Genomic DNA, 60948 nt, shown 5'->3' with positions numbered 1-60948 from the left:
CATGCTAATTCATGCTAGAAACAAGCTGATTCATGCTAGAATCATGCTAGTAACATGCTAATTAATGCTAGAATCATGCTAGTTACATGCTAATTCATGCTAGAAACATGCTAATTCATGCTAGAATCATGCTAACAACATGCTAATTCATGCTAGAAACATGCTAGTAACATGCTAATCCATGCTAGAAACATGCTAGTAACATGCTAGAATCATGCTAGTAACATGCTAATTCATGCTAGAATCATGCTAATAACATGCTAATTCATGCTAGAATCATGCTAGTAACATGCTAATTCATGCTAGAATCATGCTAGTTACATGCTAATTCATGCTAGAAACATGCTAGTAACATGCTAATTCATGCTAGAATCATGCTAGTAACATGCTAATTCATGCTAGAATCATGCTAATAACATGCTAATTCATACTAGAAACATGCTAATTTATGCTAGAATCATGCTAATAACATGCTAAATCATGCTAGAAACATGCTAGTAACATGCTAATTCATGCTAGAATCATGCTAGTAACATGCTAATTCATGCTAGAATCATGCTAACAACATGCTAATTCATGCTAGAAACATGGTAGTAACATGCTAATTCATGCTAGAATCATGCTAGTAACATGCTCATTCATGCTAGAATCATGCTAGTTACATGCTAATCCATGCTAGAATCATGCTAGTTACATGCTAATCCATGCTAGAATCATGCTAGTAACATGCTAATTCATGCTAGAATCATGCTAGTAACATGCTAATTCATGCTAGAATCATGCTAATAACATGCTAATTCATGCTAGAATCATGCTAGTAACATGCTAATTCATGCTAGAATCATGCTAGTTACATGCTAATTCATGCTAGAAACATGCTAGTAACATGCTAATTCATGCTAGAATCATGCTAGTAACATGCTAATTCATGCTAGAATCATGCTAATAACATGCTAATTCATGCTAGAAACATGCTAATTTATGCTAGAATCATGCTAATAACATGCTAAATCATGCTAGAAACATGCTAGTAACATGCTAATTCATGCTAGAAACATGCTAGTAACATGCTAATTCATGCTAGAATCATGCTAGTAACATGCTAATTCATGCTAGAAACATGCTAGTAACATGCTAACTCATGCTAGAAACATGCTAGTAACATGCTAATTCATGCTAGAATCATGCTAATTCATACTAGAAACATGCTAGTAACATGCTAATTCATGCTAGAATCATGCTAGTTACATGCTAACTTATGTTAGAATCATGCTAGTTACTTGCTAATTCATGCTAGTAACATGCTAATTCAGACTCGGCTTTTCAAGCCACCATAAAGTTTGTCCTCAAACTTTAATATCTAGTTTTATTTACTGTTGCCTTTCTTATATTGATGTCAGGGGCGACGCAGTGGCGCAGTAGGTAGTTCTGTCGCCTCGCAGCAAGAAGGTCGCTGGTTCAAGCCTCGGCTGGGTCAGTTGGCGATTCTGTGTGGAGTTTGCATGTTCTCCCTGCGTCCGCAGGGGTTTCCTCCGGGTGCTCCAGTTTCCCCCCACAAAGAAATGTGGTATAGGTGAATTGAGTAAGATAAATTGTCCGTAGTGTGTGTGTGTGTGTGTGAATGACTGTGTATGGATGTTTCCCAGAGATGGGTTGCAGCTGGAAAGGCATCGCTGCATAATACATGTGCTGTATAAGCTGGTGGTTCATTCCGCTGTGGTGACCCCGGATTAATAAAGGGACTAAGCCGAAAATAAAATAAATGAATAAATGAATATTGACGTCAGGCCGTCAGCTGAAGAGAGCACTGATTATTCAGTGCAAGTGTAATGACAGCAGGTAAGGGCTGCACAATATATAATTTCAGCATCAATATCGCAATGTGATCATTCACAATGGTCACATCGCAGGATATGCAATGTTGATTTTGTACTATAATTTATCATTTGCGTGCGTTTTTAATGCCTGTGATTGTATAATGACTTTAAAAGCATTTAGGTACAAGAAATTGTACCATTTGTGACCTAACTATGATTAATTTTGTTGAATTATTTTTATTATAGTTACTGTACTTAAATACTGTTAGACATGGGACATGATAAAACACTTTATTTCAATTGTATCTTTTTCTTGATTATATTTATATATTGTTATGCATGAAAATACAGAAATGAACTGCAAATAGCACAGACCATGACGAAAATCGTCACCTTCGAATTATAAGGTGCTATCTGACATTTTTGTCAAAATTGACATTATTGGCATATTCTTATTAAATGACAACTTATTTACATTATGGGATGTTTTTTTATAAGTTGTTTACATTTTAAGACTTTTTATTTAAAAACAAATGTTTCACACATACTGTTTGCTATATGGAATGCAAAAACTTTGAAGCTCAGTATCTCAAAATAATTCAGAACGCAGATAGAACCTTATAATTCCAAGGTGACAAAATATGTCGGGGGACCCCAAAAACGTTATAGATTGCTCATTAGATTTTATAGAGATGCACTCCAACTGCAGAATCATAAAAATCCATCTAACATTATAAACTCTTTCCAAATATATTAAGTCATCTAGTGAAATTGTATTCATGTCGCAATATCTATTGCAAAATAAAAAAATTGCTCATTACCACTTGAGATAATACAGTTGATACTGATACAATTGTATTAAATAGTAAAAAAATTGTTAAAAAAAATGGAAACTTTAGACTATTTACTGCTCTTCTGTGGAATAAAAAAGCAGACATTTATATTTTTAATTATCTCAATTAATTGCATTATTATTAAATAATAATAACAGTAGATATAATTAATAATAAAATACACAAAATAATATTATACAGTGCTCAGCATAATTGAGTACACTCCATTTTGAAAATTGTTTAATTTGCGAAATCTGTCAAAATACAGCACTGAAATTAACAGGTAATGTCTTTCAGCCAAAAGGTCTATCTGTAGGATATCTGTAAAAAAAAAAAAAAACGCAATCAGAGCCAATGTTATGTAGAAGTGTTGCCTAAACGGCTATTAAAGTTCTAACAAAATTAAAAGCAAAATACAATTAATGCATTTTTCATTTGATAAAAATATACAGAAACAAAATAAAATCAAAAGGTGGCTAGTTTGTCATTTGTTTTAATATTCATTAAAAAAACATACTTAAGACTATTTATGCGGCTATACGCTGCCAATAGGCCATTTAATAAATATTGTTTTACTTTGTACTGGGTTATAATGTATAGTTTACAATTAAAAACTAAAATAAAAATGCTAAAATATAGCATGTCTCACTGTCATTTAAAACAGTTAATTCATAACACACCAGAACTGTATACAGGTGGGTTTGAGAGATTTAAAAAATAAAAGACATTTTAAAAAAGGAACAACGCGTAAATCGGCAACAAATAAAACTGGTCGCGTGTTTTGCACTTGCCACTGGATACCAAAGAGAAGGCTGTGTAGTGGCCTTAAGCAGTGTTTGTCAATCAACTGCTGCTGGTGAGCGAGAGCACACGTAAGAGCCGGTATCGATATAACCAAAAGCAAGACCATATAATAATTAACCATTATAAATATTTAAATAATTAACCATATTATAAATATTCTATTAACGATACTTATGGAAAATTCACTTAATTTTTCCCCTTGAATAGAATTTTTTAAATTCACACTCTAGAGCCCTGCAATACTTTGCAATAATAACATTATTAACCTGTAGTTTTTGGAACATTTTGTTTAATAAGGAACGTAAGAAGAGAAATGTAAAAAATATCAATTCTGCTCGGAGTTAACTGAATGGATTTTTTTCGTTTGAAAACCCTGCTTTGTACACACACGCGGAAGTTCCAGTCGCCTGATATGAACAAGAAAACAGATACTGCCATCTGTAGATGCGGAAAGACACGTCTTCCCACGCAGCCGCAGAACACACTCTCTTGTTTCAGTAGGCTTTTGTCTATTTGGTGTGTTCAAGGACAGATTTTTGGTGCAGATAGAACCAGACATGAGCCGACAACACAGTTGGGTTTTGTCCGTGCTAGTTGTTTGTGTGTACCAGCCATAAGAAGATATTTTGAAGAAAGCTGGAAACGTGCTATTATTCACTTCCATAGTATTTGTTTTTATGGAAGTCAATGGTTGCAGTTTTTCAGCTTTCTTCAAAATATCTTCTTTTGTGTTCAACAGAAGAAACTCATAACTCATCTGCTAGAGATGCAATTTGATATATAAATAAACAAAGCCTAATCAAATGTGAATTTGAAACAAGAAAACCAAAAGAAAAGTAATTTGCTAAATTTTCCAAACATTGTTTAGCGTGACAAATATTGTAAAAATTTATCTATAACTTATTAAACCTTGCTTGAGACTGTTGTTCTGAAACCGTCCCATGTGACAATGAGCCCACACAAACACAATAGACAGAAATATTTCATGAAGAATTCTTTATACATATAAACTGCATTCAAATGTTTATTAACCTTGTAGCTTTTTATAGAAATAGATTGATATAATACAATATGTATATTGCATCAAGATAAACGGAAGCTGACATTTTCAGTGTCATAATTATCCTTACGGGTGTATGTATATTGTGAAAAACCACTGATGTGGCCTAGATTTCCATAAAACATCATAAGCAGATTCAAAGAAACAATAAGAACCAGCAGCCTCTACGATCTCCTTACAGTGCTTTTGGAAAAACACAGGCAAGGTGGATAAACTGTGGAAAGCTGAGAAACAGACTGAGAGAAGTGTGAATGGATGCTACATATAAATAACTGTATGATGTCCAGCATTCCTTCCTCTGATATCGTATGTCGCAAAGCATTATGAATGTGATATACTGAACCTGTTGCAAACTTGATAACTGAGCAATGACAAAAATGATAGTAAATAAACAATGCAACTTAAGCAGTATGCTGGTTTAGATTCTCAATGGCTTGGTCTTGATAAGTGTACTGTAACAGTCCGTCAACATCTCTCTTCTCATTGACTTACAACATAAAGGTGCACACAAAAACTCAAACACAACAATCGCACACACGCACACAATCTTTTATACACATACGTCAAAACTGTACATTCCTCATATTATTGCTGCCTTCTTCTGTGCAGAAAATACTGTATCGTCCCCCAACCAAAAGACCACAAAAAAACAAAAATAAAACCGCTTGTAAGTTATAAGTGCGCTTGTCTCTAGGTATTGTATGTAATAACACATTTCCCTTCATATTTGGATAGTTTCATCATTATTAAAGTTCTTCTTTTTCCGCATTCTCTCTGTAAACCACAATATCAGTTCCAGTGCCTTCTTTTGTTATAAACAACAGAAAAAAAAACATAAAAAACAGAACGTTTTCACTCTGAGACAGACTCACAGACAGACTCCAGACTGTTTGCTACCTGTCAAAAACATTAGGAGATCCCAAAAGAATGCGAGTACAGCTGGATTAGTCGAACCACAAAAGATTCGGGTGCGTTTTAGATGCTTTTTAAGTAATGTAAGGACGGTAGATCTTGTTTGTGGTTTCCACTATAGTTCAGAAACCTTTCTGATAGGTCTAAAGAGGAACATATGGAACATGTCTCCAACCACAAACAATGTTCTTTCCTGTGGGAAGGCACACAAAAAGACGACCATGCACTCGTGTACTTCTTGCAAATAGCAAGAGACTTAACCAAGCCAGCATCTTGGTTCCCTCAAGCTTTACACACAGTTCATTATTTTGGATAGCAATCCTCCAGTTCTCATTGTCATTGAGCATGTTTTTTTTTTTTTACGTGTAGCAGCGTTATTCCTTCTTTGTTTTTAAAATGTTTGCGCATAATTTTGATTTTATCGCAGTCCGTCTTGAAGATGAGCCAGGAGTTCTCTTTTCGTGAGCCCACCTGATGCTGTGATGAAATTAGGTCACCATGCTGGTTGTAATGGTGGGGACAGTGGTGGACCGGTTAGTGTTCTTTCTTTTTTTGTTTCCTCCTCTTTCCTTAGAGTCTCGTCCGCGGTTCTTGCCATTTTCTCCACGGTTCTGTTGGTTCTTTTTATTTTCTCCTGGAAAAAGTAAGATGCAATTAGAACACATAATATGTGTTAAAAAACGGATGGACACAATAAAAGGTCTTAAAAATAAATCCAAATGGGATTTTTGCCATAGAGGTTCCTGCCATAACAAGTTCCCCAAAGAACATTTTGGTGAATGGTTCTACATAGCACCATGTCTTATGTCGAGTTCAGACTGCATGATTTTAGCCTCGATTTTATAACTTATAACAACTGGAAACCTTTACCTGAAATCACAGGTAAATCAGTGCTCGTTCAGGTGAGTAACAATCACACAGTGTGAACTATCAAAGACGCGATCTGAGATAATCGCATATGAGTCGCTGACGCCCGTGAGATTTACATTTAGTCATTTAGCAGACCATATTAGCAGACCAGATATTTGGCATGCTAAATATCTGGAGCTGTCGGCGATTAAAATCATGCTGTGTGAATGAGTTTTAACTGAACATAACATCGGCGATCACCTACAGCCAATGAGAGAGCAGCATCCACTAGTATAGGTACCTGCAGGCCAGCGGGAGGTTGAGGGAGAAGTTAAACGCACTCATTATCAGTTTATTTGGACCCAAGAAATGGAGAAAAAACTAGTGTAAAGGAGCAGCCGCGTCTGTTTGACGTGCCATCTGAGCAATATCACAACCGGGTCAAAAAAAATAAAGTTGAGTTGAAATTGCTAATTCTCTTTAAACCCAGGTGAGCAAATATGTACATTTTCTACGCCAGTAAAGGCTTCTTTCTCATTATCTAGTTAATAACAATATATATACTACTTGTTTTTGGTTGTGAGACGTAGTTTGGACAAAGTTGTCAGCGATTCTTCCTTTTACAAAGTCATGCAGTGTGCAACCTCCTGTCGCCAATCCATCTTGCAGTGTAAACAAAGCAGCAACAAAACGCTAGCCCAGATAGTCATGCAGTGTGAAAACATCTGTGACACGATTACTTTGAATATCATGCAGTTTGAACTCGGCATTAGTGTGAAGAATTTCCTAAAACTAAAGAACCTTTTCCATTATAAAAACGTAGTATGATAACATAAGTACTAGGAAAAGTTTCTATGAGTATTAAGAGTAGAACCATACATTTCTCTTGTAGGCTTTACACATTTATTTCCAGTTTGCGCACAGTGTTTTGTAGTTCCGTAACATTATCCGAGCAGCTGGATTACACTCGTTCCATGTCTGACATGAGCCATGTTTCCATCTAAAAATGCAAATTAACTTTATGCGCAAGTGAAGTTTATTTATAAACAAATTTCGAGAGGATCACGTGCTTATGATTGTTCACAGCTGTTCCAGCATTAGCTCATGACTAATTATCCTATCAGACGATTCTTAACTCACTATAAATAACCAGAGTTTTCTCATCTCAATATCTTCATCTCGAAGAACCCCCCCACCCCCCTTCCCAACCCTACTTTCCCTCCTTTCAAACGGGCGACATGGTGGCCAGTTTTTAGCACTGTTGCCTCACAGCAAGAATGCCCCTGGTTTAAATTCCCTTCCAAACGAGCCGAAATTTCTGTGCAGAGTTTTGCTCGTTCTCCCTGTGGTAGCGTCGGTTTTCCACGGGTTTCCTACCACAGTTCAAAAACAACCCTAAACAATTAATCCAAAATATTTTTAGCAAAGCTCTGAGTACACCTCAGCATCCATATCTGACACTTAGCTACAATAAGCAAGGAGGGAGTCATCGAGATCTACCTGAGCTCAAACTCCCCTCTCGCCCTGCAACGGGAGGGAGCCCAGGGCTCAAGGATCTTATAAGCTCAGGGCTCTCTCCCAGGACAGCATGCCAAACAAGCTTTATTATCAATCGTCAGCTAAGTGTGAACTCTTGAAAAATGAAATATCGCATAAAAGATGTACGAATAAAGTTGCGTTTCCATCCAACGAGTCAAAGAGAACAAAATCGTCACTTCTTGATTAACTGGCGGCAATTATCAACAGTAAAAATGGATTTTGCTGCGGTAGAAGAAGCTGCGTGAATTTTTTCTTTATTTAATAAATGACTTGATGAATGTGTGGTGGCGTTTGAAGGTGTGAGACGCCGAGCACAGACGTTTTTGACAGTTCTGGAGGTAATTAATAATATAATAACACAAATATCGAAACGGTTAAGGCATTTTAGAATGACCTAAACAACATTTTAGATGTTTTACAATGTGGTCTGTCGCTGGTTTGTCCATTCGCACAGATTTTTATCATCACATAATCTCTAATTATAAAATATGATCTTTTTAAATGCGCATACTGGAATTTGTTCGATAAAAGTGTTTCCATCGTATTTTCTGTGCATCTTTTCTTATCAAATAGAATGTTTAACCTTACACAGTTATGCGCATACGTGTTTATGCACATTTTCAAAACTTATGTGTATCTAGGCATTTCCATCAACCGAATCCAAAATGCACATAAAAATAGGTGGATGGAAATGTAGCTGTAGTCATTTTAATTGCCTCAAGCTCTGAGCGAACAGCTGAAGTGTTGCTTGCTATCTCGGATTTAACTGCTTGTAATTCTGCTTTGACCACGTCAATTTTGTTTGACAATACATTTTTCAGTGCTGTTTGGAAGAGAGAGGTTATTTTGTCTTGATTGATGAGATTAGCTCAGCTTTAATCTCCATAATGTGTTCGGCTGAATCAAAAGGGTCGCACACCCTATGCACCACATTATGGCATGCACATGACAGTTGGAAGTATCGCACATCAGATGCGACATTCGAATGTTATTTACTATGAAACTATTCAGATGGCGCTCTGTGGTGCGGCAGAAATAAGACCAGTGGCCTGAGTTGTAGCTGAGCGCCATGGACAGCCGCCAACTTGCGACGCTGGTGTGCGTACCCTGATAAGAAATCTAATGTTTAGAATTCTAAAATGCATGGCGATGCATGGCATGGCACATCGCTGAGCGGTGCATCCGGTGTGCAACCCCCTTCAGACATCATTCTAGGTGTGTTAGCATCCTCTTAATTAGCAGCGATTTCCCCCCACTTATATTTGCATAGTAGTTAATATATATATTAAATCCATTTTTAATGTTGCATGTTGTAAGTGTATATATGTAAGAGTATATCCAATTGAGAATAAGCCCATGTGTGAACATAAAGTACAAATAGCTGATTAGCTCATGCTGAACTACAGTACTGTCCAAAAAAACAGTACTGAAAAACACAGGCTGGTTCATTTCCCATCAGCCTCACTCACACTATAAGGGGGGGAGTGAGGGCCTCTGGACTGACTGATATTTGTTATGAAGTTAGTGTTGTGAGTCTCTGTGTTCCCTGGAAACCAAAGTCAACACTCATTTGGTGCTGGAGAGCATTCACTCTACACTTGATAACACGAGCCACACACACCGTCGCTCTGCGGCTCCTGAAATTGGCTCTCTTCTCATCCTAGGGCCCCCAAATTCTACCATTATTTCAATGTAAAACGCTTGATTAAAAATAGAATGGAATGGGTAAATACATTTGTTTTACTTGTATATGAAAAAGCAGTTTAACTTATTTTTTTACTTGAAATGGGATCACCATAAACACTAAAAAGACGGCTTTCTTTGGCAAACATTTTAGGGTTTAATGGACTTGAATCTAACAACAAAACAACCAATAATTAGCATCCCATGAGTTTATTTAACTGACTTGCCAAGGTCTGTAAAACACAAACAGCAGCTCTTATCTACTATATCAGAGGCACAATATTGTATTATTGAATCATGTCTATCACAGAAAAAAAAGTGTCCAGCTCTATACTCAAAAAATAAAGGTCAAAAAGCTATCACTGGAGTGGTTGTTTTTCAAAAAAGGGTCCGTGTTGGTACCTCAATGGTGCATATTACATATTAGTACCTAAAAGTACTAAATTTTATCTTTTGAAATTTTAGGTACTAATATTTATGTTTACAGTACAATATAGGAAACAAACATGCGTTTTGAAAAGGTTCTGGCCCAGTAACAGTTTTTGTAACTTTATTTCTGAGAGTGTTCTGTTATTCAGATGCAGGTAATCACAACTACTATTCAGATATGATGTTAATAGCATAATGCACTGCTCGTCCCCTTTAAAAAAAGTCTCCCAAAAGCCATTGTTTCAATATGCTTCTGTAATCTGCCATTATTCCCATCCATATTTGCATTAATCTATCACCAAGATTTTGTACTGATGTTGGGAGAGTCAGACCACTGTGTAAAGTCTTCTGCAGCACATCTCAAAGACTCCCAGTAAGTGCTAGAGTAAGGGGGTGTTTTTTTATTTCCAATAGGGATAAGGTGTGGACTCTGTGGTGAACAATCCATGTGGAAAAACTATGTCTCATGCTCCCTGAACAACTCTTTCACAATTTGAGCCCAATGAATCCTGGCAAATGTCCGAGCATGTCCGAGCCATCAGGGAAGAAATATCCACTAATGGAATAATCTGGCCATTCACCATATTCAGCTGACCTCATTTTTAGTATGCATAACATTTCTGAACCTAGACCTGACCAACTGCAGAATCCCCTGGTCATAGCACTGCCTCCACATGCTTGTACGGTAGGCACGAGGCATGATAGGCGCATCACTTCATCCACATCTCTTCTCACTCTAATTACATCACTCTGGAACCAATCTGGACTCATCAGTCCACATGTCCTTCTTCCCTTGCTCCAGAGTCCAATCTGTATCCTCCCTAGCAAATTGAAACCTTTTTTCACCGATAAGTGGTTTTCATCTGGCTACACAGCTTTTTGGTCCCAATGCCTTGACTTCCCCTCACATTATGCCCATTGAAATGCTCTTACTTTCACTATTAGACAGCAGTCTACACTTTTTTTTCTACTCTTTTTTTTTTCGATTTGATTTCTGAGACATTTAAGTGATCACTGATCTTAATCACAAAGATTTTTTTCTGACACATTCCTTCCTCAAAGATGATGGTTCCCCACTATCCTTCAAGTTTTTAATGTGTTGGACAGTTCTTATAATATTATGATCCTTTTGAAACAGCTTAGGGCAGCATGGTGGCACAGTAGTTAGCACTTTTGCCTCACAGCAAAAGGGTAGCTGGTTCGTAAATTACTTGTTACCAGCTGAAAAATAATCATCCATGCAGTTATACAATAGGAGGTTCTTACCCGTCTGCTTAGTTAATTCCATGTGGTGACTTTTGGACGGGCAGTGTATTTAGCAAAATTTGGCTACATTTTTTTTTTCACTCCAAAAACAACCCAAATGAAATGAATTCATTTGAAATGAAATGAGTTCGGATGAGTCTCATCCGAAGGGCATAGGTCATTGACAGTATAGCGTTCCCATCTCTATATTGGGAGACTAGGACCCACAGAGGTAAGCATCCACTCCTGGCCTCAATAGTACATCTTTCAGCAGCAACCTAATCATACCAAGAGGCTGATTCAAGTTCTGACCAGACACAATTCTGCTTCGCTTCAGTGCATCAGATGAGAGCTGCTGGCTATGAACCAGAAATCTACCAATAACCAGTCTTGGCCATATAAACACCTATTATATCATATAATATTTAGAATATTCCTGTGCAGCTGAGCTGTATTTGTGACGGTAATGTACATCACCTGTCTTGCCATCCATTGGCTACGTCTGTTCCTGTTTAAAAAGCATGTGAGCACACCAAACAGACGACAGCTGACTGAAACAAGGATGTACATTCTGTGCCTGCGAGAGAGGATGTATCTTTACATAACCACATGTGCAGAAGTCTGTATTGTCGTTTCACATAGAGAAACCGGAACTAGTACTACATACATACAAACCATAAATAAAGTAGCATTTACACACCATTTTCATCGTACTTCTCACTCACCACCACAGAGGGATTTGTTTGTGAAAATATGTCTGATATATTGTCTATATTGTCTGCAAATATTATAAAATGCAAGTAAATGACAGCCGGCTCCTGTGTTCACTCTTAATTTGCATTGTTTGCTTAGTTTGGCCACTTCAGTCATTGTTTTCGCACTCTCATTTGTAGCTGAACAGCCAATCAAAGTGCTCTCTTTCATACACAGCCAACATAGATTCTACATGCCAAACTGGGTAATCTCTCTCCGACATGAGCCTGACAAGAGTCAATGGCTGTTTCTCAATTCCAACAATGCAGAGAACGGACTTGCGTTCTTGTCAAGACCGGTCTTGCCACTTTACCTCATTAGAACCAACTCGGAAGACCACAAGAACACAAAACGCATCCTGTGAGAAGTGAGATGTTCTTTATGGTCACATGACCGTCATGTATTTTTTTCCCCCACAGTGACAGTTTTTTTTTTTATTAGAATATGCAAGTAGTACACAAAATGGGATCATATACAAAGAAAACAAAACAACAACAAAAACATGAAAACAATGTGTGCGTGTGTGCATGTAAAGGTAACTAGGTTGATGGTCAGAGTACATACAAAAGGGAGGGAAAAAAAAAAATATATATATATATATATATAAACAACATGTATAACAGTCATTAAATGAAACAAATAGCACAGATATAAATAAAATAAATAGAAAAAAAATCAATCAGTGGTAAGGAGTGACAATAATGATAGTAATGATAGTAATAATGAAAAGAAAAAATAATGAAAAGGACAACATTAATAACGACTGACAATAATAATAATTACAAGTACTACACCAACTACTACTACTATTGCTGCTACTATAGACACAACGACGACTACTACAATGTCTACTACTACAAATACTACTACAAAGTCAACTACAACTGATACTACTACAACGACTACCTCTATTGATACTACTACAACAACACTTACCACTACTACTAGTGATCCTACTACAACAATGACTGCTACTACAACATCTACATCGAAAACATCCGCTATTTCTGATACTACTACACCAATGACAACTACTGCTAATACAACATCTACTAATTCTGATACTACTACACCAATGAAAACTACTGCTACTACAACATCTACTAATTCTGATACTACTACACCAATGACGTCTACTATTACTGATACTACTACAACTACTACTTCAACAACAATGGTAGAAATACTTATAATAATGATAATGAGGAGATAACAGGAGGACACGTCAGAACAGTAATACTAATAATGGTAACAAAAGTAGAAGTAATAATATTAATGAGGATAGTGAGGAGGTGAGGGGAGGTTGGGAAATCAGGATAAGGACCAATAATACTACTAATAATAATAATAATAATAACAATATTTATAATAAATAGAAGTAGAAGAAGAGAAGAGAGAAAAAAATGTAAGAAGAAAGAAAAGGAAGAAATAGAAAAAAAAAGGGAGGAAAAAATTGAAAGTAGAAAAAGAAAAGAAAAAGAAAAACCTTCACGTATTTTCAATGAAAAATTATTTAAACATAACAGCATTCATACAGTGATTATTTATTAATTTTTTCCTCTTTTCAATATATGTAACATGCACAAAAACTTTATACATTGCACAATACAAATAACACAGATTTTAATACAAATTCCATAAAAAAAACACCCTTAATGTGTTTTAGGCTTTATTAAGATTTTCATGGTAATGTTTACTTTCACCGTCTCATTTAGGAAAACTCCTGAGATAAATAATATACAAGTTATATCTCTGAACTTTAATAATGAATCAATACCAAATGCTGTGCCTCCCACCCCCTTTATTCAGTCGCAATGACTTCTAGAGCGAGTTCGGCACTCAAGTCTGCATCGGTGCATCCTCGATACCAAGAACACATCCGGGAACTTTCACACATCCTCCATTCTTGAGTTTTTGAAGTGAACTTTGGCGGTTGATAATGACGTTACACGAGAACATGAAGATGCAAGAACGCTAAAGAACGCATATTGAGAAACAGCCAATGTGTGGAACATGGCAAACAAACTAGCCTGACACATGCACACCGATGGCATGATGCTTCCCAACGGCAGACCGTCAGCTTGGTGTGTCCTGGCCTTCAAAAATCTTCTTTAAAGTGTGTTTTGCCTAGATTAGGGATCTAGAGATGCAAGTTAAGTCCTGGAGATCCACAGTCCTGTAAAATTCCACTCCAACCCTAATTAAACACACCTGAATAAGCTAATTTAAGGTCGGCGTAATGCTAGAAATCTACTGGCAGTTGGGTTTTTAATCAAGGTTAGATCAAAACTCTTCAGGACAAATTTGCCTACCCCTGGCCTAGGTTGTCAGATGAGCTTGTGCTGACTCTAGTTGCCATGTCCACCTATTATATGTGCCTCTTATTAGGTGTATTTGATCTTAAGCTTTCAGGTTTACAGAGCTGAAAGGCAGTTGCAGGTAGGCATGGGACGATAACCGTTTTCAAGGTATATCACGGTTTGGAAAAGTCAAAGTTTTAAAACCTCTTTAAAAGTCTATAATTCATTTAGCCTGACATGTTTACTGCTCCAATATATTTTAAATGTTTCTCAACATAAAATATATAGTGCTCAAAAGGGATGAAAGTTTGAGTTTTTTACCCAGACATTTAAAAAGAACACCATGATACCGTGAAAACGTGATATTTTTATCCAAGGTTATCATATCATCAGAATCTTATACCGGCCCATGCCTAGTTGCAGGTTGCAATGTTTTGGTATGTGTCTTATCTTTTTCTAAGATAAAGCAATTGGGTTTAAGTTTATTATGGGCTTGCTCTTACTTAATGTTTATTCTAGCAAGATCTATCAACACTAATGAGTCAAGATGTACCTCGTTCCTGGTGATTTCTTGCACTAAGCATACAGAGGAGAGAAACAGTGCTGACTGATATAAATATGGTATCAACGTTTGTTGCCTGCCTGCATTTCTTAGGTTTGCTAAATCTCACTCCTATAAATTACTGAACTCTATGTGAACAGAACAGGATTAAGAGATGGACTTAACCAAACTTAGCCGTTGTGTGATCATTGTCAAATCATTGTCAGCAGAGTTATTCAAACCGTGCTCATTCAATCGGATTAGAGGGCCAGAGTATAATGTTTTTGCATTGCATGAAAACATTACATCACTTTGAATTCAATAGTTTTGTTTTGATTGCTCTGAGAAGAGCAATCCTGTTTGTGTGAGGAATTCAAAACCTTGAGTTCACAAAACGCCTCAACTCAAGTGTCAGTTAATCATGATTTTGAAACTGAAGAGAAGTGAAAAAACATGGAAGGAAATGGAGTCTTAAACTTTGGATCTACATGGAGGAGACTTGTTAGCTTTGATAAAGCGGTAAGAGTGCTTGGGGAGGATCCATTCATTTATGACAGCAATAATTACAGCACTGCTCAATCCAACCTAAACATCATCGCCTGACAAAGGCAATCACGCGTTTAGAGTATTCAGTTTTCGTGCAAAGACATTTATTAAGCTACAGGAAAGGGAAGAGAAACGGGGGGGAGCTTGGCAAAATCAACACAAAGCGTGAGATCTGCAGACCAGTAAATCACCGGTGTTATACAAGCACTGCCCCCTGTGATTTTTACAGCAGCCTTGTCAGCCAATTCCTGCAGATGTATTCACAGCCTTGCTAATTTAGCACGAGGTACTTGAGAAAAAAAGAGGGCATTCGGGTCATGCAACCCATAACCTATGCGTTGTTTGACACCTGAGTTAATTCTATTCGCCTTGAAAAGCGGGTGGAGCAGCTTTGCTTTTACATTGAAAACATGTTTTGACTCCGGAACCCTTTCCTAACCGATCCTATCATAATGTAGTTAGGACAAGTGTCATATTTTGAGATTGAACTAGAAACAAATGACTTTACATGTGTCCAGGTTTGCTGTTTCAGCATAGTTCTCGCTACCTCCAAAAGCTTTTCCGACAAGTGGACTCTCTAAGTTTAGACTCTCTAAATTTGGCAGGCAATATAGCACTTTATGGGGCAGTTTATAATATTTCACTGTTAATTATTCTTATGGACACTGTGTGGAAATTCTTTCCACAATACAGGCGTCATGCAGAGTAAATTTGCTTCTCATTTCTCAAATGACGCTGTCACACCTAGTTCAGTAAAGCATGGAGTCCGCTTCTCCGGAAAGCACTTGATCTGGTGAGGCTGTTTGCACAGAATAAGACGTAATTTCCAGGAAAACACCATTTCTCAATAGTGTGAAGAAAACTAACAGCTCTAGAAAATATTTTCTGGTGTTTATTTTAGGAAGCACTCAACGGGTGACGTAACAATTAGCTTAGCATGTAGGCTGAGTCATGAGTCAAGCGGATTTTCGAAACTGACAGGAATCACTTGAAAATTGAGTATGGTCATACCTGACAACATTTGTCTCTGAAATTTTGGGAGACCGGGTGGGGGAAGTTGGGGTGGCGGTGTGTGTTTGTCTGAATAACACAGTTGAGAACCGGGTTAGTAACTGCACTGTGGTGATAGTAACTGTACTATAGACTGTGTTTCGGTTTTCAAAGTTATAAAAGTCAGACTGTACCAAAAAGGTCAACCGGGGGTGGGGGGGGGGGGGGGGGGTTGAAATTACGGGTGTTTTCCAGGAGAAATAACAAAACGGGAGGATGACGGGAGATGGGTCTGAAATACGGGAGACTCCCAGGAAAAAACGGGAGTGTTGGCAGGTATGCATATGGTGTAAGGTCTGATGTAAGCCATAGTCTGTTGTAAATTTCGGCCTTCATGAACAATTTCATCAAATAATGAGCCATATTAATTAATTTTTCAAAGTATGGTAGACTTCCACACACTATTAAAAATCAAGGTTCCCAAAAGGGGACTATAGTGAACCATTTTCTTTTTTTCTTTAAAAGTACCTTTCAATGAACAGTTCTTTAAAAGCGTTTATTTTGTCTTTATGTGACAAATGTTTAAAAGACAAGGCCCAATCCTATTTTTGTACTACTTCCCCTTGGCCCTTGAAACAAGGTGTGAAGGGGAAGGGCTTCAAAATTTACCCCTAAGAAATGGGACAGCACCACAGCACCTGCACACATCATCATATGTCATCGCGATCTCTAGCTTCATATGAGATCGACGATCACGACAGCTGTGGTTATTCCAGTTGCTTTATTTTATGGTATTTATCTTCAGGACATCACTGAAGGCAATGACATTATGTTATCATGACGATATAATGTGGCAATAAGATTGCAACTGTATTGTGCATTAACACCCTGGCCATATTCATCAATGAAAAAACACAAATACAACGTTAACATTATAGCAGACACTGTAAATAGGTCATTTCAAGCCACTAGACTTTTCTGACAGGGTATTTTAGTGTCATTGAGTGTCAGAGTGTTGTGGGACTGCTATACAGGAGTTATTATTATAGATAGCTAAATTTAGCGGGTTTTATTTTAGCGTTTTTTTTTTTAAAGCATGACGGTAAAACAGGAACACAGTTATGAATATATTAAAACATGTGCTTGTTTGATGAAAAATTCGTAATAATGACAAAAAATACAAATTTGTGCATCTCTTCCTGAAACTACAAGAATATATAACTACTAGAATGGCCATAGCGATCATTCTGACCGTTAAGATAAGACATTACATTCATAAAATATATTTACATTCAAAGCTATTAAGATTTTAGAATTAAGCTTTCATATTTTATGAAGTCATTACAGTCTCTTTTTGTAATAATTTTGTATATTGACCAATGACAAAGGTGCATATCTCTTTTGCATGCGAGCAAAGTATTTCAACTACAGTAAAAATTTTGTTTCGAAAGGCATGCCTGAGGTCAAGTAATCTTTTTCCAATAAGAAGGTTCAGAAAGGCATGCATATTCAAAGCCATGGGAATAAGTACACTGTAAAAAAAATCCTGGTTGCCTTAAATTTTAAGCTGAATCAAATAAACCTTATGAGCCCATTGAACTTATATTATGTTAAACTGGCTTAAAACAGCTTGCATAACATATAAAATTATAGTTAGCACTTGATTAACTTAGTTTAATAAGTTACAATGAACTAAAAACATATGCTGTCTTGACTAATTTGACCGTTATGGTCATTCAAGGTAGATATATTCAGATATACTCAGAACTCTTCAGTTTTTTATTTTACTTTAATAAAATAACAATGTTAAAATGAAATATACACAAATTTAGGAAAAGTAAGGATATTATATGGGTTATATGGGTTTTATGTTAACAAAGTTATTAAATTAGAAAATGGTCGAAATGACTGCCTCAGTGTTGGTAGAATGGTACTGTAGTTCTCAAATCTTGTCACTTAAAGGCCTTCATATGTATCAATCCGCAAGTGACACAAGTTACAAATGAGAAAGTCATTCAGACTAATACAACATGATCATATTTTATCTTACTTCTGCTTAATTTAAGAGCCTTTTTATCATTATTATTATTAAATATTATTATTATTAATTATTATATATTATTATACTAAATATTATTTATTCATTTTCTTTCGGCTTAGTCTCTTTATTAATCAGGGGTCGCCACAGAGGAATGAAGCACCAACTTATCCAGCATATGTTTGATGCTCTTCCAGCTGCAACCCATCACTGGGAAACACATACACACTTATTCTCACACTCAAACACTACAGACAATTTAGCCTATCCAATTCACCTGTACCGCATGTCTTTGAACTGTGGGGAAACCAAAGCACCCGGAGGAAACCCACGCGAACGCAGGGAGAACATGCAAACTCCACACAGAAATGCCAACTGACCCAGCTGAGGCTCAAACCAGCGACCTTCTTGCTGTGAGGCAAGAAAAAATGTAAGTAATAATCTTTGAAATATGAAAACATTTTAAAATATCTGTTTTCTGGCTTAATATATTCTTAAAGTATTTTATTTCTGAGTTGTCAAAGCTGAACTCTCCGCAGCATCGCTCCAGTCATCAGTGTTAAACGTTTTTTCAGAAATCATTAAACAATTGTTTTATATCATCGATGCTGAGAATTGCTGTGCTGCTTAATATTCTTGTGGAATCCTTGACATTTTTTTTCAGTATTCTTTGCTCAAAACCTCAAAAATGACAGCATATAACAAAGTTTTTGCAGGTTTCTTCAAATCAAATGTAAGACTTTTTAATACCCCTTTAAGACTATTATGAATGAAATTTTAGACTTATACAGGGCTAAACACTAAGGATTTTTTCTAATGGTCCAGTAACTTCTGTAAATAGTTTCTGTATTAATGGAAGATAATGTAAAGCGATGTGTTGCTTTGGTTTTCTTTCCCTGATTAGGGAATTTAATTTGGAGAATTTGCTGTAAAAATGTCTAATAGTTGTTGCAAATTGTATGTCTTTGCAATAAAAAACTTAAATATATTTAAAAAGGGACATTTTGGAATGAATTATAAGTCTGCAGATTTTAGTCCATCTTTGTGTGTATTTATTTACTTGTGTAAACTTAAATTTATTCAGTTTTTATTTTATTTTATTTTCAGTAATATTATTAACAAATATGAACATTTATTTACAATACAGTTTGTAAAGTCATATTTTCTGTCTTGTGGTAGATATATTATATGATGGACTTGCTTTATTTACTGATTAAGTGGATCTATTTGAATTGGCTATGTAAACATTAAATACAAGTTAAAAGGTATTATTTTTTATTTCATATATTAAGTATATATTTTAGTAATGATACTCCCAAAATCATTCTGCATAAATCTGCAGATTTTTTACAAAATTCTGCTCAAAAATAGCAAAAAACTTCTTTTTATTATAGGTGACAGATTGGGTAGCTTTACTGGACATAGAAAAATTAAGACCCATTTAAAATGATTTAAGACCGACAACACAATATTTTAGTGAATTTAAGACTTTAAGGCCTAAATTTTAGTTTTTTGCAAATTTAAGACATTTTAAGATTTTTTCAGACCCTGTGGACACCCTAATATAATAAAATAAATTGCAATAAAGTACACACATTAAACTGCTAATATAGAAGAAAATGCTTTGTTAAAGGCTATTTTTTTTAGATTTGCATACTCTTTTCTTCAATGCAAATTTCTCTAGTTCTCAAATCTTGCCACTTGAAGCCATTTAAATAAATCAAGCTGCAAAAAAAAAAAAAAAAAGATCCAATTAGCTTTACTGTCACTTCATTTCAAGATTTTGAGTAGAAACATCACCCAAAAGTAGCAATCTGATTTAAGAAATTATTCCATACAAATTATTTGTATTACTCATTTTTATGTGCTAATCCTAAAGTAATCCCAAACTTTCAAATGGTAGTTTGACTGCTGAAATAAAAGGCAATGATCTGTAAACAACCGAATTTTGTAGACTCGTACTCCAAACAACCTTTTCCATTCATGCAAACACTTACATTTCAATCTACACGAGACAGCCAAGTGTAACCATATAGGGAGAAAACAACACATTCACACTTTTTTTCACAAAATTTTAACAGCCAACAGGTCCAGTATAGGTCCACTAATGTTTTGTTCCCGCTGGAGAGTCAGAGCAGCATATTAACCTCACTTTCCAGTAAGTTAAAGCAACAAACAAAAGGCCGCCCTCAGATCCGCGGCCAGCGACGAAAAGATTACAAACCAGCTGGGCTTCTGTTTATTTACTGGGAACACTCAAGGATTTATTTACAGCGCATTATGTCAAAAGCCATAAATAAACTAAATCTAATTAGCGTGCATGTTTTCCCTGAGTGGCCAAAAAAGATAAATGATCGATACATCAACAAATCTGCAATTTGAAGTTAGATAACAGATTTCACGCATTCCTCTCGGCGCAAGTATTTCCTATCCAACATTTTTTTTCTGTTGTTCTTTCTGTGATTTACCTTTGCAAGGGATCTTTTTCTGCACGGTACATCTCTGGGTCTGGATCTCCGGGACGCAGCCCGAGGCCGGAGCGGCCCCTGTGGAAGTGGCAGGACTTGGAAGCTGAAGGGGCTCCCTGGTTCGGGTCTGGTTACCCTTTTTAAAGCCACATGTTTTGTTCTTCTTCATGCAAGGGCCCCATGGACTCCACTCACTTAGATCACACTGGACTGCAATATAAATAAAGAAAAGATCACCAAGCTTTTTTGTAGAATCATTTCTAACATGTACCACTTACACAACAGATTTTCAAATTTTCAGACAATAGAAGGAAAAATACAGAAATTGTTTGGGGTTTGAACATTTCGTTCCTCTGGGCGGGGGGCTGAGAAACCAGTTAGTCCAAACAAAAGTTGAAGAAATTGCATTAGGAAACCCCAAAGAATTCACAGTGGAGACTGCTAAAATCCAGCATCACTCACATTTTCCAATTACTTTTTTGCTAAAAAGCAGAGTGAGTGTTATGATTGTATGAGGTAGGCTCCATTTTTATTCAACGTAATGACAAGCTGTCAAGCTCCAGACTTTCAATTGGATTGAGCGGTTTTCAAGTGTGAGGTCTTTTCTAAGTATTCAATTTTTTCCGGTCTAATGTGTTTGGAGGCAGCAGGGTCAAAGGGAGCTCATTCCTGCCAGAAACTATCCCAAACCGAGAAATACACATAACAAAGTGTTAGACTGACCTGCTGACGCAGGTGAGCATCATAAGCTTTGGCAGAACGTCACAGTGGAAGTCAAGGCTCTGTATTTAAAGGCCAAGCAGCCTGGAAGAGCCAGCACCACCATTGCGAGTAATGCTGTTTGCTTGCTTCTGACAGAAATATTTTCAAAAGAAATCAATAAAACTCCTTATCATTCGACGGGCTTCTCGCCAGAGTTCCTCTCAACAGCGATTGAGAAACCACAGAAAGAGAATTAAAATAGGTGTCCGAGAACTTTTCTAGCTTCAGCATTGAATTGGGTTTCTTGATATGCCTATAGATTATAGCAATAATCAAGTAATTTTATGATATATAATATGACAGCCATGTTTTCAAACATGTTTATATTCTGTGTTAAATAACACAATACCAATGTTTGAACTTCAGAAAAGTTCAAGCAAGCAATTATTTGGTGGAATAAAGCAGATTTGTTAGTTTTTCCAATTGTCATTTTCTGCAGCGAATAAATAATTGCACAAAGGCATCTCACAAAACTCTTTTCAGATTTCTAATGCAACATTTAATGATTTACAAGAATATAGAAAGAGCTTTTGTAATCAATCTATATTAAATCACTTGAACACTAATTGCCTTCTAGAAATGACATCAAAAAAAACAAATTGCACAAAATTACTGTGCATTTCGATTACATCTTTAGCAGGAATTGAAATCACGGTATTGTGGGATTTCAAAGATCCCAGCAAGCATTTTTTGTTTTTAAAAGATGTCTAATAGACATCTAAACATAGTTGTCCTGGCTAAACAAGGCTAAATTTGCGCTGTCAGTAAAAATCTTATAGATGTCAAAGAATAAGCCAAAACTAGACTAGTCACCAAGTAAACAGAAATGAATGACTACACATATAAAGTCTTTTTGATAACTAGTCTAGTTTTGGACTATTCTTAGATGTCTATTAGATTTTTACTGACAGCCCAAGTTTAGCCTTGTTTTAGTCAAGCAGTCTACATTTAATGAAACTGCATTAGTGAAAATAACCAACGATCTACTTTTAGCTGCTGACCAAGAGTGCATCTCGCTATTAGTTTTACTCGATCTTAGTGCGGCATTTGACACCATTAACCACAGTATCCTCATAAATCGCTTAAATTCTACAGGTGTCCAGGGACAGGCTCTACAATGGTTTAAGTCATACTTAGCTGACCATTACCAGTTTGTGAATATTAATAGACAGCCTTCCCAAGTCAGCCCAGTAAAGTATGGGGTGCCTCAAGGATCAGTTTTAGGCCCTTTGCTGTTTACAATATACATGCTACCCCTGGGAGACATTATTAGAAGACATGGGATCAGCTTTCACTGCTATGCAGATGATACTCAATTATATATTTCAACTAAACCTGACGAGATGTCTAAACTGTCCAAGCTAACTGAGTGTATTAAAGATGTTAAAGATTGGATGACCAACAATTATCTTCTCTTAAACGCAGACAAAACAGAATTATTACTTATTGGGCCTAAATCCTGTACACAGCAGATCTCACAACTCGACCTACAATTAGTGGGATACAAAGTTAGCGTTAGCTCTACTATAAAAGATCTGGGTGTCATATTAGACAGCAATTTAACTTTTAAAAATCATATATCCCATGTCACAAAAACTGCTTTCTTTCATCTGAGAAATATCGCTAAGTTACGAAGTATGCTATCCATCTCAGATGCAGAAAAGCTAGTCCATGCTTTTATGACTTCTTGGCTGGACTACTGTAACACTCTGTTTGCTGACTGCCCAGCATCCTCTATTAACAAACTTCAATTAGTACAAAATGCAGCTGCCAGAGTTCTTACCAGGTCTAGAAAATTTGATCACATCACCCCAATTTTATCCTCCTTACACTGGCTGCCTGTTAAGTTTCGTATTGAATTTAAAATATTGCTTCTTACATATAAAGCTTTAAATAATCTAGCTCCTGTTTATCTAACCAACCTTCTGTCTCGCTACAATCCAACCCGCTCTTTAAGATGTCAAAACTCAGGGCTTCTGGTAGTACCCAGAATAGCGAAGTCGAGTAAAGGAGGTCAAGCCTTCTCATTTATAGCTCCTAAACACTGGAATAGCCTTCCTAATAACGTCCAAGGCTCAGACACACTCTCCCAATTCAAAACTAGATTAAAGACCTATCTTTTTAGTAAAGCATACACTTAGCAGGTTTCCACACAGGTTTCTGCATCTTGTTTATATACACTATGAACAGCAGCTACGCTAATTATTCTCTTTATTCTCCATTTCCACCTGGGGATACTCTTCCCGAGGCCCTCAGACTATGCAGAGTCACTGATTCGATCTAAGACCAACAACGAGAAGATCCCAAGGTTTCCATATCCTGGACCAGGCCGTATCCGGAGCAGCTACTGTGGTGGTCATGGAGGAGTGGAGATCATGAGACTGATTCCTGTGACGCTCCAGGGACAGACGAGTCTTCGCTGAGGCCACCTTTCAGCCTCCGCCGCTGAGACTGCAGCTCTGCACAAGACGTTTGGCCAGCGGAGAAACTAAAATGGTCGTGCCCAACTAAGTCTGGTTTCTCTCAAGGTTTTTTTCTTCACTTTCGCCAATTAGTGAAGTTTTTTTCCCTCTCCGCTGTCGCCACTGGCTTGCATGGTTCGGGATCTGTAGAGCTGCGCATCGTTGGATTTGCTCTTCAGTGTTTGGACTCTCAGTAGTGATTATTAAACCACACTGAACTGAGCTAAACTGAACTGAACTTGAACACTACAAACTGAACTACACTGTTCCTATTTCCTATGACCTTTTATGTGAAGCTCCTTTGACACAATCTACATAGTAAAAGCGCTATACAAATAAAGGTGAATTGAATTGAATTGAATTTAGATGTCTATCAGACGTCTATTAAACACAGAATTGTTTGCTGGGATACATCTATTCTGTCTACAATAAGATGACAGGAAGTCAGGAAGTGAGGCAAAATTTGGTTATGGATGTGCATTGATGCCTTTTAAGGCAGCAACTTTTAGCTTTGGGACACATCCAATGTTTTTGAATGGATCACTGAATCATGATTATTCAAATCAAATCATTTGTTAAACTCAGGAATGATACACAGTGTTGCTATGAGACACACAATTGTTCTGCTCCAGCCTTGTTTGGAATAATTTTTGGTTTGAGAAAATATTCAATATTATGTCTAAAAATCAGTGGATTGTCGATCAACTTAATCAGTTTTAATCTAACTGGAACTACACCAGCATTCTACTGAATATGTTCAATAATCTGAAATATTGCTATTGACATTACATTGTAAAAAGAGCTATGGAAAAAAAGTGACTTGAAAAACGCACAAATAACACAGCATAACAGAACTGAAGCTTCTCTCTCAATGACAGCAAAAGGCTGTAAAAGACTCATCTACACACTCCATGGTTCCATTGACGGTGAATACTTCAGGCAGAGTTAAACAGTTGTGTTTTACCTTTTTTAAGTCTATTAAGTCTATTTTTTAAGTTTATCTTAAGTTTATCTATACTGCAACAAATTCCCATGATTATTACACCCGAATGAGAATATAGTTCATAGCCATATTGACCTAGAAAATAGCATCTTTTCATTTTACATCAGGCTTAGTACTTGATGTAACTACAGAATTGTCAAGCCTCAAATAGAAAAAATATCAATACTTTTTATAAAATTTTTCGGGGAGAAATGCTAATGGTTTAATCCGATTCAATTATTTATGCTAAGCTAAGCTAAAAATGCTCTCGCAAGACCCAGAGATTGTCTAAATAGATTTATAGATGGTGAAACTCAACTGGTTAACTCTAGTAAGATAAGCCTATTTTTTAAAAGTGGAGTGTTCCTTTAACTAACATGAAAATAAGTAGCGCTTCCTTGACAAATACCACTGCTCTGCTGCTTGTCTGATATGCTGAATATGTTCGATAATCTTAAATATTGGTATTGACATAATCTACATTGTAAAATTTGCTACAGAAATAAAAGCGACTTGAAAAGGACACATATAATACAGCATAACAGAACTGAAGCTTCTCTCTCAATTACCATTAAAAGCCTGTTGGAGACTCACCTACACACTCCATGGTGCCATTGACGGTGAATCCTTCAGGACAGCTGGAGAAACATCGCCCTCTATGTGAGTACAGGCCCTCCTTACATTTTGTGCAAAAGTTTCGGCTAAAACATGCCTCACAGTTTTCTATTTTACATTCTGAAATAAAGAAAAAAAGACAGGTATATGATTTTTTTTTATCAATACACATTTCAAAGTGGACCAATCGGATCACCATTCAGTGACAAATTATTCTAGCATTGACAGATTCAAAAGTAGTCAGTGATATCACACCTCTGTCTTGTCACAAGTTTTCTGTGTACATCAAATTGGGGACAAATGTGGATTCCATCAGAATGAAAACCAGACACCTACAAAACCAAACTGATTGCACTTCCCAGTCCATAACGCTATTATATTCATTATCTCATTCTGATAAACAGTGCATGAAGCTCTTAATAATCCATCTCAGTCTCTTTCTTTACTAGAGAATAATCAGAAATGATTTACAGTGGGGTCCAGAAGTCTGAGATCGCTGCTCTAAAATCTGAAAATCATGTCAACCAAAAATGATTTAGTAGTTTACTGCAGTTATATACCAGCATTGAGCAAATATTGTAGTTTTTATTAATAAAAATAATCTATTGTTTTGTTTTGTTATTTATATTTTCATATTTGAATTTAAGTCTTAAAGGAACACTCCACTTTTTAGGAAATTTCTAGGAAGTCATCTAGTGTCAAACAGTTGAGTTTTACCTATTTTAAGTACATATGGCCTATCTTTAGGTCTATCAGGAGCACTTTTACCATTAAACAGCAACAAATTCCCATGATTATTACGCCAGAATGAGAGTATAGTTCCTAGCCATTTCCACCTGGAAAATAGCTGCTTTGTCGGCGTCAATAGCCTAGTGGTTAAGTGCGCCGACATATAGCACCATGGGGCTCACGGTGACTCAAGTTCGATTCCCTGCTCGAGTTACTTTGCCGACCCTTCCCCTCTCACTGCTCCCAATACTTTCCTGCCTGTAACCTTCACTGTCCTAGCCAAATTAAAGGTGAAAAACCCCTAAAAAAAAAGAAAATATCAGCTTTTAATTTATCGTAAAAGGGGTTGCACACCAGATGCGCTGCTCTGTGCCGCACCATGCAGCACCATACTATACATTTTAGAATTCTAAACAGATTTTTATCAGGGTACGTACACTGGCGCTGCAAGTCGGTGGCTGTCCCCGGCGCCCAGCTACGACTTAGGACACTGTTCATATTTCTGCCATGCCACAGAGCGCCATCTGAACAGTTTTATTTTAAAGAACATTTAAAATTTTCCAAATTGTCATAAATCCAATTGTCATATGCATGTCGCAGCCTGGCGCTGAGCGGCACATCTGGTGTGCGACTCGCTTGAGGCTTAGTACATATTCTAACTACAGAATATTTAAGCCAAATAGGAAAATTATCAAAAAAATTATTTTTTTTTTTTTTATTTTTTGTGAGAAATGCTAATGATCTAACCCGATTTAATGATTTATGCTAAGCTAAGCTAAGCTAAAATTGTTCCTGCCAGACCTAGAGATTGTCTAAATGGATTCAGAAATGGTGAAACTGAACTGTTAAACTCTAGTAAAATGAGCCTATTTAAAATAGTGGAGTGTTCCTTTAACTAAACATGAAAATAAGCAGTGCTTCCTTGACAACTTGCCGAATTAAAACTGATTGAAAATTCAATTTGAGGCCACTTGTCTTATATAAATTGTAATAAAATATTTAATATTCTAAAATGCATTATTTATTGTTATAAATGTGATCTTTCACAGTTTTCTGACTGACACAGGCTACACTAACCTAACCCTAAATCTTCCAAACTGCATTTAAAAACATGCAAAAATAAATATCCATAACACCCAAAACACTTTCATTCTCAGCACCACATGGATGTCTGATACACATCACGGTGCGCCAGCCAAAAGCAGAAGAGGGCCTAACAACATATTCAAGCCGTGTTTTCTGTTATAACCTCTGCTCTCAATTACTACTTTAAATGCCTGACAACTAAATTAGTAACGTTTGGAGCAAATTCTTTTGCACTCAAGCATTTACAAATGCACCCTTAATGCAAGACAAATGTTGTTAACAAGACATCATGGGGATTTGGAAAGGAATCAAATGCACGCAGCTGATTGAATAATTGCAGCGCGGCAGCCATTCAGGGACCGAGATGAAGGAGGGTTTCGCATGCACGGCCGTCTTTCAAAACACCACAAAAACACTGAGCAAATGAGAACGAAACAAAATGTTGACAGCGAGAGTCCGAATCTGAAGCCGACACCTGCAGACACGACATATTTTAATCTCAAGATGCGGATCATAAAAATACTTAGGCTAACAAGCGGACAGCTGCATGTGCTATTTCAAAGCAAACGTAAAGTATACAGTCAAAAGATGATAAATTAAAGGCTCCAGAGGGTTGTGAAATAAAAACAGCGCTCCGCTAATTTCTCACTTCCCTGGATGCTAACGTTGAAATTTCAGGTTATCTAGAAAGAAGGCTTAAATCAGAACCATCTGAGAGGTATTAGGCTGAATGATGCAAGAGTGTATCTTGGTAACAAAAGTATTTTCTTCCTATAACAAAATATAATGACTCCAAGCTGTGGCTCGCGCTAATTGGCTATCAAAACACGCTTGAAAAGGGAGCAGGACGTTCAATTTACAACTGGAAAAGCTTCAGCGGCTTGAAGTTAGAAATAAAAGTCAAATAAAGCCATTCATTTCCTCCCACAACAGGAGTAAACAGGTACCACCAATCAGTTTACGAGAGGTATTTCCTTGTTTATCCGCAGCTTTGGCACCATCACAGTAAAAACGCTCACGCACATGATGGAAACGCTTACAAAAAAACCTAGAGAGCACGCTGTTAAAACAAAGAGGGTGATTAAATGTAAATCCTCTTTATGTTTTCTGCGTAGGGTTTGCTAAGGAAGCTCGAAAAATATGGCCAGGATTGAACTACCGTGAACTCAGGCTACAATAATAACACAGACTTCCTAGAAGAAACAGGCAAACAGCAGAGTATTACCAATGTTTTGCTTCGTATTTCATCCCCCAGCCTTGTTTTTCACCCACAGAGTAAGAGAAAACAGATCACTGGCTCAGTGTTTGGCATCCATGGGTCACATGCGGGTAGTTTCGTGTCACTGGTGGGTTACAGCACTAATGAATGTGATCGTTGTGTAATTTATGTCTATCATCCAAATGGTGTTAAATGCGAGGAAAGTTGAAGTTAAAAGCTTGGGCAAATAGCCTAAAGGTTCGTTTACAGTATGTAGTTTTTCAGTGCCATTGATTTTTTTCATTTCTAAAGATGCGTGATTTTCTGTTCATTGAGAAAGTTGCAAATTTTTTATAACATACAAAGCTGTTTGTGATGAAGAGATACTGACTTTTTTTATTATCTACACTCACCGGCCACTTTATTAGGCACACCTGTCTAATTGCTTGTTAATGCAAATTTCTAATCAGCCAATCACACGGCAGCAACTTAATGCATTTAGGCAGGTAGACATGGTCAAGATGATCTGCTGCAAGTCAAACCAAGCATCAGAATGGGGAAGAAAGGTGATTTAACTGACTTTGAACGTGGCATGATTGTTGGTGTCAGACAGGCTGGTCTGAGTATTTCAGAAACTGCTGATCTACTGGGATTTTCACACACAACCATCTCTAGGGTTTACAGAGAATAGCCAGACTGGTTCTGATAGAAAGGCAACAGTAACTCAAATAACCACTCGTTACAACCGAGGAATTCAGAAGAGTGTCTTAGAATGCACAACACATCAAACCTTGAGGCGGATGGGCTACAGCAGAAGAAAACCACACCGGGTGCCACTCCTGTCAGCTAAGAACAGGAAACTGAGGCTACAACTCACACCAGCTAACCAAAATTGGACAACAGACGATTGGAAAAATGTTGCCTGGAATGAAGAGTCTTGATTTCTGCTGCAACTTTTTGATGGTAGGGTCAGAATTTGGCATCAACAACATGAAAGCATGGATCCATCCTGCCTTGTATCAACGGTTCAGGATGCTGGTGGTGTAATGGAGTGGGGATATTTTCTTGGCACACTTTGAGCCCATTAGTATCAATTGAGCATCGGGTCAACACCACAGACTACCTGAGTATTGTTGCTAACCATGTCCATCCCTTTGTGACCACAGTGTACCCATCTTCTGATGGCTACTTCCAGCAGGATAACACATCATGTCAAAGCGTGAATCATCTCAGACTGGTTTATTGAACATGACAATGAGTTCACTTTACTCCAATGGTTTCCGTGATCACCAGATCTTAATCCAATAGAGAACCTTTGGGATGTGGTGGAACGGGAGATTTGCATCATGAATGTGCAGCTAACAAATCTGCAGCAACTGTGTGATGCTATCATGTCAATATGGACCAAAATCTCTGAGGAATATTTCCAGTATCTTGTTGAATCTATGCCATGAAGGATTAAGGCAGTCCTAAAGGTATAAGAGCGTCCAACCCGGTGCTAGTAAGGTGTACCTAATAAAGTAGACGGTGAGTTAATACATGTAGCTATAGATCTGAATTCATCTACATATGCTATTTAAAATAGACTATAATATGGTGAAATATTAATACAGTGCTCTATTTTAATGTTTCCCTAATTATTTTATTTTTACTTGTTTTTTGATGTGAAGATATATATAGATGCAAATAAAGACATCTACACAGAGTAATCTACATTTTACTTTTTAAAAAGATATTAAAATGATTAAGTAAAAATGCATGAAAAAATAAAATAGTATAACTGTAAAAATCACTGTATTTATACTCTTACATATATTTAAAATATAATTTATTCACGTATAGTTAAAGCTGAATTTTTAGCATTCATAACTGCAGTCTTTAGTGTCACATGATCCTACAAATTCATTCAAATATACTGATTGGCACAGCTTATGTTACATACATACACATTTATAGTTTTGAAATTAGAGCATAGACTTACGTGTGCATTTGTTCATATCCCGATTTCGAATGCCATAATATCCAACAGGACATGCGGCCAGGCAAATGCCTATCTGACGGATGTCATTTCGCTCCAGTAAGATGAAGAGTCGGGGTCGGCATTTAAGACAGCCGTTGTACTCTGAGCAGTGCTCGCATCCATTCGAACATGATGGAGGAACTTCAGTGCTTACTGATGGAGGAAAGACAGATTAAGTGAGTGAGTGATTGAGTGTATAGGCAGCATTTGATTACAACTTATAAGACAATTCTGACAAACTGACAGAAACTGAACGAACAACCAGTGACCTTCACTTTGAGCTTACCACCATGACAGAAAGCGCTCAGCATAAATGACACCCCCCTCCCCCTCCCCCAAGATCCCTCTTTTTTTAATTAGTATTTTTTATAGGACATGTTACAATAATATATTTGGTCATATGCATTAGATTAGTCAGTACCAAAACAAAAATTAGAGCTAATTAACAGTTCAAAAATGAGTACACCCAAATTAATTAAGATAGATGGATAGAGGGAGTGAAGGACGCATGGACAGACAGACAGACAGACAGGCAGGCAGGCAGGCAGGCAGGCAGGCATACAGACAGACAGACAGACAGACAGACAGACAGACAGACAGACAGACAGACAGACAGACAGACAGACAGACAGACAGACAGACAGACAGACAGATAGATAGATAGATAGATAGATAGATAGATAGATAGATAGATAGATAGATAGATAGATAGATAGATAGATAGATAGATAGATAGATAGATAGATAGATAGATAGATAGATAGATTGAACAGACAGATAGACAAATAGATCCTTAGTCTGTGTTTGCAGCTCATGTGCACCAAGTACCCTTGTTCATTTCAGGCTGTTCATTTAAAACATTTGTGTGAAAATCTCATCGGAAGATGTCATGCTATTTCATACCGGACAATCAAAACTGGAGACATCACAGAGATTTGTGATGGTCCACAGGGCGAAAGGGGCTTAAAATGTCAGTCCAGGTCTCCCAAGTTGCTGACAAATGGTCAAATAAAATCAACAACAGATATCTAAGAAAGCTCACACATCCCGTTCCATGCTTTGCTTGTAACATCCAAAATATGTCTGCGTTTAAAGCCAAGATTAAATAAAAGATTACTCCAAAAGCATGTCAGAGTGCACATCCTGTTCCTGGTAGGCCGAATGGAGTCAAAACTGCAGTCATCTGCTTTAATTTATGAGTCTATGTGTGGAGCATCAGCTCTAAATATATATTCTCACAGGGCAATCAATCTCTACACTAAGTGTTAAAATGCTGTAAATAAGCAGCACGTACAGTAAGTGACGCAACCTAATGTACCAATGAATCTCTTATGTTGATCTTGTTCTTGGGAGGGGGGTTTAGAAAAAAAATAACAATTCATTTCTCATCCATCAACCAATTAAATTACAACAAAAGGGCATTAACAATATTAAGTTTTAGAAGAATAAGGAACCAAACACTCATCCACAAAAAACATCCTTAGAAGTGGATGGTTTTCAGAAGTAAGTGTGTTCTTAATGCGATCACTGCATTGCTCTCCACAGCTGAAAAAAATGAAAAGGTCCGTCAGCAGAAACAACAAAAATGAAACTGGAATTAAAAATGATAAACGTGAATAATTGTTTTGCACGGGTCTTTTGAGTGGTGGTTAGTCTGGACAAACATGCAGGGAAGTTGGTTAGGTTGCAGACTGTACTAACACTCCCTGCAGACACACACTAAAAAGACAACATTACTTCTTGACAGTGTTATATCATGATGACATTTTTCAAGAGGAGATTGCAGGAAGTGCTAGTAATAAATAAGACCTTTTAGTTCAATGTGAGATTTTTGTAGAACTTAAAATACCCCCAAAATGTCTCTCAAGTTAATACGTTAGAAAAAGAATCTAAAATGTCCCTTAATTGAAAAAAGTCATCTATGAGCATCAATAAATTTCATTTTAGACATATCAGTGGGCAAAAGTTTTAAAATGTTATTAATTGGATCGAAAATACAATAAACGGTGATATTAAAGGGATAGTTCACAAAAAAATGGGTTCATTTACTCACCTTTCATGTGTTCAAAACCTATTTGAGTTTCTTTGGTCTGTTGATATTTTTAATATTGCTATAGCGGGCACCCATTGAATTTCAATAGCCATTTGTTTTCTACAATGAAAATCGATGGGTGCTGGCAACCTACAATCCTCAAAATATCTTATTTTGTGTTCATCAGAGGAAAGGAACTCATAGAGATTTAAAACCTAACAAGACAGAACAAATTATGATTTTCATTTTTGGTTGAAATATCCTTTTGATAAATATAGTTTAAGGTAACACTTTAGAATAATGATCCATTAGTTAATGTGTTTATTAACATTAAGTAAGTATAAATAATCTTGTTAAGCATTAATAATCATAGTTCAACATTAACTAATGAAATAATTAAATCCAAAGCTATATTTGTTAACGTTAGCTAGTGCACCATAAGTTAACATGAGCTAACGTCATTCAACTTAAATAACATTAACTGACGTTAACAAACATCAAGAAATACCGTGATAAATGTACTACTAATAGTTTGTACATTTTAGTAAATACATTACCTTTAACTAATGGACTTTTATTAAGTGTTACCTGGTTTAATCTTAAAATAACATTTTCTTTGTGAACATATTAAAATAGGAACTAGGATTAATGACTGAGCACCAATACCTAGCCAACCTAGCCTTGGTAAATTCTTTCAAAATCAAAAGTTCTTTAAGTTTCCAAAGTTTTGGTCTAATATAGTGTAATCAAGCAGTCAGGTTTATTAAATCAGTATTAACTTAGATGAACTTATTTCTATTGTTTCCTTTGATTTATTTTTCTTATGTTAACATGTTCATTGTTTATACATTTGCATTCTTAATGTCTGTTATGGATTTTAAAGCTGTGGTTCTCAAAGTGGGGGTCACAGGACAATGACAGGGGGTTGCTTAGTGATTTCCAAAAGTTAAATACATTTTTTTAAACTATTAGAATGACCATATTTTAACCATAACCCACAGAAGATAAAAATACTAATTTTAGTAGTAAAAACAACAACATGCAAATGAAAAGCCATCAGCCTATAAATGATTTTTTTCATAGGATTGGTTTGTTTACGTTAGATTAACAACACAGCAATAGTGTCAGCTGCAGCAGATTAAAAATAAATACAGGCCACAACAGAACATTGAGAATGATCTCTGAGTGGCAGTCTCCAATATTAAACCAAGAATACACTTGTGCTGAAAACATTGTGTCCACCAGTCTCATTAGCTGAGGTTAATATTAAATTAAACAAATTAATAAATGACTATAAAAATGATATTTGTGTTGTCAATATGCTTGTGTTTATATAGGCTTATTGTTGTGTGCGCAACATTTTTATATTTGTAACCACCTCTAAGTAATTCAAGGGTTGTGAGTCACTGGCATTGTTATTGTAGGGATCACAGGCTGAAAGTTTGGGAACCCCTGGATTAAGTGATATTTTCATCTTTTTCAGGCTCTTTCCTAAAGATTTCTTAATCTGAATAATATTTTTTCCCTAAAACAAACAAGGAGAACTTATTTAACAAAAGAATTTGAAAGACAGCAGGAGGAACCGATTTACACAGAGTTTTTGCATTGATGCCACAGAAGAACCTTGTTTTTTCAAAGCAATTTTTAGTGAAGATTTTCTAAAAGATCAATATTTTTCATAGTTTGAAAACATTTCAATAGCCTAACCTTTCTGGAATATTCCATAGATCTTAAAAGTTCTTCAAAGAACCATTAATGTCAATAAACACTCCTCCCTGAACAATCAAAATTGTGATTTCATCCGTATGAAACAGATAAAATCATCTTTATCTTTCATTACCCTGGGAATCGTTAGGTGGATCCTTTACATTTTGAAGATGAACTACATTAAAATATTATTATTATTATCCCCTTTGGTAAAATATGCACATGAAATGGTTCACAATGACCTAAAATGCCCAGAAAATAGAAACTTGCATGTTGAAGATTTCTTGGAAAGCACAAATCAGAAACCATCACCACTTTGAGTACTGGGGAGCTACAATTCAGTCAACTAAATGTTTCACTTGTATATAATATAATTTTAAATATTTACTATGGTGGCTCAGTGCTTAGCACTGTTGCCTTATAGCAAGAAGGTCACTGGTTCAAGTCCCGGCTAGGTCAGTTGTCATTTTTGTGTGGAGTTTCCATGTTCTTCTTGTGTTCACTTGGGTTTCCTCCGGGTGCTCCGGTTTCCCCCACAGTCCAAGGACATGCACTATACATGAATTGAATAAACTAAATTGGCCGTAGTGTATGTGTGAATGCGAGAGTGTATGGGTGTTTCCCAGTGTTGGGTTGCAGCTGGAAGGGAATCTGCTGGGTAAAACATATGCTGGATAAGTCAGCGGTTTATTCCGCTGTGGCGACCCCTGATGAATAAAGGGACTAAGCCAAAAATGAATGAATGAAAATATTTCCCTAAAAAAAGGAATAGTAATAATGAATATTTTGTTACTAAACTTACACTTCCAAAATAAAGACAAGTACTTGTATAGCCTGTCTTATGTGTATAGTTAAGTATCTTATGTTAGTTATGCATAGGTTTGTTTTAAATAGCTCTTATGTCCAGTGTTGTGTTTGTATTTATGATTGGTCCAACGAGACACAACATTTCATTCCTCTGTATGTCCACACTTGTAGCGGAATGACAACAAAGCTTGACTTGACTTGATTTAAAACTTGCTGCCTTACATTTTTTTAGTTGAATCAAATGACCTTTTCTAATTATCTCAACTTACATCAATCAAACTGACTAAGCACATTAAGCTAAACTTTGCATGTTGACATAATAGAATTTGTTAACAATCATTACCATTTATTGAAACATAATTAACTTATTAAAATTAGTTAAACATATTTGTTGTCTTGATTTTTTTTTTTTGTTATTACATTTTTTGCAATGTACCAAACATTTGTTTATCACTTAATGGTATTTTTGTTGATTATGAATATGATATGTGTAAACGGGCTTCAACACATTGCACTGTAACAGGCAGCACCGTGATTAAGATGACAATAAAAATAAGCATTCTATCCTTTGTAACATTGTATTTTGTTTCATTATCTGCTGTTTTTGATTAATTTAATCTCTTTGCAATTGTTTGCTGCACCAAGGTTCGGATGTTTACACTTATACTTAAATGAACCACACTTTAACAATCACACCTAAGTTTGTTTCAATGGGCTATATGCACAGCTAGTGTTTTTCAGCCAACAATAAACTTCCAGTGAAAGTTAAATGTGACTATTTAAATTTTTTTACAGTATAGACATCATAATGTGATTAAAATACAATCAGTTAAATATACTTGAGCATTCATTTAGTTGTTCAACCATAAAACGAGATGATAGACCGTCAGTACCAGCAGGCTAGCGCAGAAACTCCATTCAAAATAGAGGTAAAATAATTTTTCAGATTTTAAAGAGATGGCAATGAAAAATGTCATTTAATGCAGTGCTTCTTGTCCGGTCTGAGAATCACTTTGTATAAAATATCTATTCGGCAGTGAAGAGCGCTTCTTTTTAAAGAAAACAGACCTTAAACATGGCGATTTTTGTAATGAAAAGCCGTTCAGCTGGCTAGCTGGAAATTAAGTCTGTGTGCATACCTGTGAGAAAGTGTGACAAATATGTGTGAACACACCCTAAATATAATTCAAATCATATGGATTGCATCAGACTTGCTTTCAGAGAATATCTTGGTATAATTAAATCTTCTTTATCGTATCGTCAAATCTATATATTTTTTTTACTTGTTTAAAGCATTAATCTAGCTAAATTTTGGTATGTTTATCCTGAAGGCAAGAAAAACGTATTTGCAAATGGGTAAGAAACTTAAAGATATATTCCCCATGTCTTATTGCTTACACAATTCTAAAAGCAAATTAATCTTGTTCAAAGAATAATTAAACATTTTTTCCTGAAAAAACGGACCTAAAATGCACAGACTAAAAATAATTTTTACATTATTATAATTTATTTCTTTTTGAAGCGTCAGGCACCGTGCCATAGAACGGATGTGGAGGCTGATATCATAATTTAAAATAGTTTACAGCGAACAAAAAGAAACACTTAGACACTATGAAATATCACATGTTTTGCTGGTGTGGTTTGGATATTTTAGAACGAAAGCAGGAAAGTATCAACAGGGACCAAAGTGTGAGCGCTGTTCAATCACTTGTACAATAACAGCTGTCAGAGATGTTTGCTTTCGTTTTGTTGATAAAAACCGCTGCAAAACTCCACTGTCAAGAAGCACTTGGTCAGATGAGCTTACATTGAGGTCAAGAAGCCTTAACAGATTGTGGAGCATCTGCAGATTTATTTCACCAAGGTACTCACTGTTTATTTCCCCACAGAAAGCTTTACTTTCTCATTGTGTTTTGATTTGTACTTCTAGGCTTCCTCGTGCTACTTGATTTCTTGCTTTAGTTACCTGCTGTGACTGTCAAAACACGATATATGCTCGTTTGGGTCCTTATAGTGTCTGGCAGGGGAATAAATGTTCGAGTTTTAATAGTATTGTCTCTGAGTGAAATAACAACAGTAGCAAATCCATGGCAGATGCATCTGTGTACATCTCTGCATTACATATATCTTCCTCTAGAGGAGGCTGTAAACACCTCAACATTACTGACACTAATCAATGAGCAAATCAAATAAATAATAATGAATAAAAGAGACAGTTTATGCAAAAATAAACATTTGCTCAATATTTACTCATCCTCACATGATTTAACACTTTTATTATTTGCATTTTTATGTTGAACACAAAAGAAGATACTTTGAAGAATGTTGGAAACCATTGACTTTCATTTTAGGAAAATGGAAGTGAATGGTTACTGGATTCCAACATTCTTCAAAATATCTTCTTTTGTGTTCAACATCTCAAATTACTTACACAATTCTAAAAGTAAATTTATCTTGCTTAAAGGATAATAAACTTTTTTCCTGTACACACCTCAACATTACTGGCACAAAATGTGCAATTCCCAATGAATAAAAGAGACAGTTCATGCAAAAATAAACATTTGCATTTTGAAGAATTTTGGAAACCATTGACTTTCATTGTAGTAAAATGGAAGTGAATGGTTACTGGTTTCCAACATTCTTAAAAATATCTTCTTTTGTGCTCAACATCAGAAATTGCTTACACAATCCTAAAAGTACATTTATCTTGCTTAAAGAATAATTAGACTTTTTTTCTTGTACACACCTCATCATTACTGGCACTCATCAATGCACAAATCCCAATGAATAAAAGAGACAGTTCACGCAGAAATGAACATTTGCTCAATATTTACTCATCCTCAAGTGATTTAACACCTTTATGAGTTGCGTTTTTCTGTTGAACACAAAAGAAGATGTTTTGAAGAATGTTGGAAACCATTGACTTTCATTGTATGAAAAATGGAAGTGAATAGTTACTGGTTTCCAACATTCTTTAAAATATCTTATTTTGTATTAAACATCAGAAAAAAAACACACAAATGTTTAAAACAAGCAAATTGTGAGCAAATGATTACAGATTTTTTTGTGAACTATCCCCTGAAATATTATTTAGCAATGCTTAATTTAATTTTTGGGGGGGTTGTGATAAGAAATTGATCAGATTATCAATATGATATATTTTTTGGCATCACAGCTTATGATGTATTCAATATTGAGCGAAACACAAATAAGCAATACTACACAAAATCAAAACAGACAACTTTCCAAAACATCCCCCTCACGAATCTCTCTTTTAAATTCATATTATTAATAGGAAGCTATGCAATATTATATCTGTGCATATACATTAGATAGGTCAGTACTGAAGCCAAATCTGGAGCTTATCTAACAAAATAACTTACGACAACGGTCCAAAAACTAGCACACCCAAATTTACATGTTACAGAAAAATATTAAATACAAATTTTAAAAAAGAAGAAAAACCAAGAGAAGCGAAACAACTGAAAAATTTTGTTGAAATTTTGTAGGTTGATTTTTTTTGCAACATTGTGCTTGAATTTAATTATATTATCTTTCAGTGTTTAAACATGTTTGTTCACTAAAATATTATTTTAATAAATATATCTGTTTAATAAATCTGTTTTGTTTAAATGCACCAAATACATTGCCTATATTCACAGAGAAATGGATAAAATATTAATTTTCAAAATGTGGTGTACTCAATTACTCTGAGCACTGTATATGTATATAAATATATTCATTAAAATAATTATGGGATGCATGCAAACACAAGGGAACTCATGCTAAATTTCACAGTAAAAAAATATTGCTATATATGAAGTACAGTATGAGTTTAGATGAAAAAACCTCTGAATGCTGTTTGATATTTTCAGAAATGTTACTTTTATAGTGGCAAATAAGTTCTTTCCATTGCCTTTAAAAAGAAATACTTGAACATAAACATAGGAGGCTGAGAAAAAGGCTCCTTGTAGGAGAAAATTTCAGATGGCATTTAGAGGTTTTTGCATCTGAACTCTTCATATGTAGATTGACTTTCACCCTTAAGTCTGAAAATATTCACTTATAATATATAATGGAAGTATATAACAGCGTATTCAATAGCTTGCAATATAATAGTTTACAAAAAAAGACTACTTAGTATGAACATAAATGAGTTCACACACACACACACACACACACACACACACACACACACACAAAAAAACGCTTTTCCTAAATTATTGCTCTTACTGTGAGATGATCACAAGCTCACACTTGACTTCAGTGTCTCTTCTCATAAATAACTGCTCTACTATCATGAGAAACGCACACAAAAAGTATAAAAAGGTTTTGAAGTCAAAAGATTAGCAAAAATAAAATGTGTTAGGCATTATAGTTAAGTATCATCTAATGGCTCAAAATTGGCCGCTCTTTAGGACATGACATGCTCATTTCCAATTTGCCTTAAAAAGAAAAGTTGCTATTAAAAGCAGCACAACCCCACATTTCAAAAAACACAAAAACCCCAAAAAGAACATTCCAAGCAAGTCAAACTCCCTTTAATGAGCCACAAATAATAGGAGCTACCATTTGAAAAGCTGCATTAGTTCTGAAGAAACAGTGAAATCCCAGCTATAATGAAGAAAAGTAATCAGAAAAGAAACATCAGCACTCACTCCGTCTCTGTCTTCTTGCTTTGGAGGCCTTGAGGTTATCGGCGTGACCCATGGAGCTGAGGAAGACCAGTGCCAGCGCCAGCAGTCCCAAATGCATAGTCCCTGGTGCCCAGTCACTGAGGACGCCCCTTTCACGCTGTGGCAGGTGGAACAAAGTCGACTACAGCCGCTCTCGGAGCCTTTGGCTGGAGGAGCCTTTGGCAAGTCCGGACATGTTTGGAGAGCAAACCATAGCACGATGAAGAAGATCAACTTTGGGAGATCTTATGTGCCCTTCAACCCATGAAGCCGAGGAGAGAAGCTGGCGGCGATCGAGTCCGGGAGATCCTACCGTGAGTGAGCAACCCAGCCCAGGAGCATGTGTCTTATTAGAGATGCTGGGAGGAAGAGGAGGGGGAGAGCTGAAAAAAACGAGATGGAGAGAGGTTCTGGACTCCTACGCGTGACAACGCATCTGTCAGTGCCAAGATCTGCAGCCGAGAGACAGAGGAAAAGGGGCGAGCGAGGGAAAGAGGGAGTTGGAGTGGGTGAATGGGGGGAGAAAAGCACAATGAGACATGTATATAAAATGGTACTTTGTTAAGTCAGCACGTCAAAAGAAAGCCCAGAGGGAAAGAGATGCAAGTTTTTCAAATTTGTGCACAAAAAAATTTGGCTTTTTACATTTTCTGTAAACTGTCATAAAATATTTTTTGGAATCAAGAAAAGAAAATAGCCGTACACTGGGCTTACATAAGCGCACTCTTTCATCTGTATCACTGCTCTTTCTCAGCAGAGTTCAGCATTTCTGCGCTCTAAATTCGCTCGATTGATTCATGGAAGTCTGGTTTGGAAGTTTAAACGTGGACACAATAGTTTGAGTAACATAAGCCCAAACTGCTATTTTGTCCGTTTAAACCACACATTCCTGCCATGCTTGTTTTTTCCTCGGCCAGATAGATTCATGAGCCTGGGAAGCAAACAAAATCTTTCATTTTTTTTTTCTAAAACTGTGATTTCCCCATTAAGACTGACAAAACTTGAAGAGTTCGGATTCTTCAGATGAAACTGAGGGCAATGTAAGACAAATATAATAACCTTCATTCAATGCACTTACAAATGTAGGGAACATCTGTCAGAAAACAATAGGCAGAAGAAAAAAACGTGAAACAGTGAAAGTGATCATATTTACGCCTCCCACTATGGCATGTTTATAGAGTGATTCTTAATCACATTCCAGCAGAAACGGATGAGCGTTCTGGATTTACGCAAGAGAGACATCATGCCTGGACATTTCAGGAAAGCAGACCATATTTGGCTACAGGTCCTCTGGATCTGCTATCATGTTATTTGTTAATTCTTAGCATACCAAAAAGTACTTTTAAATGCCAACAAAAACTCGACAGATGTCTATATTTCATTGTAGCATCTCAACACTCTTCAAGTATGAAGAGCTGCTTGCTCCATTAATCGTAATTTTGCATTAACATGCAAGACAAACATGATTTTCCCCAAATGTGAATTTGTTTGGAGTTTGCAGGATAAGAAAAGAAATATCCAACCCACAAATTGGTAACTCAGTTTAAAATTGTACATATTTTGGAGCTCAGTGTTGAGTGCACATCATGATTTTGCCAAGTATGATGCGATCCTGGATTCATGTCTACGTTGATCTTGGTACATCATTTTTGTTTGAAAATGTAATCCATACCTGTTCCCTACCCCTAAACCCAACCATAAGTGTAAATTATTCCTAAAATCATGGGAGAATATTAGTCGGATAACAATCATGTTTAGTTGAGTTTTAGTTTTAGTTTAGTTTAAAGCTTTATTAATCCCCTTGGGGCAATTAATTCTGACATAGTGGTGCTTTACATATAACAAGAATGACACACTTATCACAACAAACACCAACACTTAACATCAAGTACACAAACAAAAAACTGAAAGAAAAAAGGAATAAAAAATTATTTATATACATACACTACCGGTCAAAAGTTTGGGGTCAGTAGGATTTTAAAATGTTTTAAAATAAGCTCCTCCTACTCACAAAGGTTGCATTTATTTGACCAAAAATACAGTAAAAAAAGTAAAATTGTGAAATGTTATTGCACTATAAAAGAACTGTTCAACAGTATTTTATCATTTAATTTTATAACTTATTCCAGTTATTTAAAGATGAATTTTCAGCTTCATTACTCTAGTCTTCCGAGTCACATGATCCTTTAGAAATCATTCTAAAATTAATTAATTATTATTATTATTATTATTATTATTATTATTATTATTATTATTAATGATAATAGTAATAAAAGAAATAATGACTGGAGTAATAATTTCATTTGAAACTACAAACAATAAGTAATAAATAAATATTTAATAAATAAGTATTTAACAATTTTTGATGATTCTTTGATGAACAGCATAATTTTATTTAAATGCATAAATAAAATTAATAAACAAAAAAAAACTCCCAATTTTTGGCCGGTGGTGTATATAGTATATATTAAAGAATTAATAATAATAAATAATAATCCATGGATTATCTACATTTATTACGTAACCAAATTGCTTCAGGCACAAAAGTAAATTTATAGCGATTTGTGGAACATCTTTTTGTCCTTAGACATCGCCCAAAGTGCATCCAATCAAAATATTTGTTTAAGGGGTGTGTGCTGGCTCCTAGTGTTTTATGTGCCATCCTCAACACCTGCTGTTTGTAATAGGAAGCAAGACTTCGCAGGGGAACTCCTAAAATTTGAGCACAAATTAACAATGCCTTGAAGACGAGTCTTGTTTTTTATAGACAAAATTATAAAATAAATTATAAAATGTCTTAAAAATAACTCTCTCTACATTAAAAGAGTTTTTGATGAGCCTTATTAATAATAATGTGTGTATGTAGAAGTGCATAAACTTAACCATAAGCCTAACCTTAACATATTCGCTAAACATATCCCTTAATCCAGATTGGAATGTTGTTCCAGGATCAAGATGTTAATCCAGGAACATGTCCTACTTGGTAAAATCAGGTTGGCGGTGTTGAGTTTACTCATAAAAACGATTCAACTGCATGTTTAGACCCATTCGTTCAATGAAAGTGAAGAATTCAGTTGAGGAGACTTATTTTGATTTCTTCATTTGAGTATTAACTTTACATTCACTTGGAAATTCTCACTTTCCCTGAATTTATAATTTATTATTTACTTTGAGTAAAACATACTGATACTGATACATACTGATGACACTTACTGATGAGCATAAAATGGTAATTGGCCATGTTTTCAGACATGTTTACATTATTATTTTTAGACAACACACTGTAAAAAGTGCTACACCCACAAAGTAGGTTTTACATACTTAAAATAAGTATAACCTAGTTTATTTTATTAGTTTTATACAAAAAAGTATGATTATGCTTTCTCCTTTCTTAAAATATATCATTTTTTATGTAACAGTATATTTTGATTAAATTGAATGCAATTTATTTGAGTAGTTATTTGCAAATGGTTGTTGTGTACAATAAATGTGTTAAAATTGAGTTGACTCCAACAATTTATTAGAGCAGCTTTTGATGTGGCGTGCTTGTTCATCAAACGTAATTTTAATAATTCGGCATTATCCATTTTTCACTGGCGGGCACTTTGTTGGCTGATGCAACGTCTTTCTCGGTCGGCACTGTTCGCTGCAGGATCTCATTAGCACGGTAAGTTAAATTTTTTTTCTGAATGATTGATGATGTAAAGCCACATAATACCGGTGACTCTGCTAGGCAGGCGAGGTTCGTTTTGCAAATTGTACAGAAACATTAGTTAGCCCGCACCACATGGCTAGAACAGTGTTAAGCAGCGTGGTCATAAGCCACAGTATGTTCGCTCCAACGGATCTCATTAGCACGGTAAGTTTCAAATTAAACCGAACGATTGGTGATGTAAAGTCACGCACAACCGCGAACTTCGCTAGTAACATCAACTAATGTTAACCCGCACACATGGCAAGCTCAGATGGCTAAACAGTAACTGTTAGCGCGGTTATAATCAACGGTCGGTTCTCATGGTATGCGTCCGTACAAGATATCTTCGGTAACGTTAAGGTAAAAGGTATAAACAAAAAACGCTAATATTACTTAGTGCTAACTTATGCTACTTTGTTAACACAAACCAACAATTAAAAGGGATCGTATTAGTAGAATCGAATGCGAAAGTATCATTAACAGACATAGTTGCCATGACTAGATCACGGGCTAAGTTATGCCATGGAATGGTTCGTTAGCTAGCTCACCAGACCTGTTAGCTTGCTAACATCATCGCAACTTTTGCCACATTGAGGATGGATAACTTAGTAAATACAGATACGTAAGTTATGTTATAATGAGTTCAATGTGCTTTTATATCAAAGATCATGTTAGTATACCGTTGCATTACTTCAGTTAATTGAACCGATTTCTCGATTTCATTTCAATTCTGCACAGTAAATAAATTAGAGATTTTTGGTTAAAATCATTTAAAACAATTTCTACGTTATTACTGCATTAACCCCATTATTTGCCTGTAATGTTTACAGAAACATTTTTACTTTATTCTAACATGCATTTTCTTGGTCTTTAGAGACTCAAGTGCATTACCTGGGGTCTACAATCTTCACAAACAGGTAAGACAAACTTTAGAATAGATACAATTACAGCTGTAACTATTTCCAGGTAAGTAAAACATAATATGAAATATTGCAAGGAAGAGTCTGGGCTCTATAGATTTACATTTAATTTTTTATGGTGTTTTTATGTGTACCAATCACCAAAAGAAGGCAGATGTCAGCTGCTGTCTGTGTCCTGCCCACAACAAAAGAAAAAAAATAGATGAATAAATAAAAAAGAACCAAATAGTTTCTTATTATCAATCTTTTTTTTCTGAGGCTGACTGATAATTCTTGCTCACTGAACTGTCATTTGACACTAAGATTTACTCAAAATGTTTCTGTAATAATTAAGATTTTACATGTGGTTACTAAAATCCTTCATGTAGTTAAATATACTGCACAACTAATAACTACCAAGCTTTTAAAGTGTATTTTAAAAATGTAGTTTAAATTTTGAGGAAAAAAATAATAATTAAATGTGGCTTCTGCAGAAAATGACTACACTGATGCCTGCATGCAGGGGATTCTTACGGAGACCAGAAATGGAGGTGATGGTGGGGGAAAAAATGGGTGGGAGAAAAAAAAAACTGGATGGGAGGAAAATAACTGGGTAATAGGAAAATATATATTTTAAAGTTTTGCATTCCCTCGAAAAGATGTTTTGTGAGGAAATGCAAAGTTGTTTTGTGATCCCTCGCAAAACTGTTGTTTGATAAACCCTTCCTGTTCACTTCATACATTTCAACCCTTCCCATTATTGCTGTGATTCTCCTGTATTTTACTATTCTATCCCGCTATCATCCTATCATATCAAGTACTTTCCCGTATTTCTCCCACATTTTTAATCTTAAAAGCACGTTTAAATTAATATAAAAATGTCTTCATTCACTTTCTTTCCATTAATGCTTTGTGTCAATCATTGCCCTTCCTGTGTAACCTCTGAATCAGTGAATGCATGTATAAGCGCTGACTGACGGACATGCTTCATATGATAAACTGATCCCAGATCAGCTTTTGTACACGCCATTTAAAGAGGAGCTAAAGTGCAGAACGCTTTGGGATTTGGTGTGTGTTTAAACAGACAAATACACTTAATAATATGTAAAAAAAAAATTCTCCTGCATGTTTTATTTTAAACACAACTTATTCTCTTAAATGAGCACAAACAGTTACTAAAGTAATCGAATGCTTTCATTATAGATCTGTGCATTCTTACAGCGACATGTTATCAAACAAAACAAAATCATAAATTCATTTGCTGCTCTTCACTTATTTGATAACAGAGATGTCATTTTAAGATAGATCTATAATGAAAGCATTCATCCTTCAGTCAGCGCTTGAACCTGAATTCACTGATTCAGAGGTTGCATAGCAAGGATGACGAATGATGCACCGCTTTAAAGGAAAAGAAAGTGAATGCAGATTTTTCATATTTATTTAAACGTGCTTTCAAGATCAAAATATGAGAGAAAAATGAGAAATACGTAATGATAGTGGTATAGAATGCTAAAATACAGAGGAATCAGCTCGGCAAAAATGGGAGTGTTGACATGTATGAAGTGAACAGGAAGTGTTTGTGGAACAACAGTTTTGGGAGGGATCGCAAAACATCTTTTCGAGGGAACGCAAAAACTTATAAATATATATATCCTTTTCAGTCAGTTTTTGTTTTTTCTTCCATCCAGTTGTTTATTCTTCCATCACTTTTTCCCCCACCATCACGTCCCTTCCAGGTCTCCGTAGATTTTATTATTGACAGGCAACCAAAATTTAATACTTGTTACACTGAAAAAAATAAATAAATAAATAAATCACAGCTTTCATTAGAATTTGATCTTGTTAAAAACAACTGTAATAATGTACATACACAACACAAAGTTTGTGGCTGTTTTTTTTTAAATAAGTTTGCTTTATTTTGTATAAATTATTAATCTTGGCATAAACCTGAGGAATACTTAACATTTGTAAACAAAGGGGAGTGTCCTGAAAATACTGAAAATAGTTTTCTTTCTTATTTATGAACTGTAGGCAAAGATAAAATGAGTTGGCCATGCAAAAGGTGCAGCGATCACTTACCTACCAGAAGTGACATTTTGAAACATTATAGACTGCATCATGGAACCTTTGGTCATGGTCATTCATTACCATGCATTTACTTGGAATGTCCATGTTTTTTCAAAACTTGGAGTGGTTTGCATTCACATTTGTCTCGATGCCATCTAGAAAGTCAGACACAAAGACCTGAGATTGTCCTGTCCTTTACATGTCTGGTGTGTAGGATACAAGGGTTTCCAACGGAAAGAGAATATTTTGCACATGTTGGTCATCACCTTAAAAGGAATGTGACTGTTGAATGTGTGTTTCAAGGGTGTGATTTCCAAACCAATATTTATGGAACATTTACAGCACACAAACACAGGAAGCACACTCCTCATACTCAAAGCGATTTTAAAGAAACTGTTCTTTTTGAAAAGCCAAATGAGACACCAACATTTGAGTTAGATAACACTGGAGCCACCCAGGATGAAAATATAGATGAAGGTAGTGGGGAAGGAACCAGCTCATGTGCACATTCTGTGCAAAAGGATGACAGGTACTTAATTGTGGACCATATAGCTTCTTTCCTGCTTAAATTGGAAAGTGTGCATAATGTCTCAAACAGGTGTATTGATGAGTTGGTAGATGAACTGCAGTTTGTGTCATCAGCATCCATGCCAATTATCAGAGACATTGTTGAATCACACTTGAAGAAAAATAACTGTGTCATTGACAGCACAGTTGCCACTTCTTTATATGAGGAATTAAATGAATCCAACCCCATAAGCATGGCTTTTGATAAGGATGGGCCACTGTCATCAGCTTTCAAAAGGAGACGGTACTTTCTAAAAACATTTAACGTTGTAGAGCCAGTTGAATACGTTCTTGATCCAGTTGAAAACAAGAGTTTTCAGTATGTTCCAATCCTTGAATCATTGAAACAAATTTTAAACAACAATGATATCAGAGAACGGTTTATCACAGATAATGGACACACAAGTATTCCTGCACAATACAGATCATTCCGTGATGGTGCCATTTATAGAGAGAGTGATTTTTATTCTGAAGAGCAGAGAATCTGCATATTCCTTTATGTAGATGATTTTGAGGTATGCAATCCCTTAGGAACATCTCGAAGGAAACACAAGATAACTGCCATGTACTGGATCTTGGGAAATAACCCATCCTGTTATCGGTCCACACTAACTTCAGTGTATCTAGCACTTTTGTGCAAAGCTAATGATATTAAGACATTTGGATATGAAGAGGTACTCAAGCCACTCCTAGATGACATAGCTATACTGGAACAAGATGGAATTTTGATTCCAGTCATAGGGAAAACTGTCAAAGGGTCCATCTACTGTGTAGTTGCTGACAATCTTGGTGCACATTCACTTGCTGGCCTTGTAGAAAGTTTCTCAGGAACATACATTTGCAGGTTCTGTCTAGGAGAGCATGCTGACTTTCAAGAAAAGGAAGTGAGATCAGGTGCTTTTAACATTCGAACAAAGGAGGATTATTCTCTTCATATCAAAACACTACAAGAGAACCCTGCATTACCACACACATTTGGTGTGAAAAGGCCTTGCCCACTGTCAGAGAAACTAAGCCATTTTCACATGGTTGAGGGCTATCCTCCTGATATTTTGCATGACCTTTTTGAGGGGATTGTTCCCATGGAATTAGCACTGTGCTTTAGTGATTTCATAGCCAAAGGATACATCACTCTTGATGAGCTTAACAACACAATCAAATCATTTCCCTACAAGTGGGGAGATAAGACAGACAGTCCACAACCCATTCCCATTGCATTCTCCACTCGAAAAAGTATCGGAGGTAATGCTCACGAAAACTGGACCCTCATCAGGCTGCTCCCACTAATAATAGGTCACAAGATACCCTTGAGTGACCCTGCATGGGATGTAATTATGTGTCTGAAAGAGATAGTTGAACTTGTGGTAGCTCCAACTCAAAGTGAAGCAAGTATATCATATCTTGACACAAAGATTTCTGAGCATCGACTCAGATTACTTGCTGTATTTCCTCAGGTTAAGTTGATCCCTAAACACCACTTCCTGGAACATTATCCAATGCTCATTAAAGTGTTTGGACCGGTCATTGGATTTTGGACAATGCGATTTGAGGGAAAGCATCGTTATTTCAAACAAATTGTAAGGCATACAGGTAATTTCAAGAATGTTCTGTTTTCCCTCGCAAACAAGCATCAGTTGATGATTGCATACCACCTGCATGCAACTACAACCGTTCCCACTTTCAGTACTGCCAGAGTATCCCAGGTGCCTATAGCTGTTCTGCATGCAAATGTACACAATGCAATAAGAAGAGTGTCTCCGGGTCAGACTAATGTACATCTTTCCAACACTGTCACACTTTATGGAACTACATACTCTAAAGGCATGATTTTGGCCTATGGATCTACTGCAGGACTTCCAGACTTTATTGAAGTTCTTCAGATAGTAGTTCTGAAAGAAAAGGTCTATTTTATTGCTAAGGTACTAATTTCCTGGTATGATGAGCACGTTCGAGGATTTGAGCTGGAGAGCACAGAGCAAGTAGTTTTTCTGGAACAGAAGGATCTCACTGATGTCTGTCCGCTTTCAGACTACAAGATTGCAGGAAGGCGAATGGTGATGCTGAAGCGCCATATTTGTCTGGAATAGATACACTTTTCATAAACTGTACCATTTGGTGTAGTTCAAGTGCTGGGGATGTATGTTTTTCAAGTTTTTACACACATAAAACAAGCAACGGTTGCTAATTAATGCCAGACTGAATGTACAAATAACTAATATGCTGTTTTGTCATGTTTTCAAGGCAATATTACATCATCAAAATGGAGGCAGCTGTAAAGTTTCGAGTTATCCTGGATCATGAGATAAAGAAACTTTGTGTCCCTGAAATGCCACGTACAGTTAAAGAGTTGGAAGCAACAATAAAACAGGCGTTTGGGATCTACGTGGACATAAGCCTTCAATACAAAGATCAAGATTTTGATGACTTCATTACTTTAAGTTCAACTGATGACCTGAAGGATAGGGACACACTAAAGGTAGTGTATGTCCCATCTGTCATTTTGTTAACAAAAGACATTCCTGAGCTCCAAACAGAAGATTGCTTTGTATCCAGAGCAGTATCAGAAAATCACTATGTGTCTCTACCATCAACATCAAGTGACTCCGTCTCTGCAGAATCAGATGACACCATACTATTCGGTCCCCATAGCTCTGAAATGCACAAACCATGGCCAACAGAGTTTCCTATTCCAAAGTTTTCGTATAACACAGAGTTAGCGCTTCAGAGTGGCAATGAGAACTTTCTCAGAGATGGTTCTCTTTTGTACAAAGAGAAGTCTTATCCTGGTATAAAGTCCAACATCCTGGAGTGTTTGGCCGAGATAATATTTTCTTACACTCCATACCCAAATGATGCACATCGATGTGCAGTAGCAGAGGCTCTTATAAAAAGGCATCCATGTTTGAAGGAGCCAGGCTCTTTCAATGGTCTTTATGGATGGCAGCAGAGCCTGAAGTATAAAGTAGGAAATTACAGAAGCAAACTTCGAATGCACGGGATTCCAGAAGTCTTGGTGAACTCTGTGAAGCGCAAATCTTCTGAGAACAAACAACCAGCAAAAAACATCAAAAAAGCTCGGAAAGCTGAGTTAAACTACCTGCCCCCTCATCCAGCAGGGGAAACGGATGATTCCCTTGAGAGTAAGAGGCTGGAGTTGACTTCTGAGAACAAGAAAAAGAATAACGACAGAGTTATAAATGAGTTGATGTCAAGTACCTTCAGTTTGAGAAGACAGGAGATTGTTGGTAAAGCCCCAGGTGTCACGGATCTTCTAGAGAGATGGCCCGCCCTCTTTAAACCTTCACAGGTAGGGTAAACTTAGCAAAGCCAATTAAGTAAAATCTTTTTGTGTGTGTGTGCGTATGCGTGTGTGCGCGTGCGTCTGTGTGTGTGTGTGTGTGTCATCTACTTGTGTGTCTTAATAAGTACACTGCAGTATGTATTTTCAGTATCTTCATGAATTATTAATTATACCCTAAATTATACTTTACAAACCTCATTATGGTATGGTAAATGGGCTGTAGCTGTCAAGTGCTTTTCTAGGTTGGAAAAGTAAATCTAGTTTGGCTAGAAATTATCTAGTATACAGTAGCTGTACAGTAGCTGTAAAATATGTTTCTCTCACTCGCATTCCATCACTGAATAGTTTTAAAGATTTTAATCTGCCTATAAGAAGCTGTTTGAGGTTCATTGTCTTACAAAATAATTCTACAGTACATTAGCTGAATCTCATCTTAACAGACCCTACACTTTTTAAGTAATAAAATCAACCAGATATACAAAATGTACAGTAGTCATGTGTACTAGTTGTACTAGGACAAGAATAAAGTATAGATTTATGTGTTAGGACAATTTGATAAAAGGTTTTGATGCATTTAAGATGTTGATTACAGGAAGTGAAAGCTCATATTTACATTTGAGTGCTGATCAACAAAAAAAATTCTAACTTTGTCAATTTTAAGAAAGATGAGGGGTGTGGAAGGAAGAGAGGGGAGGACAGGAGTTGAAAGTATGGTAGAAAAGAGGAGTGCAGAGGAGCACAGTACAGAAGGAGTAACAAGAAAACTGGACACAAAGCTGTAGACTTGACTAAAAACTGCATTTTATTCTCAAAAAAATAAATATATATTAAATATGTTCCTTTACTGCTTGACACACTCTATCTTTATCATTTGATAGGTAAAAAACACATTTGCATACAACTCATGTTGTTTAAATCACAGTAAAAACATCGCATTTGGTTTGTAATTAAGATGATCTACATCTGTTTACAGATCTGTGAAGAGTTCTTGAGAATCAATGGCATATCACTTGAGTCAACATTTATGTCACAGCTGGACAGACAAACCCCAAGGATGTTGTCACTTTTCAATGCAAAGGGAGGAGCCGTTGGTCAAAGAATCAAGGTCGAAATGATGAAACTCATCCAGGTAAGAGGGAATAAAAGGAACTTACGTTTTCATCCAAAATGTATTTTCTATTATGTACTTATCAATATGAGAAGGAAGGTGGTGTATACAGTATGTGTTTGCAGCATATGTTGAAGTAAACGGAGTCAGTTATTACAGTCTAACTCATTGTGAGCACATTCATACTACCCATGAACTTATCAGTGGAAATGTATGTTTGAACATTCAGTGAAGTTACACTTTCTCTGTGTACTTCAGGTCTGTTCTTTATGTTAATGGACATACTGGCTGAATATATATGTAAATGAATGAGTGATGCAATTCCATGGTCTTCCTTTTTCATGAGTGTATCTCGCTCCTAAACATTCTTTTTTGCATATAAATGGTCCATTTAAACATGTTTAAGAAACTTTTAAGGTAAGAAATAGACTGTACTAACTTGATTTATATTGTTGAATACAGCCTACTTGGAATAATATATCTCGATTTTGTAAACTGTTCCACTTGACTTTAAATAAACAACATGCACATATATTTTTCTTTATGATATGCTGGTGATTGTGACATCTTGTAGTACAGTGTTGTATAGCATCTTCTACAAGAATTAAATGATTAGTTTAAATACAGAGTGGATGCGGTTACAGATGTGGTTTGTGTTGTTGTCATCCAGCTGTGAATTTTGATCATATTTTACTTTTTGACAGGATCCATCTGCCTCTGTGGACAAAAGGAGAGAAGTGGTTCTGAGATGCCTGATTGAGTATATGGGAGAGAGACAGGAAGATCTCATCAGTGTCTACCATGTATGTATTGGCCTTAAAGCTACTTTTCTATTTTTTACTGTTTGTATTGATATTGTGTTGATATGGGGTAATTGCTTTTGCTCTTGGAAGATAGTTCACCCAAAACTAAATATTCTGTCATCATTTACTCACAATTACTTCAAACTTTTATGAGTTTCTTCTGTTGAACACACAAAAAAAAATAATTTTGAAAAAAACTGAAAACGTGTAACCATTGACTTCCATAGTATTTGTTTTTCCTATTATGGAAGTCAATGGTTACGGGTTTTTAGCTTTCTTCAATATATCTTGTTTTGATTTAAACCTAAAGTAACTCATGATGGTTTGAAACCACTTGCGGGTGAGTAATTTTACATTTTTCGGTGAACTATCCCTTTAATGTGATGATCAAAGTAGTACAGGAAAGGAAATTTTATTTTTTTTTATTGTAATGCAAGCTTTGAACCAGAAAAAGACAACACACTTGCTAAATCATAATGGAATTGAAAATTCCTTGCCATGCATTATTTTGGTCTCATACTGTAGTCACAGAGTCTGCAAAGTATCCACCACCTTTAGGAACAAAGTACAATGTAGAATTTTTGTCTGATCTTTGTTCTATCTGTCTGTTAAATTCATCTCATTACCTGTCTGTCCAAACTCTGACCAAATTATTATTTTTATCTCCACCAATAGAGTTGTGAGGAAACAGAGGTCCATGCTGAGCTTGGCAGCTGTCCACTGAAGATTTACATGTGCCAGCAGCCCGACACGATTGGTATCATCATAGAAGGACAGCCCGTGGTCAGAGGTTTGCCTAACCTGGCAAAAGCATGCTGCCTCCTTTTTGGACTGACATATGCCATTGACCTCAAGTATCCCTCTAAACTGATGTATACGTTTGAGATTTACCAGAGGCTGTTTGTGGGATTGGACCCCATGCGTCCCAAGTCATCACCCAAGTATGCAAAACTTCTCACCAAGTTATCTTAGATGGAATAGTTAGTGGATATGGCATTTTCAGCTATAATTTGAAAAAAAAAAAGTTTACCAAATACCAACTGAAATGTACTGTACTCAGAAAATTTGATAATCCTGAGGGTGATAAAAATATTTGTTTAAGAATTTTTTTTTTTTTTATCTTAATACCCAGGTTACTGTGGTAATATAATTTCCTAATTTCCATTGTTATTTTCCTCTGTGTTTATTCTTCAGTGCCTTAAATTCATGTGGACTTTGGATTGTGTTCTTTGTCAGTCATTACATCAATAGATATATACTGTACACAGCGGTGTTTTGGCACAATTTGGGAGTTCTTAGTTCCAGTGTGATACAAGGTCATAGGCAATTTTGATATTTGACTTCACTGTTCAGAACAAGTTGAAAATGTATGCATACCAAAGTGTTTTTGTGTGCATTTGAGGCCACATTTATAGCCCTTTTTGGCAGTCCCTGTTAAAAATTACAATGGTTGACATTCAATAAATGTTATGGTCTTCAATCCAACTTCTCATCTTTTTCTTATTTAATTAAACTTGTAATTTTTATTGACAGGAAAGTATGTTAATCTGTTGTTAGTTCAGTTCACTGTATAGTGATTAGAATAGAAAGTATTATTTGTTTGAGATTATAGACAAAACTCAATTTAAATAAGTTAATTTACCAAATGCTTAGGTTAATTTTACTAAAAACATATATTTTTTAAAACCTAATTAAAATGAGTACAGGTTACATTTTGCATCCTATAAATAAGTTACCTGTATCAAAAAAAGTATGTTTATCTAACTGAGTAATTTTAGAACTATAAGTTAGCTCAACTTGATTTTGTTGCATTTGTTTTAAGTAATATTATAGTGTTTATTTTACTTAAAAAAGTCTTGAAGTTGTATCAACTTAAAACATCCGATGCAGCCACTTGCCTCACTTTTTATAAGTTAGATCAAGGTATTACTTTTTACAGTGCATAACACAATATTTTAACACAACCAATAACACAACCAATATTTTAACTCCAGAGTACACTGTAAAACCCAAGAGTCAACTTTTGCAAATGAAATGAGTGTAGTTAACTCAGAATTGACTGAAAGTTAATTCTACTCATTTGAAAAGAGTTTTGAACTCAACCTAAATAAAGTAACTTCAACCTAAATGGAGTAAGTTCACAGTACTCATATAGATTAGTTTTTTAACTCAAATGGTTTGTAGAAATCGGTTTCCTTAAGTGGTTTGGGTTGACTTTACTTACTGAGTTTTACAGTATTCAGATGGTTTGAGTTCTCTCCATTTATTGGGTTTTACTGTACTCAAATTGCTTTGTTTACGCAAATGGATTAAGTTCACAGTACTCATTAGGATTAGTTGTTGAACTTAAATGGTTTGTTGCAAGTTTCCTCAAATGGTTTAAGTTACCTTAACTTTGTGTTTTACAGTGTATGGTTAAGAAATTAATATTTGGTTGTAGGGCTGCACAATATATTGTTTCAGCATCAATATCGCAATGTGTGCATATTCAATAGTCACATCACAAAGATATGCAATGTTGAGTTGACTTTGGAGTGTATTTTTTACATTTACATATACAAAACCATAATGCACGCACTGTTTATTTCACTTTTATTGTTCCTTTGTTGCATTCATCTATAATTGTAGTTTGTTTATTGCATGATATGCATGATTTATTCACTACCCTACAAATTGATTTCTGCAGATTTTAGTCATCGTTGAGTCTATTTATTTACTTATGTATATTTGTGTCAATTTATATTTATTCAGTTTTTAAATTAATTTCAGTAATATTATTGACTAATATGAACATGTTCACATGATTTATTTACAATACAGTTTATAAAGTAATATTTTCTGTCTTTTAGAAGAAATGTTATATAACAGACTTGTTTTATTTACCAATTAAGTGGATGTAATTGGATTTGCATTGTAAACACTAAATAAAAGTTAAAGGTATTATTTTTTATTTATTATATTATGTTTTCAGTTACGATACTCCCCAAATCATTCCGCAGATTTTTTTTTTTACTAAATTCTGCACAGAAATAGCAAAAAATTTCCACAAATTCTGCCTGGCCTTACTTACAGCATAAGCATGCATGCTATAAAGATATTGGCTGCTTATTAGTACTTATAAAGCACATGTTCTGTATGATCTTATTCTACATACCTAATCCTACCCAATACCTAAACTACCTTAATAGGGAGAAAATTAGGAGTTTATTGAAGCAAAAGTCAAAATGGGGAGACACAGTGGCGCAGTAAGTAGTGCTGTTGCCTCACAGCAAGAAGGTCACTGGTTCAAGTCTCGGCTGGGTCAGTTAGCGTTTCCTCCGGGTGCTCCGGTTTCCCCCACAGTCCAAAGACATGCGGTACAGGTGAATTGGGTAAGCTAAATTGTCTATAGTGTATGAGTGTGAGTCAGTGTGTATAGATGTTTCCCAGAGATGGGTTGCAGCTGGAAGGGCATCCGCTGCATAAAACATGTGCTGGATAAGTTGGCGGTTCATTCCCCTGTGGCGACCCCGGATTAATAAAGGGACTAAGCCGACAAGAAAATGAATGAATGAAAAGTCAAAATGGTTTGCTAAGAGCAAGAACTGAACATTAAAATAAAGTGTGACTAAAAATTCTTTCCAATATATGTCACAGAAAAACTAAATATCGCAGATATGTCTGATTTTTCCAATATCGTGCAGCCCTTTTTGGTTGAATAACCTAAATTTTAAATCACAACAAATTAAAAAATGTCCAATTTTATAGACCATTTCAATGTGGTGATGTCACTGGCCCATGAACATTTCCTGCTTGTTATCGGACTATTTCATAACTGTAACAATAGGCAATTCAATCATAACTTAATGTGTAAAAAGCTATCATTATTTATCAACATGTAGACTGTTTTGTTTTGTCAGAAGCTATGGAAATGTAAAATGTAAAACAGGAAACACGTTAGGACCATTGTTAATGTTTACATCCCTCAAAATGGTCCATATATATATATATATATATATATATATATATATATATATATATATATATATATATATATATATATATATAATTCGCATTATAATAAAGCTGATGAAAAAAATCAAAACATCTTCATCCCTTCGGTTAAAAAGCGAGATGTTTTGGCCACATTGATGCAACAGCATAGAAAAGAACAAACCACAGACACAGATGTGGTTTAAATAAAGGAGGGAAAACAGAAGTAATATTTATCTAACACATCAAGCATTAACGTTGATCTCTAGTCTAGAAGGAATAAAAAGAAATCTTCCTACACCCCCCCCCCCCATCTTCTCTTTCTCTCCACCAAAATTTACCAGACATCTTTTCTAACCAAAGTTTATTTATCTTAGAAAATGAATAATTCTCCAATGTCTTCGACGTCTTCTCTGTATTTATCAGACAGAGCCAAAACCTCCCGTTGCCTGCTGTCTGCAGCACTCGTCAGCAATATTAATTAGGAGAGATATGTCAAGTCTGACGCACAGATATGCCATCGCCCTGGAACCAGAAAGGGGATTTCTCCACCAAATAAATGATGATGTTCCAATTCATGTTTTGACAAGAGGAAAGAAAAAACAAGTTCAGGTGCAACCGGAAAAAAAAAATCTGGATTATGTTTCAATGTTCGTCTATATTCAACCAAAAGAAGAAATCTATGTGCAAGCCTTAATTTTCCTAACCAATAATGTTTATCTGCAATTGACTCTAATCCAAGCATATCTTTATCAGATGATGTTCTCATTTCCCAAATAAGTCTGCATGAGGGACAGCCCGATCATCTGACTGATTTATTCTTCAAGCTTTTCTCAGCTCTGTGTGTTTGGAGGGAACTGTCTTTGCTCTTTCAGATGTACAGTCCAGCTCTTCTGTTGTGCTCATTCAGATAAACAACAAACCAAAAACTCGCTCTCATTGAATACTGAGGAGATTAAATTGTCTGTTGTTTAAGTTCTTTCGATACATCAGTTGAAAAGTGCAGCAATTAACTAAAAAATATACAGCAGCTTAGTGTCACACCAGTGAATGCTAGGAGGTGGTGAATTTCATTCATGATTGTTTTCTGTCTGCAATGATTTTAACTGAGAGATAATTGCACATCAAAAAGTTGAACTGAAATTTTATGCAGTTTTTTTAACTGTGTTTTTATTAAAGTTTTTATAAACATAGTATACAAATAACATTTACTTAGAATGTTTACAATCACAAAAAATAGATCGAAAATAATAATTGATAGAAGTTATAATAATAGGTAAATAATAAGGGGGGAGAAGATAATTAACTAAATAAACTCCAATATAAAGGCAATAACTACGACAAAGACAAACCCCCTGACAGCCTTTTTAAAGTAGGTTGGCGGGTCTTCATCCAGTTCACTGTAATTATCTTCCTAACTGTTATTAATAATATATGTAGTGCAAATAGCTGAGACTTACTGAATTGGTAAGGGGGGAGGCCATCAAGCAAAATAAAATACTGGGTGCATTGATATGTCGTATCCTAAAGCTTTACTAATCTCCCTGTTAACCTCTTGCCAAATATACCTGTATTTTGGGACATTCCCAAAATATGTGAACGTAGTCCCCCACTTCTCCACAATCTCTCCAGTATTGTGATAATTGCATAGAACTATTGAATTTGGCGACCACTAATGGAACTCTGAAAAGCCTGTGCATATTTGTTCCCACATCTCATCCTCTATTATAGTATTTAACTCTAATACCTAATTTCTTTTGATATAATAAGAGTCGTCAGATTTATTTATCCTGCATCTTATGCAATTTCTGTACTCAGCAATTCACATTCGTAGATCTAGATTTACTTTAAGATTTGTATTTATTGTGTTTTGCAAACTACTGATGAAACTTCTTTCAAATTTCAGATGAAATCGTAAAATAATGAAGGTGCCATTTTCAGCCATTTTTATATAAAATTTTAAAAATATATATATTCTGACCATTTGTCATTTCATACAATAAATAAATTCTTTAAATGACAATATAAATCTTCTAAATTTGGAAGAAATATTATCAGAACTATATAATAAAACAAAAATTAACATTTTACTCAAACCCACATCTAATAAATCCAGCCTGATCTTACGAGGAAATATAACTTACGTTTTGTTCAGTATTTACGACTTACGTTGTCAGTAACTTGTCAGTAACTTATGACTTGCGTTTTGTCAGTCACTTGTCAGTAACTTAAGACTTACTATTTGTCAGTAACTTGTCAGTAGCATACTACTTGCGTTTTGTCAGTAACTTACGACTTACGTTTTGTCAGTAACTTGTCAGTAACTTACGACTTACGCTTTGTCAGTAACTTGTAAGTAACATACAACTTCTGTTTTGTCAGTAACTTGTCAGTAACCTACGACTTACTTTTGTCAGTAACTTGTCAGTAGCATACAACTTACATTTTGTCAGTAACTTGTCTGTAACTTATGACTTACGTTTTGTCAGTATTTGTCAGTAACTTACGACTTACGTTTTGTCAGTAAATTGTCAGTAAATTACGACATGTGTTTCATCAGTAACTTGTCAGTAACTTAAAACTTCCGTTTTGTCAGTAACTTAGGACTTACGTTTTGTCAGTTTAGTGGCTAATTCGTATGAATTCATTCAAGTTCAATTGTATAAAAATGTACGATTTTTAAAAGGAGGCGTGGCACCAAACGCCGCTCCCAAACCCAATCATCATTGGGGGATGAGCAAATCGTACTAAATTGTATGAATGAGATCGTACAAATTCAAACGAACTAGCCACTAAATCAAAAAGTTATGCCATGATGAGATAGCGTTGAATAAATCCAATAGATACACAGAAACTTACAAGAGGTCTCTCAATTTTCTTTTACAAGTATTCTATGAAATACAGGACCCCTGGTAGAAAAGATATTGTATCTCAATGGGACATTCAAGGTTAAATAATTAAATAAATAAATTTAAAAACTGCGACTAATCAATTAATACTATTATGTTGGTTCTATCTCGTATATTTGAGTGTACTGCACCTTTCTTCTCTTATCACAGTAATATCTAATACTATACATTTTTTATATATTACATTATTATATTTATCTCTCAGACCACCTGGACTCACTTACAGACCACCACCGGTCTCAGCTCTTGAGTTTTTTTTCAGCATTTCCACCACTGTTTCTTTATTCTGCCTTTTCCCATCTTGTATGACGAAGGCCAACAGCCCAATTTAATTCTACAGAGCATGTGCTGGAGCAGTTGTATTAGGCAGCAAGTTCATGCAGAACCATGAAAAAGGTCAGAGCAGTAAACAGGCCATAAACAGAGTCAGTAATAAAGCAGAGCAAAAGCAGAGCGTTTGTCTGTCTGGAAGTAAGACTGAGAGCCCCTGGAAATCCTCCACTTCAGAAACCCCACAAAGAAATGAGTTAAACGCTCGACAACATCCATCCCAAAACTGCTTGCAATAAAACCCAAGAAACAGAAACGGAGATGCACTGACAGGCAATTAGTGCCTGTGTTGAAAACAGTTGAGTGAAGTGTGTATTTGGCACATAAAGTAGGACTTAACAGGGTAGCCAAACATACGCAACCACGAACGGTCAAAAGTTTGGGATTTTTGGTTTTATTTCTTTTTTAAAGTCTTTCTAATGTGTTTAAAAGAAGCCTATTGTGCTCACTAGTGCTATTTACTTGACCAAAAATGCAGTTAAAAACTGGAAAATTGGGAAATGTTTATACAAATTAAAATAACAGCTTTATTATTTAAAATTTGTTTTAAATGAGAAGAAGTTGAGTTTTACAATTTGTGAATACATTCATCTAATCTCCGGGTCTGGCAGGAAAACTTTTAGCTTAGCTTAGCATAAATCATTGAATCGGATTAGACCATTAGCATCTCACTCAAAACAGTCTTTTGATAATTTTCATATTCATATCTTATTCGTATTATTCATTTTTCATATCTGAGGACTATTTTTCAAGCACTGCATACAACAGTTACACCTGCTGCAGCCATGGTACAGCAACAAAGTTCATTACACCAGAGTGAGCATATAGTTTCTAGCCATATTGACCAAGAAAATAGCAAGTCTTAGTCTTAGTTCATTCATTCATTTTCTTTTCGGCTTAGTCCCTTTATTAATCCGGGGTCACCACAGCGGAATGAACCACCATTTTATACAGGATATGTTTTACGCAGCGGATGCCCTTCCAGCTGCAACCCATCACTGGGAAACATCCATAGACACTGACACACACACACACACACTACAGCCAATTTAGCTTACCCAATTCACCTATACAGCATGTCTTTGGACTTGTGCGGGAAACCGGAGCACCCGCGAAAACACAGGGAGAACATGCAAACTCCACACAGAAATGCCAACTGACCCAGCCGAGCCTCGAACCAGCAACCTTCTTGCTGTGAGGCAATCGTGCTACCCACTGCACCACTGTGACGCCCAGTCTTATTTGTATTTACTTAGTTTACTAAGACTAAGTCAAGCTTTAAGTAAGAATCAAAACTCTTTTTTAAGCGAGATGCTAATGGTCTAATCCGATTAAATGATTTATGCTAAGCTATGCTAAAAGTAATCCAGTCAGACCAGGGTATCAGCTGAATGGATTCAAAATCTGTAAAACTC

General features: G+C 35.8%; 1 protein-coding gene across 1 annotated transcript; it reads right to left on the bottom strand.

The window, feature by feature from the left end:
* Positions 1-4448: 4448 nt before the first annotated feature.
* Positions 4449-40324, bottom strand: rspo1 (R-spondin 1). Its single transcript, XM_056475771.1, has 5 exons — positions 39866-40324; positions 30623-30814; positions 25608-25748; positions 20808-21017; positions 4449-6060 (listed from the first exon to the last, which is right to left on the bottom strand). Exons 1-5 carry the CDS (start codon positions 39960-39962, stop codon positions 5915-5917), a joined length of 786 nt encoding a protein of 261 aa, XP_056331746.1. The 5' UTR covers positions 39963-40324; the 3' UTR covers positions 4449-5914.
* Positions 40325-60948: the final 20624 nt, after the last annotated feature.

Source organism: Danio aesculapii, chromosome 16 (assembly GCF_903798145.1).
Source record: "Danio aesculapii chromosome 16, fDanAes4.1, whole genome shotgun sequence".
Classification (NCBI taxonomy): Eukaryota; Metazoa; Chordata; class Actinopteri; order Cypriniformes; family Danionidae; genus Danio; species Danio aesculapii.
The sequence above is the reverse complement of the archived record's forward strand: the minus strand, read 5'-3'. Positions and strand labels throughout refer to the sequence as shown.

Excerpts from the sequence above, each read along its gene's own strand:
- rspo1 (XM_056475771.1), bottom strand. The coding sequence starts at position 39,962 with ATGCATTTGGGACTGCTGGCGCTGGCACTGGTCTTCCTCAGCTCCATG. Across the intron at positions 30,815-39,865 it reads AGCAAGAAGACAGAGACGGA|TAAGCACTGAAGTTCCTCCA; the intron begins GTGAGTGCTGAT and ends TTCCTCCATCAG. Across the intron at positions 21,018-25,607 it reads TGGCACCATGGAGTGTGTAG|TCCAGTGTGATCTAAGTGAG; the intron begins GTGAGTCTCCAA and ends TTTATATTGCAG.